Here is a 72,089-nt window from a genome sequence, read left to right as displayed (position 1 = left end):
TCCATCAAAAGAAACAGAGTCATCATCATCAGAATTTACTCCAAATTCCTCAGATGGCTCACCAGCTGTAGAAGGCATCTTGTTAATAGCAGCTTTATCCCTTTGAAGAGATTCTGTTGTGTGTACTAGATGTAGTGTCTTTTCTGCCTCCTCATTGCCCTGAGCAGCCAACATTTGATAGGCTGACACAGGATGAGTAAAAGTGTCAGCATCCAAGGAAATGTTATCAATTACAGCTTTGTAATGTTGCTGAAATTGTCTTTCCTTTTCAGCATCATCCACAATCATTGACTCACTAGCAATGGCTGGTTCCACCCTTATATCTACTGTACCTGCCTTTCTCTCTTTTTCTCTATTTTCTTGCATCAGGGGCTCCCCCTGGCTCACACAACTCACTCCCTCACCTTCACCTACTAAGGTGGTACTCCTCTCACTTACTTTTGCCATGCTGGAAGAAATAGCATGCATTTTTGAGCTCTCAATCTCTCCTTTTGCCTGGGAGCAACCCAGCCTCTCACTCAAATTTTCACTCCCTTCCCTCAATCCTAAGAGTGATTGCACAGTATTCATGTCTTCTACACTTGGAATTGATTCAGTTATGTGTGGAGAGACTATCAACGGATGTGGAATATCCGTTGAAGGTGAAACTGATGTTATCAACGGATAACTGCTGTTAAGCTTATCCGTTGAAGAAGGAAAAGAAGTTGAAATTGAAAGTGATATAACTGTTGAATCTGTGTAGATTGATTTGAGATGTGGTGACACAGATCCTTCAATTATATCTGAAAGAATTTGCGGGTGATCCAACAAATCATCTAAGAGATGATGATCACCTGTATTTGAGTGGGGCTCCTCCCTGAGTTGTAAAGAGGGAGAATCAGGAATTGATGGGAATAACATATCCACATCCAGAGATGGTGATGAAGTGTTTGGTGATTGATGTGTGATTATTGTGAGAGAATGGGGCTGTGACTCCACATTTATTGGAGCCACATCAAACTGAGTTTGAGAAGGCATAGATACAGATGGATGTATCTGTGCAGTGTGTGCACCCTGTGTAGAAGATTGGGTTCTAGCCTTCTTTCTTCTAATAAAAGCTTTTGTTGGTGAGTGTTTGGCTTCAGTGTCCCTCCCTCGTTTGTTCTGTGTTCCTGGTTGGGAACTATTTTCAATAGTAACATCCTTTTGGGAGGATGCAACTAGGGATGTGCTAGATACCTTTTCAACCACCACAGCTTTTTGAGAAACTGTGGCTTGGCTAGCTTGGGAAGCACTTAACTCTCCTTCCTTATCCTGGGGGTTTCTTTGATGTTCACCCCTCCCCTCACCACTCACACCCTGTTCACTCCCCTCAGGGTTAATGGTTGGTGTTACAACTGTTGTCTTTTGAGAAACAACAGAGGTGGTTTTCTTTGTCTTTGATTTTGAAAGTTTAGTTTTGGTGACCTTGGTAGAAATCTGTTGGGGCATTGTCACAGATTTCATGGCCACACTAGAAGATAAAGAGATAGAGGGGTTGGAAGAAGTAGGAGTTGTAGAAGCAATTACCTCACCTACCTGAGGTGCATTCATGATTGGTAAATATACCAATGGCACACTGCTGTTGAGATCCATTCTCAATAAATCTGCAAGAACTCTTTTCTCTTGTGCCCAGCACTTGAGTTTATTATTCTCATTGATTATGACCAAACCTTCAGCAACATGGTTAGCCAATAACATAAAGAATCTAGCATAATAGATGTTATTAGGTCTATTAGCTTTGTTACCTAATCTAGTACCCAATTCTAGCATCACATAGTTGCTAAGGTTAAAATACCTATCAGAAACAAGCATATAGAGCATATTAACAAGAGATGAAGTTATGGCATCAAAATTACTAATTTTCCCAGAGAAAACCTTTATAAAGGCATCCCCAAGAAAACTCCATTCTTTCCTAAGGCCTTTTCTTCTAATACTCCCTAAACTAGCAGAGTTAAGAGAATAACCTATGGAATCTAACATGCTGGATACATCATTATCAGTGTGTGGTGTCATGGCATTGTTCTCAGGTAATTTAAAACATGCTTGTAAATCATCACAGTTAATACAGTGATTTTTACCTTTGAGAGTGAAGGAGATAGTCATATCTATGGAGTTGAACTCAGCAGTTGTCCAAATCTCCTCAACTACTTCACAGTAAATCGTTGGGGCTTCCAGCATTGCATAGCTAAGTTTACAGTTTTTGATGAAGTCCATCATTTTGTGATAGTCTGAATGGGCTTCATTCTTTTCTACCAAAGCTATGAAATTGTTCTTCTCATAGATGAACCCAGATTGAGACATAATTTTCACGACTGGTGCCATTGTTGTGAGTAGAAATTGCAGAGAATAACTTGAAGGTTTTGCAGAGAGAAAATGGTAAATGCTTGAAATTTTAAGAAAGCGTAAAGTAAAAATGAAAAATCAGAAGGGCTTATATGCTTTCAAAAAAAAAAAAAATAGTAAAAGATTAATCAATAAGTATATGTTAGTGAATTTCAGCCGTTTAAGAATAAACTGTAAGTATTCTAACAACTACCTTTAAAACCAATACATACAGATGTATGTATGAGTATCAACGGTTAAGAAAATAGAATCAACGGCTGTGAAACACCTGAATCGACTGATGTGACATTTCAACGGATAAGGCAAATTGTCATCCGTTGAAAGGTACTTCAGTTTTATCCGTTGACGGATAAAAATTCCAGAAATGTATTTGTCTTTCAACGGATAATGAATATCCGTTGATAGAGCAATTTTGACTTTCAACGGATAGGAAACATCCGTTGATGGTATAAACTTTGTTAAAAGTCAAATTTGTTCTAGCAACTAATATATTTCAGGCTTCAATTCAAATTGCAATAAGGACATGAATTTTAAGAGTAATTAAGCATACCTAGCTCACTTACTAATCTTGTGAATGTTGATTCATCAAGTGGCTTGGTAAATATGTCTGCAATTTGTTGTTCACTTGGAACAAAATGTAGTTCCACTGTACCATTCATGACATGCTCCCTAATGAAGTGGTACTTGATATCAATGTGCTTGGTTCTTGAGTGCTGTACAGGATTCTCTGTTATGGCTATGGCACTTGTGTTGTCACAAAAGATAGGAATTCTATCAACATGAAGTCCATAGTCAAGGAGTTGATTTCTCATCCATAACACTTGAGAGCAGCAACTTCCAGCAGCAATGTATTCAGCCTCAGCTGTAGAAGTAGAGACTGAATTTTGCTTTTTGCTAAACCATGATACAAGTTTGTTTCCCAGGAATTGGCAGGAGCCTGTTGTACTTTTCCTGTCTATTTTGCAACCTGCATAGTCTGCATCTGAATAACCAATTAGATCAAAGCCAGATTCTCTAGGATACCAAATACCTAAATTTGGTGTACCCTTGAGATATCTGAAAATCCTTTTGATAGCTATTAAGTGAGACTCCCTAGGATCAGCTTGAAATCTAGCACACAGACATGTAGCAAACATTATATCTGGTCTGCTAGCAGTTAAATATAAAAGTGAACCAACCATGCCTCTATAACTTGTAATGTCCACAGACCTTTCAGTCTTATTTAATTCAAGTTTGGTGGCAGTGGCCATGGGAGTTTTTGCAGATGAACATTCCATTAAGTCAAACTTCTTTAAAAGATCATGAATATATTTAGTTTGACTAATGAAAATTCCATTACTAACTTGTTTAATTTGTAAACCAAGAAAATAGGTTAGTTCTCCCATAAGGCTCATTTCATAATTACTTTGCATTAGCTTAGCAAACTTTTTACAAAGTTTATCATCTTTAGAACCAAATATTATGTCGTCTACAAAGTTTTTCAAATTTCTACTTAGTTTCAATTCATATATCTGTTAAGTGTTTTGTTATCATCAAGTTAACCCTGAATTTATGCCTACAATTCTTATAGACATAAATAGGGGGAGATTGTTAGGAATATATGTGCATTAGTTTGATGATATGTTTAACAAAACACTTAAGTAGAAATTCAGTGTCTGTAGCCTCAACGGATAAGACCACTTTGGCTATCCGTTGATGGTGTAGCTTTACTTAGAAATAAGTCTAGTGTTGTAGCATATTTCAGTCTCTGTATTTAAGATGTAATTCTTAGAAGTTGAGAGAAACTATGAGTCATGTTGACTATTAGAAGATATGCAGATAGGAAGGCCAATTGTAAATATTTCATGCCTTGTAATTTTGTATAAATGAAGTGGTATCAACGGATGACTTAAAGACCTTCAACGGATGAGAAGCTAAGCTTCAACGGATGTCTCTAAAGCTTCAACGGATAACATCCTTCAACGGATGAGTGAATCAACGGATGAAAGCTTCAACGGATGTTCTGTTGATTAACCGTTGATAAGTGGTAGTTGTACCTACAAACAGAGGCACGTGGGTGAACAGAGATAACTGAAATGTGGCAGCCTAATTTCAGGAACATCAGAAAAAGCAGCCGTTCTACTCTAGTATAAAGAGACATTAAGTCAACAAAGTACTGGAGTGAACTGGAGAAGAAACAAGTGGAGATCTTACTTTATTATTTTATATATCCTTGTCTTCACTTGTAAACTTGGTAATATATAAACCAAGTAGTAGCTAGTAATTAGATAAGAATTTTTCCAGAGCTGTTTAGAAAAATCTTGAGAGAAAAATTATCTAGTTTGTACTAGGATGCAGCTGTGATCAAATTCTTAGATCACAGAATTTCTGAAATACCATCTCTGGTGGAACAACAAATCCACCAGAAAAGTTTTTAAAGGTTTATTGTGTTCTTTACATTTGTGCTTGAATATATATCTGTCTGTATCAGCTTAAAGCAATTCACACACTTGTTCATCTTGAACACACAGTCTTTATAAACTGCTCAAAACTTGAAAAAGTTTTGAGATTTACATTCAACCCCCCTTCTGTAAATCTCATTGTTAGTTCTCTAGAAATAACAATTGGTATCAGAGCAGGCTCTTGACAAACAAAGAGTTTAAAGATCTTGGAATCTAACAAAGTTTTATCAACAGTACCTCTAGTGAAGTGATTCTCCAAAAGAAATTTTGATAAGGTTTCATACCAGGCTCTAGGTGCTTGCTTCAGTCCATAGAGTGCTTTCAACAGATAATATACATAGTCTGGAAAATTTGGATCTTCAAATCCTGGAGGTTGACTTACATAGACTTCTTCCTCTAATTTCCCATTTAGAAATGCACTCTTGACATCCATTTGATAGACTTTGAAGTTGGCATAAGCTGCATAGGCTAGAAAAATTCTGATGGCTTCAAGTCTTGCAACAGGAGCATATGTCTCATCAAAATCTATTCCCTCTTGCTGAGAATAGCCTTTAGCAACCAATCTGGCTTTATTCCTTATGATAATGCCATTTTCATCCATCTTGTTTCTGAATACCCATTTTGTGTCAATAGGACTCTTGTTCTTTGGTTTGGGTACCAGCTTCCAAACTTGGTTTTTCTCAAATTGGTTTAGCTCTTCCTGCATAGCTAATATCCAATCTGGATCCAATAAGGCTTCTTCCACTTTCTTAGGTTCCTCCTGAGATAGAAAACTACTATACAGACATTCATCTTGAGTAGCTCTTCTTGTTTGCACTTTAGATGATGCATCACCAATGATCAGTTCAAAGGGATGATTCTTGGTCCATTTCCTTTGAAGTGGAAGATGTGCTCTAGATGAGGTGGCCTCAGTATTGTCATGATGTGAGACAGAGTGTTGACTAGTTGAAACTCCCCCTGAGTTGTTGGTCCTTTGCAGGGAACTTGGAGTTCTATCAACTGATGATGTAAATCGATTATCCGTTGATAAACTATGATCAACGGATGCTTCATTTAGTACTTCAACGGATGATACACCATGTCTTTCAACGGATACTGCATTGCCTCTATCAACGGATGCAGAATTCTGACTTTCAACGGATGCAGTATTTTGTGCATTATCCAAGGGCATGTTTTGAATCCCTTTTGAAGTGTTATCTCCATCAGTCTCCTCTTCACTATCATCACAATATATCTCAATGTTGTCAAATTTGAGTCTCTCATATTGTCCCTCATCTGTTAGTCCATCAATCTTTTTATCATCAAACACAACATGCACAGATTCCATAACAATGTTGGTTCTTAGATTGTAGACCCTATAAGATTTTCCAGCTGAATAACCAACAAATATCCCTTCATCAGCCTTTGCATCAAACTTCCCTTTATGGTCAGATTGATTCCTTAGTATAAAGCATTTATATCCAAAGACATGAAGAAAGTTTAGAGTTGGTTTTCTTCTCTTGAACAACTGATAAGGAGTCATGCCTTTAGCTTGATTGATCAAAGAGATATTTTGAGTGAAACAGGCACAATTAACAGCTTCACCCCAGAAATATGTTGGTAACTTTGATTCTTCAAGCATTGTTCTGGAAGCCTCAATTAAAGATCTGTTCTTTCTTTCAACTACCCCATTTTGCTGAGGTGTTCTTGGAGCTGAGAACTCATGCATGATTCCATTTTCTTCGCAGAACAGCCTCATTGATAAATTCTTGAACTCAGTTCCATTGTCACTCCTGATATTCCTAACCTTCAGGTCAGGATGATTATTGACTTGCCTGATGTGATTGATAATGATTTCACTTGCTTCATTCTTTGATCCAAGAAAATAGACCCATGAAAACTTTGAGAAATCATCTACAATCACTAAGCAATATCTTTTTCTTGCAATTGACAATACATTGACTGGTCCAAACAAATCCATATGTAGCAGCTGTAATGGTTCATCAATTGTTGTTTCAAGCTTCTTTTTGAATGATGCTTTCCTTTGTTTGCCTTTCTGACAAGCATCACACAAACCATCCCTTGAGAATTCAACAAGAGGAATTCCTCTTACTAGGTCCTTTTTGACTAGATCATTCATTGTCTTGAAATTCAAATGGGATAGCTTCTTGTGCCATAGCCAACTCTCAACTGAACTTGCTTTGCTGAAGAGACAAGTAATAGATTCTGCATTTGCAGAGTTGAAGTCAGCTAAGTACACATTTCCTTTTCTAACTCCAGTTAGAACCACTTTGTTGTCTTTCTTACTAGTGACAACACAGGCTTCAGAATTGAAGGAAACTGTATTCCCTTTATCACATAGTTGACTGATGCTCAGTAAGTTATGTTTGAGACCATCAACTAATGCAACTTCATCAATGATGACATTCCTTGTTGAAATCAAGCCATATCCCATAGTAAACCCTTTGCTGTCATCTCCAAAGGTTATGCTAGGGCCAGCTCTTTCCTTAAACTCTGTGAGCAGGGAGAAATCTCCTGTCATGTGTCTTGAACAGCCACTGTCCAAGTACCATAGATTTCTTCTATTTCCCTGAGTTGCTACCTGATTGCTTGATGAACTAACTTCATTTTCCTCAGAATCAGCCATGAGAGCTAAGTTGACATACTCCACATCTTCATTCTCTTCCTCTCCATCAGCTGCCCAATCTTTTTCTTGAGTAATGAAAGCCCTTTCCTTTTGCTTGAGCAGATCAAAATATTTCTTCTTGTAATCTACTTGGTCAAATTTCTTCTTTTCAGAAGTTGGCTTTCTGCACTCACTTGCAAAGTGTCCACTTATACCACAATTGAAACACTTGAACTTTGATTTGTCCACCATGTTCTTATGAGGTTTAGTGGCTCTAGTGTTTTTCTTAAACTTCATCTTTGCAAATCTCCTGGACAGAAATGCAAGATGCTCATCAACACTATCAGAGTCATCTTGACTGGAGTTGTCTTCATTCTCAGCAACTTGCTCTTTTCCTTTGCTTGATTCCTGATATCTTGTACCATCTTTGGAGTTTGATGTAGATCTCACAGTTTCTTGTCTGCATTCCCTCTCATTTTCAGCTACCAATGCAACTGAACTTCCTTTCTTTCTCCCCTTCTCCAATACCTCATCCTGTTCCAACTCTAGTTCATAAGTCTTCAAGATTCCATATAATCTTTCAAGAGTGAAGTCCTTATAATCCTGAGAGTTTCTTAAGGAGACAGTCATGGGTTTCCATTCCTTTGGCAAGGATCTTAAGAATTTAAGATTTGAATCCTTCACCTGGTACACTCTACCATACAGCTTCAATCCATTCAACAGTTTTTGGAATCTATTAAATGTGTCATTTAAAGATTCATTTTCTTCAAAATGAAAATACTCATACTGTTGAATGAGAAGATGCATCTTGTTCTCTTTTACTTGTTCTGTACCTTCACACAGCAGCTGAACTGTGTCCCAAACCTCTTTGGCAGTTGAGCAATTTATCACATTATCAAACATATCCTTGTCAAGACCATTAAACAAAATGTTCATAGCCTTCTTATCCTTGTGGACTTCTTCTGTGTCTTCCATTGTCCATTCTGCTCTAGGTTTTGGAATGGATTGACCAACAGCAATTGTGGCCGTAGCAACTGTGGCTACTTTGTGGGGAATGTGAGGACCATTCTCAATACAGTTTACATAACCTTCATCTTGGGGGTGTAGATGAAGGTGCATTTTCACCTTCCAGTGGTTATAACTGTCTCTGTCAAGAACTGGGATTTTTACTCCAATATCCTTCTTACTCATCTTTGTTAGATTCCAAGATCTTTAAACTCTTTGTTTGTCAAGAGCCTGCTCTGATACCAATTGTTATTTCTAGAGAACTAACAATGAGATTTACAGAAGGGGGGTTGAATGTAAATCTCAAAACTTTTTCAAGTTTTGAGCAGTTTATAAAGACTGTGTGTTCAAGATAAACAAGTGTGTGAATTGCTTTAAGCTGATACAGACAGATATATATTCAAGCACAAATGTAAAGAACACAATAAACCTTTAAAAACTTTTCTGGTGGATTTGTTGTTCCACCAGAGATGGTATTTCAGAAATTCTGTGATCTAAGAATTTGATCACAGCTGCATCCTAGTACAAACTAGATAATTTTTCTCTCAAGATTTTTCTAAACAGCTCTGGAAAAATTCTTATCTAATTACTAGCTACTACTTGGTTTATATATTACCAAGTTTACAAGTGAAGACAAGGATATATAAAATAATAAAGTAAGATCTCCACTTGTTTCTTCTCCAGTTCACTCCAGTACTTTGTTGACTTAATGTCTCTTTATACTAGAGTAGAACGGCTGCTTTTTCTGATGTTCCTGAAATTAGGCTGCCACATTTCAGTTATCTCTGTTCACCCACGTGCCTCTGTTTGTAGGTACAACTACCACTTATCAACGGTTAATCAACAGAACATCCGTTGAAGCTTTCATCCGTTGATTCACTCATCGTTGAAGGATGTTATCCGTTGAAGCTTTAGAGACATCCGTTGAAGCTTAGCTTCTCATCCGTTGAAGGTCTTTAAGTTATCCGTTGATACCACTTCATTTATACAAAATTACAAGGCATGAAATATTTACAATTGGCCTTCCTATCTGCATATCTTCTAGTAGTCAACATGACTCATAGTTTCTCTCAACTTCTAAGAATTACATCTTAAATACAGAGACTGAAATATGCTACAACACTAGACTTATTTCTAAGTAAAGCTACACCATCAACGGATAGCCAAAGTGGTCTTATCCGTTGAGGCTACAGACACTGAATTTCTACTTAAGTGTTTTGTTAAACATATCATCAAACTAATGCACATATATTCCTAACAAAACGTCTCCGAAGTTAGTCACTCATGAACCAGACAGTACATCGAGTGTCAGCATTGAAGTGGCGGAATTGATTCATAAGTCTCAGTGACTTTCAGAAGATTGTCAGAAGAATGGATGCTGCTCAGGGTTAGTATTAATTCTCTATTAATTAATTAAGTCATATAATTTAATTAAGAAAATAAATTATATCTGCAAAGATTAATTTATTGATTAATTGAATTAAATTGATTAATTAATTTAGAATTAATATTAAGGATTTACAAGATTTTAATTGGTTTAAAATCTGCTTAAATTCAGCAAGACAATTTATTTGAACTAGTATGACAATCGGTATGACAATTGATAGTCATACCGAAAGTCATGCCAATACATTTAATTGTCTTATTAGAATTTCTGTTTAGATTAAAATCTGTTATTAATTCAGCAAGACAATTTATTTGAACTAATATGACAATCGGTATGACAATCAATAGTCATACCGAAAGTCTTGCTAGCTCATTTTAATTGTCTTGCTAGTTGTAAATTTTGTCATACCGAAAGTCTTGCTGGCCAAAGAAGATTGTCATGCCAGTACATGTTTACATTTGGCTATTTGATAAAAAGGAGCAGAAGTCTATTATTTCACTATCAATCAAACAGAACACAAACTCAAGAACAAAAGAAAAAGGAGCAGAAAAATATTTCATCTCATCTGCAACTTCAAGATCAATTTCTAGATTGTAAAGTTAAATCCAATCAACTAGAAATACTTATCTTGTTCTTGTGTATCAATCTAGCGGATTAAAATCCCTAGAACTTAATCTCAAATCGCATTTAGCATTTGATCTTTTAATTACAAAAATAGAAAAAGTTCATGTCGAATTTATTCTAGATTTGTAATAATTGATTTGAGATTAATCCCTTGTAACCGATACCGTAGTTGTAACACCTTTCAAGTTTAATAAAAATTTTATTTAACTTGAATTTTGTTTCACAATTTTATTCCGCATTTTATTCGATTAAACGGTATTGTTTGCATTCAACCCCCCCTTCTACAAACAAATTGGGACCTAACAAGTAAGCTAAATATCAGATAAGGATTAAAGTCTGATTCACTTCAGTTCATCTTAAAAATAAGGCATAACTAAGAACTTTGCTCAAAATCTGTCATGATTCTGAAGTCTACTTTAGAATGAGTTCATGCATGAGTCCACCTCAACTGTTTTGTGCTCATTTTATGCATCTTTTGAAATTCCATTTTACAGTGGCTTCTCAGTGTAAGTGAGTCACGACTGCTTATCAGAATTTATGCTATTATCAGAGTATTTCTCCAGTAGTCATAGAGTGTGAAAAGTCACCAAGAAAAATATTTATTTTTTCTTTTCTGATGCATATTACTTAATACCAGCAATGCACTTGGGTCTTCCCTTCCACAGTTTTTACTCTAGATCTCAAAGGAGTACCTGATATTTATTCTTTTTCTTTTCCTTTTCTTTTGATAAGTGAGGCTTATCAGCACTTAGTACATTCACCAGATTTACTAACATCAGAGCTTAACAGATGAGAAGCATTATTCTAGTTGTTGACTTAGTAATAAGATAGACAAAGTAAACTAACTAAGCTCAATATCAGAATTTGCTTGTGTCAATAGATTTCCACATAAATAATTACTTCTAACATGGGATTTGTTAGTATATTAAAGACTACTAGGTCAGCATCTAGCATATTTATCCTTATTGGATTGAATAATCACAGAAACATTCATATCACTATCAGAGTTTAGAAATTCACATCAGGCAACAATCAGTACTTAAGCAATTTTCAATTAAGCACAAAATACACAAAGATAGTAATATCTGTAAATACTGATCATAAAGTCTGATGCATCAGAACAAAAGCTAAGCAGATCTAGAGAAAGAACCTGAAACCATTCCAAGTTCATTTACCAATCTTGTAAAAGTAGCTTCACACAATGGTTTTGTGAAGATATATGTTAGTTGTTGATCTGTTGGAACAAAGTGCAATTCCACTCTACCTTCATCCACATGCTCCCTTATGAAGTGGTACCTAATGCTGATGTGCTTTGTCATTGAGTGTTGAACTGGATTACCTATCATAGCAATAGCACTTTGATTATCACAGTAAATAGGAATTTTAAAATATGTTAACCCATAATCCAGTATTTGATTCTTCATCCAAAGAATCTGTGCACAACAGCTTCCTGCAACAATGTACTCTGCTTCTGCAGTTGATGTGGAAATTGACTTTTGTTTCTTGCTAAACCAAGAAACCAATCTGCCTCCAAGAAATTGGCAGCTTCCACTTGTGCTTTTCTTGTCAATTTTGCAACCTGCAAAATCTGCATCTGAGTAACCTATTAGTTTAAAGTCTGATTCTCTAGGATATCATAATTCCAGATCAGCTGTTCCCTTAAGATACTTGAAAATTCTTTTCACAGCTGTTAAGTGAGGTTCTCTTGGATCTGCTTGAAATCTTGCACAAAGACAGGTAGCATACATGATATCAGGTCTACTAGCAGTTAGATAGAGTAGAGAGCCAATCATACCTCTGTAATCAGTAATATCTACTGATTTACCAGTATCCTTATCCAATTTTGTTATAGTGGCCATGGGAGTGGATGCACTTGAACAATCTTGCATTACAAATTTCTTCAGCAAATTTCTGGTGTACTTGGTTTGAAAAATAAAAGTGCCTTCTGCATTCTGCTTGACTTTAAGGCCCAGAAAATAGCTAAGTTCCCCCATCATACTCATTTGATATCTTGACTGCATCAGTTTGGCAAACTTCTTGCAAAGTCTGTCATTTGTAGAACCAAAAATGATATCATCAACATATATCTGAACCAAAAGTAAGTCATTTTCATGGTTGAGGTAGAACAGTGTTTTGTCTATAGTTTCTCTGTTAAATCTACTTTCCAGAAGAAACTCAGCTAAAGTCTCATACCATGCTTTTGGAGCTTGCTTAAGGCCATAAAGTGCTTTATCAAGCCTTTAGACATGATTTGGATATTTGGGATCTACAAAGCGTGGAGGTTGTTCAACATATACTTCTTCTTCCAATTCTTCATTGAGAAAAGCACTTTTCACATCCATTTGAAAGACAGTATACTTTTTGTGAGCAGCATAAGCCAAAAATATCCTTATGGTTTCTAGTCTAGCAACTGGTGCAAACGTTTCATCATAATCAATTCCCTCCTGTTGAGAATATTCTTTTGCAACCAACCTTGCTTTATTCTTTATAATTATGCCATCACTATCAGTTTTGTTTCTGAACACCCACTTTGTACCAACAACAGACATGTTCTTTGGTCTTGGTACTAGGGTCCAGACTTTGTTTCTTTCAAATTCATTTAACTCTTCCTGCATTGCTTGCACCCAATCAGTATCTTGAAGTGCTTCTTCCACTTTCTTTGGTTCAGTCTGAGAAAGAAAAGAATTATAGAGACATTCACTTGAAGTAGCTGTTCTAGTTCTAACACCTGCATCAGGATTTCCAATAATTAAGTCAGGTGTATGTGATTTTATCAACTTCCTTGCAGATGGAAGGTTTTCTCTAGAACTGGATGCTCCCTCATGATCCATGCTATCTTCATCAACATTTTCTGATGCTCCCCCTGAAACGATGCTCTCTAAGTTGGATTCTTCAGAAATTGAGTTTTCAGAATTATCAGAACTTGGCTTATCAGAACTTGATGAATCAGAACTTGAAGAGCCAGTTGTATGTTTTGATGCCACTTGAGATGTGGTTGTATCTTCAGTATGCTCCCCCTGCACAGGTGCATCTTCCTTTGACGTACCACAGTTTCAATAACATCAGAGTTTAATCCATCAGAGTTTGCAGTATCAGGATTTAGACTATCAGGATTTTCAGTATCAGAATTTATGTCTTCATTTTCGAATCTCAGCTGATCATGATCATTGAAATCTTTAAGTCCAGTAATCTTCTTATCATCAAAAGAGACATTGATAGATTCCATGACAACCCTTGTTCTTAAATTGTAGACTCTGAAGGCTTTTGTGGAAAGTGGATATCCAACAAAAATTCCTTCATCAGCTTTTAAGTCAAATTTGGATAGATGTTCAGGATGAGTCTTAAGAACAAAACATTTGCATCCAAATACATGAAAATACTTCAGATTTGGCTTCTTTTTCTTCACCATCTCATATGGTGTCTTTCCATGCTTGTTGATGAGTGTTGCATTCTGAGTAAAACAAGCAGTCTGCACAGCTTCAGCCCAAAAATAGGTTGGTAGCTTTGCTTCATCAAGCATAGTTCGTGCAGCTTCAATAAGAGTTCTATTCTTTCTTTCAACAACTCCATTTTGCTGTGGAGTTCCAGGAGCAGAAAATTCATGCTTGATTCCATGGTCTTTGCAGAACTATTCCATTGTCAAATTCTTGAACTCAGTGCCATTATCACTTCTTATGATCTTCACAGAATCTTTGACCAATTTATCCAGTTGCTTGACATGATCAATCAAGTTAGATGCAGTTTCACTTTTTGTGTGTAAGAAATACATCCATGTGTATCTGGTGAACTCATCCACTATAACCATAACATATTTCTTCTTTGCAATAGACATGACATTCACTGGACCAAATAGATCAACATGTAGTAGGTGATAAGGCTCAAGAATTGATGATTCAGTCTTACTCTTGAATGAAGATTTTCTTTGTTTAGCCTTCTGACATGAATCACAAAGGCCATCAGGAGCAAATACTGATTTTGGCAGTCCTCTCACAAGATCTTTCTTGACTAGTTCATTTATATTGTTAAAATTTAAATGAGAGAGTTTCTTGTGCCAATTCCAGCTCTCTTCAATTGATGCTCTACTCATCAAACATATTACAGAACCATCAGTACTTGTTGAAAGCCTGGCTTCATAAATGTTACCATGCCTGTATCCTTTCAGAATAACTTTGCCTGTAGATTTACTTACAATTTCACAGTATTCTTCAAGAAAATCCACATGATAACCTCTGTCACAGATTTGACTAACACTTAGCAGATTGTGTTTAAGTCCTGAGACCAGAGCTACTTCTTTAATGATGACATTCCCAAGATTGATATTGCCATATCCCAATGTTTTTCCAATGTTGCCATCTCCATAAGAAACACTTGGGCCAGCCTTCTCCACAAAGTCTGATAGCAGGGCTTTATTTCTAGTTATATGTCATGAGCATCCACTGTCCAGAACTAGGATGTTTTTCATGTTGCCCTGCAATCACAAAGACCACTAATGATTAGTTTTAAGGACCCAAACTTTCTTGGATCCTTTGGCCTAATTAAGTTTGTTAACATTTGCAGCAGATTTAGCATCAGAGTTTATGTTAACATTTTTCTTATCAGCATTTACATTATCAGACTTTGTATAAGAACTTACACTAGAAGGAACAATGCTAACTTTCTTTAAAGAAGGTTTTATTTGATAATAATCATAGTACAAACTATGATATTCCTTACAAGTATAAATGGAATGCCATAAACTACCACAATGAAACAAGGATTTTGTGGCCTATATCTAACAGACTGACTCTTAACTCCTAACTTTGAAGGTAAGGAGTTTATATTCTTATTCTTCCTGCAAAAAGAAGCCAGATGGTTAGAACTTCCACAGTTATGACATATTTTTCTAGGAGCATTAGGAACTGGCTTATAATCATTGCTTTTATTTATACTTTCCTTTTCATTCCTATTTTTCCTAGGTGACTTTACCTTGTTTATATTCTTAACTTCTTTCAGCTTATGCTTAAGCTGCTTCTTTGTCATTAAGCCTACGTTTACTTCAGTTGTCCTTTCCTGTTTTAGTTTGTCAGAAGTTAATTTCTCTTTAACTTCTGATTTCTCGGTATCAGACTTTACGGCTACAAACTTAACAGGTCTTAGCTTTGGATTTTGTTTAACAACTATAGGCTTAATTTCTACAGCTCCTTTATCATTCTTATCATCTCCATAACCTAAGCCCTCTTTCCAGTTTCCACTACTTAACAAATTCTGAGTTGTTCTCCCAGAGTTAGTCCAAGTCCTGATAATCTCTCTTTCCTTTTCTAACTCAGATTTTAGAGATTCATTCATTTTGTTAGGAATATGTGTATTAGTTTGATGATAAGTTCAGCAAAACACTTAAGTAGAAATCTAGTGTTTGTAGCCTCAACGGATAAGACCATCTTGTCTATCCGTTGAAGGAGTAGCCTTACTTAGCAATAAGTTTGGTATTGTAGCACATCTCACTCTCTGATTTCAAGCTGTAATTCTTAGATGTTGTTAGGAGATAATCAGTCATGTTGACTGCTAATGGATGTACAAATAGGAGGGCTAATTGTAAATGTTTCATGCCTTGTAATTTTGTATAAGTGAAGAAGTGTCAACGGATATTGAAGACCTTCAACGGATAAGAAACTAAGCTTCAACGGATGTCTCTAATGCTTTAACGGATAATATCCATCAACGGATAAGTGCTTCAACGGATAAAGCTTCAACTGCTAGAGCATCAACGGATAAAGCCATCAACGGATGAAAGCTTCAACGAAAGCACTGCTAGAGCATCAACGGATAAAGTCATCAACGGATGAAAGCTTCAACGGATGCTCAATCTCATAGCAGTTGATAGTGATAGTTAACAAAGCTGACAGAGGCACATGGATTGACAGAGATGTGGTAGCCTATTTCAGGAACAGCAGAAAAAGTAGCCGTTTTTAGTCTGGTTCATAATGGAAAGTCAACAGATAATTCCATATTATACTGGATAAAAATGGAACAGAAACAAGTGGAGAACTATTGTCTTATTGTACTTTATCTTTGTCTTCACTTGTAAACTTGGTGTTATATAAACCAAGTAGTAGCTAGTAATTAGAGGTGAATTTTCCCTGAGCTGTTTAGAAATATCAAGAGAGAAAATCATCTAGTTTGTAATAGGAAGCAGCTGTGATTTAATTTTAAATCACAGATTTTCTGAAATAACACATCTCTGGTGGAACAACAAATCCACCAGAAAAGTTTTTAAGTTCTTTGTGTTCATTACATTTGTGTTTAAATATATATCTGTCTGCATCAGCTCCAATCAATTCACACACATTTGATCACTCAAACACTTAGTCTTACAAATTGCTCAAAACTTGAAAAAGTTTTGAGATTTACATTCAACCCCCCCCTTCTGTAAATCTCATTGTTAGTCCACTGGGAATAACAATTGGTATCAGAGCAAGCTCTTAACATACAAAGAATTTAAAGATCTATTCTGCTAACATCATGAGTAAGAAGGATATTGGTGTAAATATTCCAATCCTGGAAAGAGATAACTATCATCACTGGAAGGTGAAGATGCATTTACATCTTCTCTCTCAAGATGAAAGCTACATCAACTGCATTGAGAATGGTCCTCACATCCCACACAAGGTGGCCACAGCTGCTACTGCTACAGTTGCTGTTGGACAGTCTATTCCCAAGCCAAAGGCAGAATGGACTGTTGAAGATATTGAAGAGGTCCACAAGGACAAGAAAGTCATGAACATTTTGTTTAATGGCCTGGATCAAGATATGTTTGACAATGTCATCAATAGCCAAACTGCTAAGGAAATTTGGGATACTGTGCAGCTTATCTGTGAAGGCACTGAGTAAGTTAGAGAAAATAAAATGCAGCTTCTCATTCAACAATATGAATATTTTCACTTTGAAGAAGGAGAATCATTGAATGATACATTCAACAGATTTCAGAAACTATTGAATGGATTAAAGCTGTATGGGAGAGTGTACCAAGTCAAGGACTCCAATTTAAAATTTCTAAGGTCTCTACCAAAGGAATGGAAGCCTATGACTGTTTCTCTAAGAAATTCTCAAGATTATAAGGACTTCACACTTGAAAGATTATACGGAATTTTGAAGACTTATGAACTTGAGATAGAGCAAGATGAGCTGTTGGAAAAGGGAAAGAGAAAAGGAGGATCAGTTGCACTTGTAGCTGACAGTGAAAAAGTTGAAGCCAGAAATGAGGAAAAGACAATGCCAAGTCTCAAAATTGGCACAAGCAAATCAGAATCAAGCAAGGGTAAAGAGCAAGTTGCTGAGGATGAAGACAATTCCAGTCAGGATGAATCTGATGATATTGATGAACATCTGGCCTTTCTGTCCAGGAGGTTTGCAAAGATGAAGTTCAGGAAAAACACAAAGTTCACTAAGCCAAACAAAAACATGGTGGACAAATCAAAGTTCAAATGTTACAACTGTGGCATTAGTGGACACTTTGCAAGTGAGTGTAGGAAGCCAAATTCTGAGAAAAAGAAAATTGAGCAAGTTGATTACAAAAGGAAGTATTTTGATTTGCTCAAACAAAAGGAAAGAGCTTTTCTCACTCAAGATGATTGGGCAGCAGATGGGGTAAATGAAGATGATGATGTGGAATATGTCAACCTAGCCCTGATGGCTAATTCTGATGAAACTGAAACTAGTTCATCAAGCAACCAGGTAATTACTACTGATCTCTCTCAACTTTCTAAACATGAATGCAATGAAGCCATAAATGATATGTCCAATGAATTATATCATTTGCGTGTTTCTCTTAAATCACTAGCTAAAGAAAACACTAGGATCAAAGAAAATAATGTGTTTTTAAGTGATAGGAATGCTGTGTTAGAGAGTCAGGTAATTGAGCTTGAAAAGATTAAACTTAAATGCTTGACTGTCGAGAGTGAACTAGAAGAAGCTGTTAAGAAAGTAGAAATTCTTTCTAAACAGTTAGAAAGTGAGCAAGAGGTAATCAAGGCCTGGAAAACATCTAGGGATGTTGGTGTTCAAATTGCCAAGGTTCAGGGAATTGAATCATTTTGTGAGGATGCCTGGAAGAAAAACAAAAAGAAGTTAGAATTAATTGATGGATTGTCAACGGATGTGGAATCAACGGATGATGAAAGTTATCCGTTGAAGGAAGAAAAGGAGCATCCGTTGAAGGCTCATCAATTAAAACAGGCAAGTTCTTTTAAAAATAAAAAGAATGATTCAACTCTCAAGAACTTTGTCAAAGAAGGAGCTAGCACATCCACAGATGTTAGTAAGGTGAATATAGGACACATGACTTTAGATCAGTTGAAAGATAGGCTTAAGTTGGTTGAGGATAAGAAGGAAACTAAAAGAAAATCTAAAAGAAATGGGAAGGTAGGGATTAATAAACATATCAATTACACACCTGATAGGTATGCTCCTAGAAAAAGCTGTGTACATTGTAAAAGTGTTAATCACCTATCTGATAATTGCAAATCTGTTAAAAATGCTCCCATGCCTTCAAATCCCTCCATGCCTAACATGTCTATGTCACCTCTGCATGCTATGCCTGTTATGTCTCACCAGAATCCCCATGCACATTTTGCAAACATGCCATACATTAACAATCCTTACTTTACTGCATTTAGTATGCCTCAAATGCCATACAATATGCCTATATGGAATAACATGTTTGCACAACCTATGCCTTATCAAATTCAATCAAATGTGTTAAATGATTCTGTGACTAACCCTACACTTCAACCAACCACATCTGAGACCAAGGTTGACCCAAAGTTACCTAAGTCAAAAGATGCAGGAGGAATGAAGTCTAGAAAAAAGACTAACAAGGCTGGACCCAAGGAAACTTGGGTACCAAAATCAACTTGATTGATTTTGTTGTGTGCAGGGACAAAGAAGGAATCTATGGTACTTGGACAGTGGTTGTTCAAGACACATGACAGGAGATTTCACCCTGCTCACAGAGTTTAAGAAGAGAGATGGCCCTAGCATAACCTTTGGAGATGACAGCAAAGGATTCACTATGGGATATGGCTTGATTTCAAAAGAAAATGTCATCATTGATGAAGTTGCAATGGTTGATGGTCTCAAACACAATTTATTGAGCATCAGTCAACTATGTGACAGAGGAAATACTGTTTCCTTCAATTCTGAAGCCTGTATTGTCACAAGTAAAAAGGACAATAAAGTGGTTCTAACTGGAGTTAGAAAAGGAAATGTGTACTTAGCTGATTTCAACTCTACAGATGCAGAATCCATTACTTGTCTTCTCAGCAAAGCAAGTCCAGTTGAAAGTTGGCTATGACACAAGAAGCTGTCCCATTTGAATTTCAAGACAATGAATGATCTAGTCAAAAAGGACTTAGTTAGAGGAATGCCTCTAGTGGAATTCACAAGGGATGGACTGTGTGATGCTTGTCAGAAAGGAAAGCAAAAGAAAGTATCATTCAGTAAGAAGCTTGAATCTGCAATTGATGAACCACTGCAACTTCTACACATGGATCTTTTTGGACCAGTCAATGTATTGTCAATTTCAAGGAAAAGATACTGCCTAGTGATTGTAGATGATTTCTCAAAATTTTCATGGGTTTATTTTCTTGGATCAAAGGATGAAGCTAGTGAAATCATCATCAATCATATCAAGCAAGTCAACAATCATCCTGATTTCAAAGTAAGGAATATTAGGAGTGACAATGGAACTGAGTTCAAGAATTCAACCATGAAGATGTTCTGTGGAGTAAATGGGATCATGCATGAGTTCTCAGCTCCAAGAACTCCACAACAAAATGGTGTGGTGGAAAGGAAGAACAGATCACTAATTGAAGCTGCAAGGACAATGCTTGAGGAGTCAAAGCTCCCAACTTATTTTTGGGCTGAGGTTGTTAACTGTGCATGTTACACTCAGAATATTTCTCTAATCAATCAAGCAAAATGCATGACTCCCTATCAATTATTCAAGAGAAGAAAACCAACTTTAAACTTTCTACATGTCTTTGGTTGCAAATGTTACATCTTAAGGAATCAATCTGATCACAAAGGAAAGTTTGATGCAAAGGCTGATGAAGGAATATTTGTTGGTTATTCTACTGGAAAATCATATAGGGTCTACAATCTAAGAACCAACATTGTCATGGAATCTGTACATGTTGTGTTTGATGATAAAAAGATTGATGGACTAACAGATGAGGGACATCATGAAGGACTCAAATTTGACAATATTGAGATATATTGTGATGATAGTGAAGATGAGAATGATGAAGAAGGCATCTCAAGAAGAAACCAGAGTCTACCTTTGGATAATGCACAGAATGCTGCATCCGTTGAAAGTCAAAATTCAGCTTCCGTTGAAAGAAGCAATGCAGCATCCGTTGAAAGATAAAGTGCATCATCTGTTGAAGTTCATAACGAAGCATCCGTTGATCACAGTCTGTCAACGGATAATCACTTCACCTCATCAGTTGATAGAACTCCCAATTCCTTTCAAAGGATCAGCAACTCAGGGGGAGTTTCAACAAATCAACATTCTATCTCACATCATGACAATACTGAGGCAACCTCATCAAGGGCTAATCTACCACCTCAAAGGAAATGGACCAAGAATCACCCTTTTGAACTGATCATTGGTGATGCTACATCTAAAGTACAAACTAGAAGGGCTACTCAAGATGAATGTCTGTATAGTAGCTTTCTATCACAGGAGGAACCTAAGCGAGTGGAAGAAGCTCTTTTGGATCCAGATTGCATTTTAGCTATGCAAGAGGAGCTAAACCAATTTGAGAGGAACAAAGTGTGGAAGCTGGTACCCAAGCCAAAGAACAAGAGTTATATTGACACAAAATGGGTATTCAGAAACAAGATAGATGAAAATGGCATTGTCATAAGGAATAAAGCCAGATTGGTTGCCAAAGGCTATTCTCAACAAGAGGGAATAGATTTTGATGAAACATTTGCTCCAGTTGCAAGACTTGAAGCCATCATAATCTTTCTAGCCTATGCAGCTAATGCTAATTTCAAAGTCTATCAGATGGATGTCAAGAGTGCATTTCTAAATGGGGAATTGGAGGAAGAAGTTTATGTAAGCCAACCTCCAGGTTTTGAAGATCCAAATTTTCCAGACCATGTGTATTATCTGTTGAAAGCACTCTATGGACTAAAGCAAGCACCTAGAGCCTGGTATGAGACTTTATCAAAGTTCCTTCTAGATAATCACTTCACAAGAGGTACTGTTGACAAAACTCTCTTCTTTAGAAATGTTAATGGCTCTAAGATACTTGTACAAATTTATGTAGATGATATTATATTTGGATCTACAGATGATAAACTTTGTAAAAAGTTTGCTAAATTAATGCAAAGTAAATATGAAATGAGCATGATGGGAGAGCTAACTTACTTTCTTGGTTTACAAGTTAAACAAGTTAGTGGTGGAATTTTCATTAGTCAAACTAAATATATTTATGATCTTTTAAAGAAGTTTGACTTAATGGATTGTTCACCTGCAAAAACTCTCATGGCCACTGCCACCAAGCTTGAATTAAACAAGGCTGAAAAGTCTGTGGATATTACAAGTTATAGAGGCATGGTTGGCTCACTTTTATATTTAACTGCCAGTAGACCTGATATTATGTTTTCTACATGTCTCTGTGCTAGATTTCAAGCTGACCCTAAAGAATCTCACTTAGTAGCTATTAAAAGAATTTTCAGATATCTCAAGGGGACTCCAAATCTAGGAATTTGGTACCCTAGAGAGTCTGGTTTTGATCTAATTGGCTACTCAGATGCAGATTATGCAGGTTGCAAAATAGACAGGAAAAGCACAACAGGCACCTGTCAATTTTTAGGAAACAAGCTTGTATCATGGTTCAGCAAGAAGCAGAATTATGTTTCCACATCAACAGCTGAAGCTGAATACATTGCAGCTGGTAGTTGCTGTGCACAAATACTGTGGATGAGGAACCAGTTATTTGACTATGGTATAACTGTTGACAAAATTCCAATATTTTGTGACAACACAAGTACCATTGCCATTACTGAAAATCCAGTGCAGCACTCAAGAACCAAGCACATTGATATCAAGTACCACTTCATTAGGGAACATGTGATGAAAGGTACAGTGGAACTTCATTTTGTTCCAAGTGAAAAGCAGATTGCAGACATATTTACCAAGCCACTTGATGAATCAACATTCACAAGATTAGTAAGTGAGTTAGGTATGCTTAACTATTCATAATCTATGTCATCTATGTAATCTGTCTTGTAGCCTGAAATGAATTTGCTGCAAGAACAAAGTTGGCTTTAATCAAGACTTATCCTATCAACGGATATTCCCTATCCGTTGAAAGCCAAAATTGTTCTATCAACGGATATTCATTATCCGTTGAAAGACAAATACATTTCTGGTAATTTTATCCTTCAACGGATAAAATAGGGTTGTTCATCAACGGATAACTATTTACCTTATCCGTTGATGTGTCACGACAGTGAGTCACAGCCGTTGATTCTTTTACTCAACCGTTGATACAGATATACAGTGTTGTATGTATTTGTATTTACGGTAGTTTTCAGAATTTCTACAGTTTCATTTATTCATGAACGGCTTTCACTTACTTAAAAGTATCATTTAATTATTTTATTTGTGTTTTAATTCAAGAAAGTATAAAAGCCCAATTGAATTCTTATTTTCACTTTACGCTTTCTTGCAATTATCATTCTCTTCTTGCAATTATCATTCTCTTTCTCTCTCAATTCTCAAGTTCTTCTCTGCAACCTCTACTCACAACAATGGCACCAGTAGTCAAAATTATGTCTCAAACAGGATTTGTTTATGAAAAGAACAATTTCATAGTCTTGGTTGAAAAGAAGGAAGCCCATTCTGATTATCACAAGATGATGGACTTCATCAAGAACTGTAAACTGAGCTATGCAATGCTGGAAGCCCCAACCATCTACTGTGAAGTGATTGAGGAGATTTGGACAACTACAGTGTTCAACTCCACAGATATGACTATTGTCTTCTCTCTCAAAGGTAAGGACTATTGCATTAATTGTGATGATTTATAATCTTGCTTTAAGTTGCTTGAGAATAATGCCATGACACCACACACTGATAAAGATGTCTCTGCTATGCTAGATTCCATAGGCTATGCTTTTGATTCTGCTAGTTTAGGTAGTATTAGAAGGAAAGACCTTAGGAAAGAATGGAGTTTTCTTGGAGATGCCTTTATTAAGGTTTTCTCTGGGAAGATTAGCAATTTTGATGCTATCACTTCATCTCTTGTTAATATGCTCTATATGCTAGTTTCTGATAGGTACTTTAATTTTAGCAACTGTGTTATGCTAGAATTAGGTTCCAGATTAGGTAACAAAGCTAATAGACCACATAACATCTACTTTGCTAGATTCTTTATGTTATTGGCTAACCATGTTGCTGAAGGTTTGGTTATATCCAATGAGAATAATAAACTCAAATGTTGGGCACAAGAGAAAAGGGTCCTTGCAGACCTTTTGAGAATGAACCTCAACAGCCAGGTGCCATTGGTATACTTGCCAATCATGAATGCACCACAGGTAAGTGAGGTAAATGTTTTTATAACTCCTACTATTTCCAACCCCAATGTTTCTTTGCCTTCTAGTGTGGCTATGGAACCTGTGTCATTGTCCAAACAGGCTCCTACCAAAGCCACCAAATCTAAAATCTCCAAAGTCAAGTCAAAGAAACCTACCTCTGTTATTTCTCAAAAGACAACAGTTGTAACAACTACCATAAACCCTGAAGGGAGTGAACAGGGTGTGAGTGGTGAGGGGAGGGGTGAACATCAAAAAGCCCCCCCAGGATAAGGTGGGAGAGGTGAGTGGTACCCAATCCAGCCAAGCCACAGTCTCTCAAAAGACTGTAGTGGTTCAAAAAGAGTCCAGCACATCCCTAGTTGCATCCTCCCAAAAGGATGTAACTATTGAAAATAGTCCCCAACCAGGAACACAGAACAAAAGAGGGAGGGACACTGAAGCTACACATTCACGAATTCAAGCCTTTTTAAGGAAGAAGAAGGCCAAAACCCTAGTTTCCACACAAGGGACACACACAGCACAGATACATCCACCGGTATCTGTGCCTTCTCAAATTCAGCTTGATGTGATTCCAGCAAATGTGGAATCACAGCCCCATTCTCTCAATATAGAAACACATCATTCCTCAAACTCTCCAACACCCTCTCTGGATGTGGATATGATATTCACATCAATTCCTGATTCTCCCTCATTAAAACTCAGGGAGGAGCCCACAAAACCTGGTGATCATCATCTTTTAGATGATTTGTTGGATCATCAGCCAATTCTTTCAGATGTAGTTGCAGAATCTGTGTCACCACACTTAAAATCAATCTACACAGATTCAACAAATATATCACTTTCTATCTCTACATCATTTCCTTCTTCAACGGATATCTCTCATCCGTTGACAAGTGGTTGTTCTTCAACGGATAAGCTTAACAGCAGTTATCCGTTGATACCATCAGTTTCTACTTCAACGGATACTCCCTATCTGTTGATGGCCTCTACACACTTAACAGAAATAACTCCAACTGTAGAGGACATGGCAACTGTACAATCACTTTTAGGCTTGAGGGAAGGGAGTGATTTTTTGAGTGAGAGGTTGGGTTGCTCCCAGGCAAAAGGAGAGGTTGAGCGTCACCAAATGCATGCTATTTCTTCCAGCATGGCAAAAGTAAGTGAGAGGAGTGCCACCTTAGAAGGTGAAGGTGAGGGTGTGAGGGTGTGTGTGAGCCAGGGGGAGCCCCTGATGCAAGAAAAGAGAGAAATTGAGAGAAAGGCAGGTACAGAAGCTATAAGGGTGGATCCAGCCATTGCTAGTGAGTTAATGAAAGTGGATGATGCAGATAAGGAAAGACAATTTCAGCAACACTACAAAGCTGTCATTGATAACATTTCCTTGGATGCTGACACTTTTACTCACCCTGTTTCAGCCTATCAATTATTGGCTGCACAGGGCAATGTGGAGGCAGAACAGACACTACACATTATACACACTTCAGAATCTCTTCTCAGAGACAAAGCTGCTGTCAACAGGCTGCCTTCTCAAGCTGGTGAGCCATCTGAAGAATTTGGAGTAAATTCTAATGATGATGACTCTAATTCTTTGAATGAGAGCATGAACTTAGGGGGAGTAGCAGGCCCAAGTTTTGTTCCTAATCTTCCTGCATGGGCATGGGCAAAACCATCAACACCAGGAGAGTTTGGTGTCACTTTGGTCAAACAAGTCATGACAATTCAGCAGGCCATTCAGGAGACTCAGGATGCTGGTACCAAGGCAATTCTTCAAGCTCATCTGGACTCTCTGCATCTCTTGCAGTTGCAGCATTACCAGCAAAATCTAAGTGTGGATGAGCTCAAGCTGGACATTGCTGATCTGAAATCCTACAATGCTGAGAAATTGGATTCAGTTATACCCTATGGTACTATGCAAGATTTGTTGGGGAGACTGAGGAAGGCCTCTGATGCTGACAAGAGGCTGGCCAGATTGGAAGATAGGGTTCAAATCATTGAAGACTCTATGGTCACCATTCTTCAGAATCAACAAACTCAAATAAATCTACTCATGCAGCTGGCACAAGCACAAGGCTTGACCCCTACCCTTGATGATAACAAAAAGGGGGAGAATAAAGGGGAAGGGGAAGGAGAGCCATCTACAACAGTTCAGATTTCTCAAGTGCTAGTTCCTGTCATCACAACTTCTCCACCAATTCAAGTCAAAAGAAAGCTAGATGGAATTGATCTAATCCAGATAGCAGCAGCTGAATTGCAAGTCAAAGAGCAAAGGAAGAAGATTGATGAAAAGATGCAACTAATATTTGGTTCTACAACTTCTCAATCACAATCTGTGAAGCATAACACGAAAGTGGAATCAATTATTATGGAACTCAAGGCAGTAGGGAGGCATAAGGATGGAGAAATTTCTTCCAAAGATCTGCAACCTATGGTTCTCAAGCCCAACAACAGATCCAATAAGGACTCTACAAAGAATCCTCTAAAAGAGGTGGATTTTCCTCTTCCAAAAGCTGATGAGGACAAGCTTTTAGGTAGAAGTATTGCATATCTCAAAGAGACCATGGATGAGGCTGTAAGGAGAAACATGGCTATTATCTTCAGAGAGGGAAAGAGCATATGTGTGATGCAAGGACATCCAAAATTCTCAATAGCCAAGAGGGAAGAAACCAAAAGGTTGAAGGAAGAAGCCAAACAGCTAAAGACTGACAAAAGAGCACAAGCAAAGCTTGAAAAACAGCTAAAGTCAAGTAAGGTTGAAGAACAGAAAGAAATTGAAGACAAAGGTGAAGATGAAGCTATGGGGGACATGGTTGGTACTGAGATGGAGGAAAGAAGTAAGGAAGAATGGCAGAAAGGGAAAAGAAAGAAGGTCAATGCAAAGAGAAAGAAGGTAGATAAGACTGAAGAAACCCAATCAATATCCAAACCACTACCCTCTATTCCTGAACCCATTGTACCTGACCCCTTCATGAACATTCATGGTGAAACAATCATTCCCAAGGAGGAACCAATTGATTGGGACACCATCAAATTGCCCACCTTCCTAACCTCTTCTCCACCATCAAAGAAGCAGAAAAGAAGAATCAAATCAACACCCTCTAAAGCCTCAATCAAATTCGCACAGAAACCTAAGCATAAACCTCAAACCTCTAAAGATGATTATGTTCACATCTGTGACATAAAAGAATTTTTAGACATTAAACTCTATCTGGATGAGCTGGAGGATGTAAGGGGAATAGCTGCCTACAGACAGCTACCAGAAAGACTAGTGTTCAAATACAAAGGAGCTGGGGAAAGAACATGGCCTCTTCACAGAATTCTGAATGAAGGCTACTCTACCTTGATTAGAGTCTACTCAGCCATACATAAGGATTCTGGCTTTACCAGAACTGCCAGGACTGAGATTCTCAACAAGATTGCCAACATAAGGAAAACTTGGAGGGAGCCCAATGCCTTGCCTAGAACTTTACTCATTCAAGAGAGAGGTATTACAATTCACAAATCACCTCATTGGTTGATGGAGTTCAGAGACAACAAAGGAGTCAGAAGATTTTTCAGAATTGAAGATCAGCTAAAGATTGCCAGTAATGAAACTCTCAAGGATATGCAATCTAAGTTAGATATCAATGAAGAAGATGAAGCTGAATTCTACAGACAACTTCAACTTCAAATAGAGGAGAATGACAGGAGGCTAGGAAAGAAAACCAGGGATCAAAGGAAAAGAAAGTAATTTGCTCAGGCTAAAGGAGCACCCTTGGAAACAATGTATTTCTTCAATTTCATCTCAACATATACACTTTTGCAGCACTTTTGAATTTCTGCTTTGTTACAGTTTATATATATGTTAAGTGTTTTGTTATCATCAAGCTAAACCCAAATTTATGCCTACAGTTCTAGTAGACATAAATAGGGAGAGATTGTTAGGAATATGTGTATTAGTTTGATGATAAGTTCAGCAAAACACTTAAGTAGAAATCTAGTGTTTGTAGCCTCAACGGATAAGACCATCTTGTCTATCCGTTGAAGGAGTAGCCTTACTTAGCAATAAGTTTGGTATTGTAGCACATCTCACTCTCTGATTTCAAGCTGTAATTCTTAGATGTTGTTAGGAGATAATCAGTCATGTTGACTGCTAATGGATGTACAAATAGGAGGGCTAATTATAAATGTTTCATGCCTTGTAATTTTGTATAAGTGAAGAAGTGTCAACAGATATTGAAGACCTTGAACGGATAAGAAACTAAGCTTCAACGGATGTCTCTAATGCTTCAACGGATAATATCCATCAACGGATAAGTGCTTCAACGGATAAAGCTTCAACTGCTAGAGCATCAACGGATAAAGCCATCAACGGATGAAAGCTTCAACGGATGCACTGCTAGAGCATCAACGGATAAAGTCATCAACGGATGAAAGCTTCAACGGATGCTCAGTCTCATAGCAGTTGATAGTGACAGTTAACAAAGCTGACAGAGGCACATGGATTGACAGAGATGTGGTAGCCTATTTCAGGAACAGCAGAAAAAGCAGCCATTTTTAGTCTGGTTCATAATGGAAAGTCAACAGATAATTCCATATTACACTGGATAAAAATGGAACAGAAACAAGTGGAGAACTATTGTCTTATTGTACTTTATCTTTGTCTTCACTTGTAAACTTGGTGTTATATAAACCAAGTAGTAGCTAGTAATTAGAGGTGAATTTTCCCTGGGCTGTTTAGAAATATTAAGAGAGAAAATCATCTAGTTTGTACTAGGAAGCAGCTGTGATTTAATTTTGAATCACAGATTTTCTGAAATAACACATCTCTGGTGGAACAACAAATCCACCAGAAAAGTTTTTAAGTTCTTTGTGTTCATTACATTTGTGTTTAAATATATATCTGTCTGCATCAGCTCCAAGCAATTCACACACATTTGATCACTCAAACACTTAGTCTTACAAATTGCTCAAAACTTGAAAAAGTTTTGAGATTTACATTCAACCCCCCCCCCCTTCTGTAAATCTCATTGTTAGTCCACTGAGAATAACACATTTTAAGTACTTCATCCCTAACATAGAAATCATCATCTCTATCTTTCTAAGTTTGATGGAACATGACTAACTCTTTTTCTAAATAATCATTCATCTTTTTACAAGCAAGATTTTAAGAAGTTAATCTTTCACATGTTAAAGTTTGATCTCTATAACTAATGAACATAGTTTTAAGATATCTTCTCAACTCATTAATACCGTCAGTATGAAAGGCATAAGTAGTTTGAGGTACCTTTAACTCAGCAGCTTCAGGACTGTTGTCAGCATTTGTCGTATCAGCATTTGCCATCAAGGCATAGTTCTCCTCACTTTCAGAATCTGAAGTGTCTGTCCAACTTTTCTTCTTTGTGATAAGAGCATTGTCTTTGTCACTCTTCACTTTCTTGCAATCAGGAGATATGTGGTCTTTCTCACCACAGTTGTAGCATTTGATATTTGTGTAATCTCCTCTGTCAGACTTCCCTCATTTGCCTTCAGATTTTCTGAAATTCTTCTTATTAGAAATTGCACCTTTTCTGGAAAGCCTATTTCCCTTTCTGAACTTTCTGTATGCAATCCTTGTGATTCCTTTCACCATAAGAGCACACAGCTTCATCATCTCTTCATCAGCATCCATCTCAGGCAAGCTTTCAGTTTCTGAGTCATCATCACTATCAGAACTTGATTACTCAGTATCAGACTTTGTGATGAGCGCTTTTCCTTTTCCTTTCCTTGATGTAGCTGCCTTTGGGGATTCTTCTTCAGCCTTAAGAGCAACTGTCCTTGACTTTCCTCATTTCCTCTTGCTTCTTTGTTCCATCTCAAGTTCATGAGTCTTGAGCATCCCATAAATTTCATCAAGAGTTGTTTCTTCAAGATTATAGTTGTCTCTTATAATTGTTGCCTTCAAATCCCAACTTTCAGAAAGATCTAACAGGAATTTAAGGTTTGAATCTTCAATATCATACTCCTTATCAACTAGTGACAAACCATTCAAGAGTTTGACAATTCTGTCATATAAATCAGTCAATGACTCATTAGGCTTTGAGTCAAAGTGTTCATACTCTTGACTGAGTATTGTCTTCCTGTTCTTCTTAATCGAATAAGTTCCCTGGCACCTTGTCTCCAAGGCATCCCATATCTACTTTGTAGTCTTGCAGTTAATTACCCTGTTTGACATTACATTATCAATGGCACTATGCAGCAAGTGTCGTACCTTAGCATCCTTAGCAATTGATGCGATATCTTCAGCAGTGTAATCACTCTTCTCCTTTGGTACAGACTTTGCTGCTTCACCTGCAACTACAACAACGAGTTTTGTTGGCTTGTGAGGTCCTTTATGGATTCTGTCAAGATATTCTGGATCAGTAGCTTCCAGAAACATAGTCATCCTCACCTTCCATATGGGATATTCAGATGGCTTCAGTATGGGAACTCTAATAGCCTTATATCGACTATGGATTTGAGTCTTTGGTGGTTCTTCAGTTTTGGTGGGCTTGGTTGAAGTTTCTGGTTCAGACATGATTGTTTTTGGATCTTAAATTGTTTGTGTGTTAACAGATAGGCTCTGATAACACTTGTTAGGTCACACACACTTTAGAAGGGGGTTGAATACAGTGTATAGCACAATCAAATCGAATTCAAATAACACAAGTAACAGAAAACATACGTTATTCGATGCAATAAACTATGTTACAATATGGAACTGTCCTCTCTTAGTGATGAACAAAATATCACGAGAGCTGCTAGGGTTACAATAAATAATATTCTCGATAATGGTAACACTTATAGTGTAAACCCTATGTCTGTATTTATATATTACACAGTTACAAGATAATTGCTAATTGATATGGAATATAATTCTGCTTCCTAAAATATATCAATCAGTTATCTTTTCTTCCAAGTATTCCATTATTAATAGAATTCCTTCTTCATAAATATCTCTTCTTATGTTTGACTTGATCTTCTTTCCTTTCAATCAGCCGCCTTCCTTATCTGAAAGTTTCCTTTAAGTTCTGATATTATCTCCTGATAAATATCTCCTGAACCTTAAGTACTGATAACTTAAGTTCTGACTTCAGTATAAGTGTTGATTTCAGTTAAGTACTGATTTGTCCTGTTTTAAGTAAGATCTAAAAAGTAAACATAAATCATATTAGACATGACATTACCAAATATATCTAACAAAATATATATTAAAAAAAAAAGAAAATTTCATTTTGCACCCCTTATATTTGGCCAAAACTCAATTTTGTATAACTATTTTCATAAATTGTAGTTTGCAGACCCCTATTTTGAAATCCGTTTCAACATGCACAATTTTGCCTAATTTTTTAGCCTTAATTGTTGTCTCTAACAATATATCTCATCTTTTTTTTCAATAATAGATTATATATATTGCTGAAAACAATAATTTGGGCAAAAAAATTGACAAAATTTGGCACAAAATGTGCAACTTAAAGCGGATTTCAAAATAGGAAGATGCAATTTGTAATTTATGAAAATAGGCATACAAAATTGAATTTTTGGCAAATATAAGGGGTGCAAAATGAAATTATCTCTAGAAAAAAATATCAAATCATCCACATACATCAATATTATTCAAAACTCTCACTTTCTTATGAACTTTGCACTCGCGCAAGAAACGACCTTTTAAGATTTTAACTGTCTAAATTTTGAATCCTTCAATAATATAATACATACAAAATAAAAAATTTAACTTTGTTAATCCCAATAATATTTAATTATGGTTTTTATAATTTATTTTTATTAAACAATAAAATTTCAAATATTATAATCAGTCCGTGCATCGCACGAGTTATATGCTAATAATAATAATAATAATAATAATAATAAAATATTTTTGGATATTTTATATTTGACTTCAAATTATACATCGAACAGAACCAAAAATAATAAGTTTATCAAAATAAATATGAGTTAAAATTCGAAATATATTTCCAAAATTAATTTTTTTGCATATCACGACATAACCAGGATGGTGCGAGTTAGATTTACTTCTTCTGCGTACATTGAGCTTCGTTGCGTGTTTTTTTTCATGTCAATAAATCACAATAACATGTTCTTCTGCTGCTTCATTGTAATAAACATTTTACCAGCTAATACACATTTTAAGCCTGGGAATATATTTAATATGAAAAGTAGCTATTTTTGCTAGTACACAATATTGAATTTTAAGATAAGAGGCCAGTGGTATTAGTATTTATTTTTAATAAAATCTGCAACTAGTATTTGTTTTTTTCATGCAAATACAACTCCAATGCAAAACTTGTTTCTAATTTTATAATTTTATATGTTGCCACCCATCTCAGTGACACATATGTTAAACGAGTTACGATATCGTTTCAGATTTATGCTCATGTATCATGCTAATCGACTCGATGTTAATTGAATTTCATAAGAATTTCTTGTCTAGAAGGACAAAACGGCTGCTGTGATGAAATATATAAACTTAATATTTAATGTTTGAATAATACTACTGACGCCTCCCGTTTTTCCTCCTCTATCGTAGGATTTGTCCATTTTAATAGTTTGGGTGTTTTCGGCATGTTCATAACTGGTGTTCGGCATATAGATAGCTGATTTGCCGCTTCTCCAATCTCATTTTATGCCATTGGTGTTTCTGAACATATCATAGTTTGTATGTTATATGATCAATTGCGATGTTGCTATTTTCAGATATGTGGGTGCAATTTGGATCACTTGAAATATCTTTGATTTCGTTTTTAATTTCAAGAAATTTTAAATTATATGTGTTAAACGATCAGAAAACAAATCATCTAATTGTTTTTAGTATGTTATTTGTTTTACTGGTTGTATCGACAGTTGGGGGTTTGTCCCCACTGTATAATATTCAATTTAATGAAAATACTATGTATTTGTCAAAAAAAATATTTAATGTTTGAGTTTTTGAATAAGTTTTAATGTAGTTTAAACTTATAAATACAATTATATCTTTTGGAATTTATTTTAAGAATAGAAATGTAGAACTAATCCTCTTGTCAAAAGATAAATCAAATTTAAGAAATATACAACATACGAACTCAATGAACATATTAATAATTAAACTAAAATCTTAACTAATTTAATAACCGGCGAAAATGAATACTATTTTGAAGACCATGACCAGGACGTATATTTTTAATAAAATAAAATTGACAAGAAAGTATTGGGAGGCAGTGATGGTTGTCTTGTCCACCGTAGAGTTGACCGGGTTTTGAAAATTTTAAAATAAGTAATTTATAATTTAAAATGAAAAAATAATTTATAAGTGATATATAGATGAAAGTTTATAAATTATTTAAGTATTTGGTTAATTTTACTTATAAATAGGATTTCTTTCATTTAAATAAACTAAAATAAATAATTTTTAAATATAATTATCTTAATTTGTGAATTTTAAGTTAGATTAACATTAATATATATTTATATATTTTTAAAATCAAAGTTAATAAAAAAAATAAAAAATCAAAATAAGTTGAGAAAAAATACGTCGTTATTAACATTTAACTTATCTGCTTAAAGTTATAAGAGCAAGTCCAACAGATTACTTATATGGCCTCTTAACTTTTATTATAAGGATTTTGAGCAAAATTTGTGCCGCAATACTCTTAATATTTTTTTAAAAAAGTTAAAAGCCTCCTCTCACTTCTCATTTTTAAGTACTTGTATCATTTTTTTAAGGATCTTCTAACTATTAGGGGACCACTATCCCTTTATGTTAAATTTTAGTTGATGTGGTATCATTTTAATAATAAAATATTAAATAAGGAATACGTATAAGTAGTATTGTTGGAGACAAACATCCTTAATCATATTTTAATTTACTAAAAACTAATATTTATATTATATTTGAGAATTAATTTAAAAGGCTATAGGACTTGCATGTTCAATTGGCAATTGATGTTGATCTAGTTGTGTGTTATAGTCAAAGCTGTGAACTGAGGTAGTTACAAAAGGTTTTATGCTATATTCTACTTACAAACAAATCAGATCTACAAGATTTGAAATCAACACCACACCCATTTTTTATGTCATCCTGGATTTGGAGGCATATAAAAGAATAGGATTATATTCCATTATTCATCACCCCCTTTCGCTGTGTTCTCGTACTTAGCGCCCGTTTTGAAAATTTTAAAATAAGTAATTTATGATTTAAAATGAATAAAGGATTTATAAGTGATAAGTAAATGGATACATATAAGTTAAATAAGTGTTTGGTTAAATATCAAATTTTTTTTACTTAATTGGACTAAAATAAATAAATTTTAAATATAAGAAAGACGTGTAAAAACATAAATTTTAAACCAAAAGTTAATAAAAACAAAAAAATAAAATAAGTTGAGAAAAATTACGTCGTTGCTAACATTCAACTTATCAACTTATAAATTGTTAATTCGACTTATAAGTTGGGCCGATAAACACTCATCAATTACGGACTTATAAAAAAATAAGTTGCTTATTTTGTTGGCCAAACAGACCCTAGTTTCATGGTCTTCAAAATGAAACTGTAATTTAAAATCCCGCACTTGTATGCGAAATCGCCTCAAATTGAAATTTAAACTCTATTTTTTTTTGTAAATAAACAAACATTTTTTTGAGGTTTTCTGAAAATACATATTTATTTTCTTGTCCACAAAAATTAACCTTTTTTAATGCAATAATACGAATTTGCAACTAAAGGCAACTGGACGTAAACTTGAAACCAATCAAAGTAATTTCAATTACTTTTTTTGAAAAACTTTTAAAAAATTTGGTAGGTTGCAAACCGTATTTTCGTAAATATTTTTTAAAAATAATAAAATTGCAAGAAAAAAAAGGAACAATTTTTCGGTAACTTCTCTATTCTTTTCTATAAATTATACTGATCTTAAAAAGTAATTAACAATTTTTATCTTATAAAAAACATGGTTTTGTTTTAACTCAGCTTTTCTGTAATTCAGTTAGTATATATAATATGATTTTGGCGGTAACGTTGTAATTATCCCGTAATTTTTAAAATTAGATTAATAAAAGAATAAAATGGTTTAAATTTGATTAAGATTAGAATTTTATAATTTAATTAGTGTAATGGGATTTAAAATTTGGATCAGACTTTGATATGGATAACTTGTAGGTTTAGAAACAGAGTTTTGTATTGTTATAAATACACCATATTCGTTTTTCTCGTTTTTAATATCAAAATTCGTAGGGCCTTTTCTTATAAAAATCAGCAATCTTGTAGAGTTTTGGAAAGATTTTTCAATTATTACAACTTTCGTGTTTTTCAAGAAAACAACGTTTGGAGGGTAAAAAGGCTAAATACATATCTGATCATAATTGGAATCGTGGAGAGTTTCAAGATCTTAGATGTTTCGTGTTTGATGGGTTAGTAAGGATTGACTGTGTGATTTAATGTAAATTATCTGTTTGCGTGATTGAGGTAAGTAACTTTCCGTTGCTCTGTATTATTTGTTTGCCTACGTGTTCTTTAAGTGAATAATTGTTGCTTCGTATATTGTATAACATTTCGTATTATGTGTGATTACATATTCTCCAATATTTGTTTAGTTGTATAAGTGTGAAATCGATATGTGATTGATAAAAAACGAATTCAAAGAAATCCCCGGTCTTAGTCATGTATAAAAATTAGAACTCAATCACTGGGTAGTGTGATGCATAGAACATAGAACTAGTTTGCGCACGTTCTGAAACACATCGATACCTTATCAAGTTTCAGTTTCACTTGGCGAGGGATGGAAACTAGCTCTCAATCGAATAAGAATTAGAATCCAGTCAATTAGGAAGTGTGACATAAGGTATAAGATGTCGGTCTCTGGCAAAGTGTGACATAAGGTGTGATTTAGGACTGTAAGACTAAATATAAGAATTTGTTATTAAAATTTATTAATTGATTAAGAAATTTGATTATGTGAATTATAGAATGTGTCATGTGCTTCGCTTTGATTATGGTTATTGATTATATTGTGTGCATCTTTGTTCAGCTTGTTATCGAATATATTTGTGATTTTGTGTGATCTGTGTTATGTCTCAAGCATGTTTAAATTGTGTTTTCGAAAAATTTAAAAATATTATTTTGAGTCGTTGTACGGTAGTTGCTTGGTGGGCTTCGCAACTCATTATTACTATTTTTAGGTTTCGTCTAACATTCGAGTTGGATAACGTCGGAGGTTTCGAGGACCTTAGGTTTGAAGTAGTTTGACTTCTGGATTTCCATTAGCTACGTTTTTGTAATAGTATATTTATAAAATAATTTTGGATTAATTATTGTATTATATTTTAATTTTAATTAGAGAATTAATAATACGGAAATGCGGGTGTTACCAACGTAAATTTAAATTTATTTAGTTGTTTATTTCACAAACCAAATTATCTCGTATCGGGTGCAGAGTCGTGTTTGGATTGAAAGTAATGATGCTATGCCGTCACCTTTAAATGAACACCATTTTTTCTCCCACGTCACGTTCCTTCAAATGGCGGCACATTGACCACAAATCGGTATTTGAGTACCTTTTTCCGTGATTTAAGGTATGTTATTTTTTTTATTATTATTTAAAATAAGTATTAATCTATTAAGGTAGTAAACATTTTTTTATCAGATATTAAACATTAGTTTCATTTTAAATCAAGATTTTAAAATTTTGAATTTTTACTCCAAATCTCTTGTTTGAAAATTTAAGAAACTTAATTTCAGTACTTTCTTTTCGGAAAATTTTAGAACTTGAAGTTTAAATTTTAAATATTTATATTTTACAACAAAAAAAATGTTCAAATAAGTTTTCTGGGAAAAATTTCTCGGCAAAATTTTTGTTCGGAAAATTCTCCCGATAAATAAATTCCTGGAAAGAATTTTGGAACAAAATTTCTTGAAAAAAATGGAAAATTTCCCCTTAAACAAATTCACGGGAGAAACATTTATGAGATTCTCGAAAAAAATAGAAAAGAATATTTTCGGGAAATATGTCTCGAACGGAAAATTTTCCTGATAAACAAATTAATGGGGGGAAATCCTAGGAAAAATTTCTCCGAAAACTTTTGGGAAAAAAGTTTTCTTAAATTTTCTCGAAAAATTCTCATAAACATAGTTTTTCACAAAAAAATTCTTGAAAAATCATGTGCTTTTCCGAAAAGATTTGCACAAAATTAAAACAATTAACTATAATGAACAAGAGCACGGTTGATAGCTCAAGTAATTAAAAGTTTATCATTTATCATCGTACATTCTGAATTCGACCTTTATTCATGGCGAGAATTTCCTAGTACAAATACACACTTGTAAAGTTATAATACATACTTGTAAGAAAAGTATAATAAGCAAAAAATAGAAAAAATAAAGTAAAAGAATAAATATATTATAAGTTCTGACCATTGTTGCAAAAAGTAAAAAATCGGATGTTATCGGTGGGGACACCGTCTATGATTTAATCGGTAATTGAGAATTAATCGGAACTAATTTATATTATATATATGTTATATATATTAATATATGTAATTATTTTATTATTTTAATTATACATATACAAATAAGAAAGCAAAAGGTTTTTCTGGATTGTTAGAGCATGTCCAATACTTCATGACTAAAATGATTGACCAAAATAGTGATCGACTAAGAGCTTCTACAATGGTGTTAGCTAAAATGATTGACTAAAATACTTTAAAATAATCGATATGTAAAATTTGTTGAACCTGTAATGCGATTTTTTCTGGTGAAGTTGACTATAATTAGGGCTGTTCGTGGGTTAGCAAATCGGTTCAAACCAATTCTTATTTGGGCCGACCAAATCGAACCATCCAATCCCATGGGTTAGTTGGGTTAAATTTTTGTTGGACTGATTATATTGGGTTGGTTCGGATTTTAACTTTTTAAAACCCTAGCCCAACCCAACCCGGTCTAATTGTTAAGTCCCAACTCATTTTCATTATATATTACTGACTCCCGACCCATTTTAATTTCGGACACAACCTGATACATTTGCTTTTACCCATAACTGACTATGCACGAGGCAGTAGACAAATGAAGTAATAACAATAATAAATTTTGAATTTGATCGTAATTTTGGACTAAACTTTTTAAATTGAATTGAACTCGGGTAATATGAAGCGGACAATGAGCTGCAATATAATAAGGTGCTTTCACAAACTATTATGTTAAACCAATTTGATTGTTTATAGTATTTATGCTTATCATATATTTATGTAGAGGAAAAATAAATTTTGATAGGTTGTGAAATTAAGAATTTATGTTTTTGAATCAAGATTGTATCTTTAACTTTCCACTTATTTTTCCGAGAGTTGTATTTTTCTTTAACTATACATTTGTGGTATAAAATATCTTTATACATTTTTTAATATATCTGTAGTAATTTGAACAATAATTTATTTCTTGTATATAGCATTTTTTTATTGTCTATTATTATTTTTATTCAACCCATTTAATTCAACCCTACCCAACCCAACCCATCACTCATATAATAGGATTAAGTTATATTTTTTTTTGATATTAATGGGTTGAAAATTTTCAAATCCGAACTAAATGGGTTGTGTCAGTTATTGTCGAAACTGACCCAACCCACTCATGTGCACCCCTAGCTATAATGATTAGTTATATTTCAAAAGTAGCATGTTATTACTATTTGAAGTTATTATAAAGAGAAGGTATTATTTTTGTATGGTAACCGATGACATGAAATTTCACTACGGGCTAGCAGAGGTTCAACAAATATATCCTACATAAAAAGGTTGGCTAAAATGATAGATAAGAGTTTTTTCTCATTGGAGTGATAATTTTTTTAGATATTCTTTATAATTTTTATTTTTGATATGCTGCTAAGGGTTTCTTATGATTGGATATGGTCTAAACAGTCTAAAATGTTGACTAATACAATTTTCGCGAGTTTCTACTTTCAAATCTAAGTTCTTTAATTTTTTACAATTTCGGCTCTTTGATTCGTTTCTTTTTAAAATCCGAATGGTTCGTTAGATTTTTTGGGTATGTTCTTAATAATGTGATCTTTTAGGGATTATTTTTCATGCGTTATAATTTTTAGAAAGTGCATTTTCTCTTTAATTCAAAAGATAAGTTTACTTTCTTGATGATATACCTCTTCCCGGCTCTTTCACATTAAAAATAAAAAAGTTTGCAAGCCAGTTTAAGAAAAAAAGTTTACAATTCAGTTTAAGAAAATATTTCGGCCAAAGATTCAGTGCACTCGAAGTTCTAGAATACGTTTTTTTTAAGAGAAAAAAAGCTGATTCTATTTTATTTTATTCCATAAAAGCTTTTGACTAATCAACTTTCAGGATGTCAAATAGGAAGCAATTGGCACACAATGTGAATCCTGAACAGCCACCACCCTCATGCAGAGAATTCTCTACACTCAACTAGTCCATTTTTCACACCCTGTTTCTTTTACTAACCACCTGCACTAAATCTTTGTACCTCAACTTGCTGGCATGTCACCTGATAAATCTTCCGGTAACCGGATATTTCTTCCCCTCATCGCGCTCTTTTTCTGCGGTATGATCCTTCCTTCAACTTCAAATGAAGTTGATGTCCTTCTCAAACTCAAGTCCAATCTCGAAAAATCAAATTCGAATTTTTTTAGTACATGGTCAGCTAAAAATTCACCATGCAACTTCACTGGCATAGTTTGTGATGCTAATCACATGGTTACAGAAATTAATCTTTCTTTGCAAAATCTTGTTGGGGTTGTTCCGTTTGATTCTATATGTTCTCTTGAATCACTTGAAAAAATATCACTAGGTAACAACTCTTTGGTTGGTGGTATTAGTGATCATTTGAGAAATTGTACTAATTTGAAGTACTTGGATTTGGGTTGGAATTCGTTTTCTGGGAGAGTTCCCGACTTGTCTTCGTTAACAAAACTCGAGTTCTTGAGCTTGAATCTTAGTGGAGTTTCGGGCTCGTTTCCTTGGAAATCATTGGAAAATCTTACAAGCCTAAGGTTCTTGAGTCTAGGTGACAATGAATTCGAAAAAAATCTGTTTCCTTTGGAAATACTAAAACTTGAGAAGTTATATTGGCTTTACCTTACAAACTCAAGTATTAAAGGTCACATTCCAGAGGATATTGGAAAACTTACTCTTCTTGAACATCTTGAGCTTTCAGACAATTTTATGGTTGGTAAAATCCCAGTTGGAATTACCAAACTTACCAAACTTTCGGAACTTTATCTCTATGATAATGATCTTTCTGGAGAATTTCCTGTTGGATTTGGAAATCTTACCAACCTCAAGGAGCTGGATGCTTCAAATAACAGTCTTGAAGGTGATATATCTGAGCTGAAGTCTTTAACAAACCTTACAATACTGCAGCTATTCGAAAACCAATTATCAGGAGAGGTTCCAGTGGAATTTGGAGACTTCAAGTTTCTTCGAGAAATCTCTCTGTATTCCAACAAGTTCACAGGCTCTCTGCCACAAAAACTCGGTTCTTGGACTGATTTTCAATCAATAGATGTTGCGGAAAATTTTTTCACTGGTCCAATTCCACCTGATATGTGCAAGAAAGGTACGATGCTTGATTTACTTATGCTTCAAAATAATTTTACTGGCCAAATACCTGAGAGTTATGCAAATTGTTTAACTTTGGATCGTTTTCGGGTAAGAAATAATTCTCTATCAGGCCCTGTTCCTACTGGAATATGGGGGTTGCCAAATTTGAGAATACTTGATCTTACATTCAATCAGTTTGAAGGTCCTGTGACGCGCAATATAGGTCAGGCCAAGTATTTGTCTCAGCTGTTTCTATCCAATAATCGATTTTCTGGGGAATTGCCTGTTACCATTTCAAAAGCTTCTTCCTTGGAGTCAATTGTGTTGAGTTCAAACAAATTTTCTGGTGAAATTCCATCAACTGTTGGAGAATTGGTAAGATTGAGTAGTTTTTACTTAGATCACAACAATTTTTCTAGTGCCATTCCACACTCAATAGGATCATGTGTTTCTTTAAATGTGTTAAGTCTTGCTGAAAACTCACTTCATGGTGAAATTCCTGCAAGTCTTGGTAATTTACAAAACTTGAACTCCTTAAATCTATCTGATAACAAACTTTCTGGAAAGATTCCAGAGAGTTTGTCTTCGTCTCGGTTAAGCCTTCTTGATTTGTCATACAACCAGTTGAGTGGGCGTATACCAGGTTCTATATCAATAAATGTCTTCAGTGAGAGCTTTGTTGGAAATCCGGGGTTGTGCAGTGATAGTGGCATCAGAAATTTTAAGCCTTGCACATCATCAGGTCATAAAATGTCGATCCTGGTGAAAGTAATTATCTCTTGTTCTATTGCTGGGGCAGTTGTGTTGGTTTTGGTACTTGTATTGTTAGTTTTAGCAAATCGGAGGAAAAACAGTGAGACTTGTCCTATCCAGAGACGCGATTCTTGGGATTTGAAACAGTACTATATGTTGAGCTTCAGTGAGGAAGAGATAGTGAAAGCACTCAAACAAGAGAATGTGATAGGTAAAGGTGGCTGTGGAAGTGTGTATAAGGTCACCTTAAGTTGTGGTAAACAATTAGCTGTTAAGCACATTTGGAAACAACATTCCAGTGGAGAGATTAAATTCCAGACAACCTCACCTATGCTCGAAAAAGGGAAGAGCCGGACACCTGAGTATGATGCTGAGGTTACAATGTTGAGCTCAATACGACATTTGAATGTCGTGAAGCTGTACTGCAGTATCACAAGTGAAGACTCGTATCTGCTAGTTTACGAGTACATGCCAAATGGGAGTTTATGGGATCAGTTGCACACGCGTCAGCAAATCAGAATGGATTGGGGTATCAGGTATGATATAGCATTGGGGGCTGCAAGGGGCTTGGAATACCTGCATCATGGCTGTGATAGGCCGGTGATACACCGTGACGTGAAATCAAGCAACATACTGTTGGATGAAAATATGAAGCCCAGAATTGCTGATTTCGGGTTAGCAAAAGTAGTTCAGCCTAATGGACTCAAGAGGACTACACAAATGATTGCAGGGACATATGGCTACATTGCTCCAGGTTTGTTTCACATGTTCATTGTCTTGGTTCATATTTTTGGAATAATGTATGTTTTGCCTTGTTAATTGAACATTGTTTTGTTTTTGTTGGTGTTGCAGAATATGCATATGCATACAAAGTAGACGAAAAGAGTGATGTTTACAGCTTCGGGGTTGTACTAATGGAATTGGTTACTGGAAGAAAGCCAACTGAACCTGAATTCGGAGAGAAGGATCTAGTCCAGTGGGTATGTGACGCGATGATGAGGAATGAAGAGAGGGCTATTTACTTGGTAGATTCGACCATTTCAGACAGCTTGAAGGAATATGCTGCCAAGGTCTTGACCATTGCAATCCGTTGCACAATCAAGATTCCTACTTTAAGGCCTTCTATGAAAATGGTAGTGCACATGCTGGAGGATGTAGGACCTTGTTCATCAGGTGAGGTATCTGTCAAAAGTGAAGGTCAAAACAGCAAGGAATAAGAAGTTGCAAAAGTTCTGTTGGTACACTAACTTTTCGAGATATATTTGCATAGCATTGCAATGCAAAGGGGGTGTACTGAATGTGTTTTGCAGAAGCTGATACATGGATAAACTAGTATAAGTAGATAATTTTGTGTAAATAGACTGTTGCAGATGCAGGGCGCTCTGCAAATGAACTTGTAACTGTTTATGACTACATTTCTCAGAAGTGATCCTTTGGTGAAGACCTTTTTTATGTTGCAGATGCATGTGAGACTTGTGTATCACCCGAAAGAGGTGAGACACATATCTGAGATGCGTATTCCTTGAATTCGTGTTGGGTGATCCATTGTCACCAATCTAGTGTTTCTTCGTTCTATGATTTTTGTAGATGAACAGAAGAAATTCTGTTTTATTAAAGAAAAAGATATCTAATTGTTTGAAAACCATTTCTAATCATAGAAAGAATGCATAAATTCATATACACACTTATAAACGGAAGTTTATAAGTGTAGACAAGAACATAGCCTGTCACAGTGTTTGTTGGATATCTCCAACATGTGTTGGCATAAGTGAAACCAGTCCCATCTGGGAGCCGAAAACACCGTTGGCAGATATCAGACCCCTGAGACATGGGGCACTGAGAGGTGTGACAGCCTCCTGCGCGAATGGTAGTGGAGATGTAAGTGCTTTTGCAGTCAGTCCATAAGAACATGCCTCCCAGATCAACAGTTAGGGAAGCGAGGAGAAGGGGAGTTTTCTGATATATTTCTGCGAGTTATTGGAATGTAGGTGGATCTTTGTAGACTGGAATGACTATTTGTTTAGGCCCTATTCGGGTTTTTGCTAAACAGTAAGTTAGACAAAGAAGTGAGCAGAGAAGAATGGGAAGCATAGAAGGGAAGGCCATGAGAGATTAATGAGAGTACATGATGAGAGTTTGAACGAATCATCCGTGGTTTCTGACAGGGATTAGAAACAATGGGCAAGTACTACTCCAGATGATTTCAATTCTCTAGTCCTGTGTTTATGGCATTTTTCGGATGATTTCATATATGGCTTTCTGTGCAAAAACTAATTGTTGTACATTTGTCACTATAAGAAGTTGGATGCAGGAGCAACTGCATCTACTTTGCTCACCGTGACATGTTCTTTACATCTGTTTCGAATAAAAAAGAATTACAAATCAATCACAACTGCACAGGACTAAGCAATCAGATAACTTTGCTGGAAAGCGGTATTGACACAGAAAAAATATCTTGCTAAAACAGGTCTCCAGCAGCAAATCCAATACAATTTTTTGTCGAAATTTCATACAATATCTTTACAAGTTCTAAAAGAGGCTTATATATACTATTGGGATAACAATTTATTAACACACATGTTTTCTACTATAACACGTCTTTCATCTTCAAGCTGAAGCTTCCAAGAATACAGAATAAATGAGCCTATAGATCAAATCTTTCAGCGACGAACTATAATCCAACATACGAACAACAAAACTGAATACAGATAACAACAAGATTATAATGGCAGTTACCTACACAACGTTCTTTGCACAGTCCTGTTACTTGGATACACTAACAGTGTGAAAGATTGGGACCCTTGACGATGACCTGAACGCAGCAGAAGTTGTTGATGTTGTAGATGAGGTAACACTTCTTTCAAATGGCTTCCCAGTTGACTTGGCTTTCAATGTTTCCTTTATTATGCTGAGCCCATTGCCCTGAAGTTTCGATGAATTCCCCTTACTAGAAGCAACCACAGAAAACATTTATCTAAAGTTAGTGTCTGAAAAATATGCAATTATCAAGGTAACAGATATGGAATTTGAAGATCCTCACCCTAGAGGCCTAAAAGACGATGATTGTGGCTTTTTTATGCAATCTTCTGGTTTTTTATTCTCATTATTGTTGATATCATTTTTTGACAAGGTTGTATGATTTGGATTTTTCTGCACTGAAATGAGACGTCTTTGTGGAGTTCTACATGCTTGCTCTCGTATAGTCTGCAGGCGAGTTGTTCTGTCCAATTTCTGCATGTTAAATAAAAGGTCAAAAAAATTACGAACTGCATACGTTGGTCCTAAAAGTATAATTCTTATGCACCGTAGATATTTTAAACTTATAATCTTTAAACTACACAGTGATAATAACTTACATCTGCAGCCTTTTGCACTTCTTTCAATGATTCTTTATCAACACAGTCAGGATTATTATTGCCTCCATTGCTTTGTACTGAACTTTTTTCGTTTTCCTGTCATGAAATTGTTCTATCAGAATTAGAAGCTTAATCTTTTATCATGAATGAAGAACTTAATCTCAAGCGATCTTGCAGAAATACTAAAATAGGATATGATGAAAATACTCACTTTGGTATCATTTCCACGTCTTCTCTGGGAGTTCCCACTTCGGAAACTTGAAACTGTTGCAGCTTGGTTCTGAGGATGGTGAAGTTTTTTCTCCATGTTAGCTTCCTTAAGGATACCTCGTTCCTGGAAAAAAAAAATAGATCTTAGCCTTCTCAGATCCACCACCGGAAAGTGTCTTCCTTTTAACTTTCAAAGATAATGTAAATATGTTTGCATACATCAGTCCTTAATCTAAAAGGTTTAGGATTTGTTGGCTTTGGCTTTCTGTTTTTAACATCTGGAGTAACAGTGGTTGTAGTGCTGAGAGCATCCTTTACTTCCCGAACAACCTACATCAGTTTCAATAAAGCAAGGAGGGTTTGAGTGCACAGCACCACATATAGATTAAACACAATTTTGAAGTAAATTAACTAGGTCCACTAACCTTTTTGCCATTCTCATGTGTCTGCTTCCTTCCAAGTAATTTCTTTTTAGAATTATTATTGTTACAGTTAACAGCTCTGCAATCAATTAAATTGATTAGTATCCCGTTCATATTTATCATTATAGACAAAAGTTAAAAAGTCTATCTGTTGACATGCAAGAGTATGGTACACATAGCCTCGTACCTGTTCTCGTCAGGGGCTTGACCATTTTCTTTATTATCACCCTGCATATGCTCATTCTTTGAACATACCTCAGTACGATCTTCTCTAATTATTATGTCATTGCCTTTTAACCCTTCTTCTACAAGAGAATGAGATGTGGGAACATCCACAGCTTCTAGATTTGGCAGAGAACATATTTCACCTCCGCCATTACCTGTCAACAAGTCTGAATTTTTTCCAGAAGACAGCAACACCTCCGAAACTAAAACTTCTTTTCCAGAAACTCCAGTTTTCAGATGCTTCTCATGCTCATTTCTTTCAGCTGCTACTGCATCACATGATAAAGATTCGACTTTTGTGTCTAGATTGCTCAAAGAGTTTATCTCACTTCCTGCAGAGTTCATTATCGTGTTTGAACTGTTTTTTGTCATTTTTGGAGCCTCACCATGTGCATTTCCTTCGCTTACCGAAAATTCTAAAGCAGAACTATCCTTTGTTTTTACGTCAATCCTCTTCTTTCTGGAGCCATCTTCTGAAACTTTTTCAAACTGTTCAGTTGGCATCTGTTTGTTGCTGTTAGTCTTGTTTGTTTTTAGGAATTTGGCCTCCTTGCCTTTGCAATTTTGATGACATAAAGGCAGACATTTGCCATCGTCTTGAATTGTTCGCTGTTTTCTAGAGTATTCGGAAGGTATTTTACTCTGATTACATTTGGTTCCCTTTGCCGATTTGCCAGTATACCCCAATACACGCTTCCTCTGACTTGTTATCTCCAACCTCTTCATCCCTTCACAAAGCTTTGTCAAAGGGGTATTCAGTTCCACTGCAGTTGCTTTGGGTATGTCTTTCCTAGGAGACCGAAACACCAGAGCTTTTGCTACCAAGTGGCTTTTTGGGACTGCAATTTTAGTTGGTCTTGGGTTCTGAACACTTCGAAAGGATGTTTGATGAGAAAGGTTCCTCTTGTTCCTTGGAGTAGTCATATACTTGGAAGCAACTTGCTTACCCTTAACCATTGGGGTTGAACTCAAATTTATCTTGGGATGACTTCCAACTTTCTCCTTTACATCTAACATCTTTTGAGACATTGACGAAACCATAGCTAATCTTGGTAACCGGGACCTCGAGGACTTCGCGGGGGCTGAAAGTGGGCATTTCATACTACTAGGAAACAAATAAGGTAGACAATCTTAATGAGAGCAAAACTTAATTCTTGTTCAACTACAATTGAGGAATTTGGGGAACTATCAGAACAAGTAATATGGTTCTAAATGTCTACCTCATATTTCTTCCATTTAATGCTCTCCGACGTCTTACATTAGGACTCCTTGCTGCCATTACCTGCACAGATAGTATTAAATCAGGACTACGATCAGAAGTTGTTTCTTAAAAAGGAGTAAGGAGATGTCGTACCCTAAGCACAAAATTTTTTGAAATCTCTTCAGGGTCCAGTTCCTCCTCATGCTTTCGGTCACATCCTGAAATCAGTTCAGAAACATAAGGATCCAACAAAACAATAGTATCCGGAGAGAACAAAACTAATTATGCATGTACCAAATTCGCAAACATAAATTCAAGCACTGGCCTGCCCGGTTCTAAAATAAAAGACGTAGGAACCTTTTCTCTGCTACTATAAGGTATTACCATGTATGAGCATTTGCACCAACCTCTCATACTCCCATTATCAAGATGCAAGTCGCTCCCCCCAATTTTCAGTCTCTTACTTTATCTTTAGGTACTTCATTTTGGCTACATCAATGAAACTATAATTCCTTTGTTTATAAACTAAGTGTTAAGATTTTCAAGTTAATTTAGTAAACTAGATTGAAAATATGTACTTACTGGTGACTAAGAAATACAACTTCAGCATAAGAAAGTACCGGATAAATATTTAGATTTAATCACTACAATCTTCAAAGTCTTAGTTCAGAAGTAGAAAAGGAGAGAGGCTGATTAAACCCCGATTATATTTCCTCTCCCCCTCTCCCCACCCTTCCCCAAGTTTTCAATATGTTAATCAAAAATATAGCATGACTAATAACCCCGAGTGAGATTTTAACAACTCGGGACTGATAAATCAAGCAACATTCTTTTTGCATCATTATCCACGCTTAGTGATATTCCTGAAATCACCAAATCCTCAAATACGATGCTCAAATTAAACCTCAATCATTGTTACAAGCAATTTAGCACTAATCGATTAATAATGTAGTGTCTCTCATAAGAATTTTAACAAACAGATTCAAATACAATCACATAACTGTCATTACCTAACAATCTTTAAAGCAAAAATTAAAAGCTAATACATAAAAACTCGTTCACGAATAATTTCAAAAAATGAATAAATTCCAAATTTATCAAATCAAATAAAAAATTGGGCTACATTTAAATTTCCAACACAAGATCTACAGCTACTAGGTTTCAAAAAGCACAAATGTATACTAAACAATTAAACTCGAATAATAAATATTTAATCGGGAAAAAATAACCAACAATTACCAACACGCAGGCAGAACCAGTAACAATCATCGGGGCGAAAAGGGTCACCGGAAGCAGTGAAATCGACAAACTTAGGAGCCTCAATTTCTTCGTAAAATTCCTCATCATTTAGCTCTTCTACTTGTTCTTTTTGTTGTACTTCTTTTTCTTCTTCTTCAGTAATTGCCTTCAGAAATTTCTGTATCGATAATCGAGTAGATTCCATTTTCTGATAAGCGAAAAATGAGCTGTTTAAGTGTGTGTTTTGTGTGTGACAGAAAGTAGCTAGCTGTTGTTGTAGACAGAACTTGAAGTGTTGTGAATGTTTAAAGTTTAAATGTTGTTTGTCTGAAACTAGCCGTTGCAACTCAAGGGTATTATGGTGTTTTCGTGGTTTGTTTAATTACAGTAAAACCTCTATAAATTAATATAGTTGGAACCGGAGAATTCTATTAATTTAGAGAGGTATTAATTAATCGATAAATTAATAATTATTAATTTATAGAGAATTTTCGGTAGCAAACAAAAATAACTTTTGATTAAATTTTTATTCACATAAATTTAAATAAAATGAATTGTACAATTTATATTTTATACTTAATTCAATTAATTCAATGTATATGAATTTAGAAAGTCAATGTAATGTACAATATATTAGATTCAAAGTCCATGTAGTGTATAAGTTAAATTCATTGTATTTTACATTGAAAATATTCAATGTATATTAGGAAAATTCAAAGTACATGAATTAATTTAATTCATTGTATTTTACATAAAAAGTATTCAATGTATGTGTAGTCATAAAATATATTATATATACTGTATATACTAGATTGGGGGAAAAATTACACAAACAAAACAATGGCTTCTCATCTAAAAGGTGTCACAAAATCAACAATGACGGATGAAGCAAGAAAAACATTATGTGAGTATAGAAGAGATTGCAAACACCATCCTTGAAAATAGTGTTGAAGATGATCTTGAAGACGATATAACACCGTTGGAGCCGATTACACGTAAAGAAGCACTCAAGGCATCAAAAATGCTTAATAACTTTTTGATGCAACATGAAAGCACCACAGCCGAATTTTTAGATGCAATAAGGAAGATTAGGGATGAGCTTCATGTTGATTTAAATTATATGAAAAAGTAAACTACAATTGAATCATATTTTACAAAGATGTAATAGCTATATTTTTATGAATATAAGGGAATTATTAATTTATAGTTTTATTGGGACCATATTTTTATACAGGGTTTTCAAAAAAATTATTATCTTATTATCTTATCGAAATTGATCATTTTTTTAACTGACCCAAGTCGGGACCGGACAAAATTATTAATTTAGAGAGATTATTAATTAATCGAGTATTAATTTACAGAGGTTTTACTGTATATATATATATATATTTTAGTTATAGGGGTTTTAGTTGACATTAATTTCCAGGATTTTATCGCCCTTTTCCAGAAAATAATTTTAGCATTTAAAATAATTTAAAATAGAAAAAATTGCCCCTCAATAATTACCCATCTAACATGAGTACATCTACATCGTGTATTTTGAATGGTATAATTGTGATTTTATAAATAAGTTTGGGATTATAAAAGTACGTTATTATTAAAAAAAAATTACATCCCAATCAAAATAATTAAATTCATATTTAGGATAATCTAATACTTTAAAATAAATAAAAATTACTTCAACAAACAAACAAAAAATACTTGCTAGTGAAAAATTTTGGGTCACTTAGCACACCTTCTAAATTAAAAAATTAATGTGACTTGTAAAGGTTTACATAGACTAGGTTATGATTTCCTAAATTTATTAAAAAATTATAATAAGATCGAGTGTAACGCCCCCAAATCCGGGGTCAGAGGATTTGGTAGTCACTATAACATCTCAATCTAAATTAATCTGTTTAATCAATAAATAAATGACAGCGGAAGATATTTAGCATAAATGACCCCAAACTAATCCAAGATCTTTTAAGGTTACAGTTCTAGAAACAAGATATTCAAATTCCACAAATAAATTTTTCACTTTCTTTTAACATTCTTTTCAATAAATTCCAATTAAAACTAACCCGCTAGTATAACTTCGAAAAGAAGTATATTAGGCCCAACTATAAAATATCACAAATATAATATAATATAAACAACATTTACACAATATAACTTACACTAGTTCGCAACCCTGGACCAACCACCTTCCAAAAGTTTCTTCTTTGCTCCCTTGAATTACACAGCTAAACAGCGCAAGCTAATCCTTACTACAGGTTAAATTTGAAAACAGGAAAGTATGAGCGGAAGAAATGCTCAGCAAAATCATTGTAATATATATATATATAGTCGTTTTGATATAAAACCGACATCTGCATTAGAGCAGAACATTTAAAATCATAATTTCTGAATCATAAAATTTTAGTTGAGGAACCCCAAAATTGATTCCTTAATTGTATTCAAAACCATTTTGATATTTTTTAGGGAAATGCTTCAGCAATACTTTGAATCTTGACGAGAATAAAACTCGTAAAATAGTGTTTACGAAAATATCGTAAACCACAATAACATGAAACAATGATTATGAATTGAATCATAAACTTTACTCAAAACCGAACTCTTGAAATTAATACTTATTTTGCTGTCATATCAAATTAGATATCAATACGAACTTTGATGCTCACAATATCCCATACTGAAGTCAACATCAATCATCTATATTAATATCACCTTTGATATTTAACAACAATGTAAGTATCAGCAAAAATCAGAATCTGAATCAAAACTGCATTTTACCATTATTCCAAAACAGAAACAGTTGATAAATTATTTATTCTATGATTATCAAAACAATTTAGAAACAACAGTTTAGATTGGAACCAATTATGCACTATCCTGTTCCTGATGATCAGTCACGAAACAGCATCGGTATCCTGCAGGCATACCGTAAATATATGTACTACCCGTATCCCACAGCCATACGGTACCTATAGGGCGCCATAAAAGGCATATATTCGCCTTGTAAGATATTACACTTCCGTATAATAGCTCATGTTGGACCGGTGCCTCGGCCTCTTACGCAACCAGTAACCATCCAATCTTAAAACATTTTATTGAAAAGGAGTCGAATCAATCGACACCCTAAATAATTTTATTCGCCCATTCACTTAGGCAGGAAACTCGCAACCAAATCATTTTTCTCAAAATCCAAAACATTTATAAATTCGATAATTGGATAAGTAAAATCACTTAGCTATTCTGAACATAGAATAGCAGAAGAATACTTGCATGAACATAATCAGCGATATGTAAAACATTTGTCTATTCTGAACTGAGAATAGGAAAGAAATACTTGCATAATAGGATTCCAAATAAATATCACTTGAACAATAAGTGATGATATGGATACTTGCATAATATGATTTTAAATAAACATCACTTGAACGATAAGTGAAGTCAGGGGTTTGAGATTTAGTAGTTAGTCACACTCGTATAAACACAATTATCTAAGTCCGACATCTCAATGCATCACCGCTTTTACTTCGCTAAATCTCTGATCTGCTGCTCATGTAGTGCTGCAACCCATTATTCCATATAATTCAACTTTAGCCTACATCCATTCCATCTGGTCCTGATCGTCTTGAAAAACTCGCATTTATAATTAAAATATCACACTTTAATCGTCTACACGATAATAACTCAATGAACTGCGCGTCAAAAGCCTATCGTCTACCCATACGATAGCCCACACATAAATATAACAGACAAACACGGGACTCTTGACTCATGTACACATGTATTTCACATAACATATAAATACAAAATCATATAAGCCACGTATCACATAATTCATATCACATATGACTCGATACATCAAAAGTTCGACTCGATACGTTTAAAATGGAAATCGGGTCAAAATATGATTTATCGATCAAAAATTGACTCAGAATGATTCGTAAAAAAAGCGACCTTTCGAAACAAAAAGAATTTAGGTCTCGAAAGTATTTTTATTGAAAGCGGAATATTTTTCTGAGTTGATAGGCGTTCGTTTCGTATTAAACGGACGAACGGTTTATTTATTATGAATAAAATAAGAATAAATCAATTAATAATAAATTAATTGATTTTTTAAATACTCAAATATAGTTTTCGAAGCTCAAAATAATTTTTAAATCAATATTTAGGAAAAATCAGAATTAAAAATGATTTTTTCCTAATTATTAGAATTAAAGTATAATTAATACAAATTATCTAAATAAACTGATTAATTATCAAAATAATTAATCAATTTAAATGAATAAAATTTTTGGATTTTTGAAAATAATAAAATAAAATAATTTTTGGAATTTAAAATAATTAAGTAAATAATTTTTAATATATAAGAATAATTATTAAATGAATTCAGAAATAAAATAAATGATTTTTAGAAATTTAGAAAATGAATTTTAATTTATTTTAGAATTAGAATTCCAGAAACAGTTTTTAAAAACTGAATAAGAATTCAGGAGAATTAAACCCGGGTCAAAAGACCGGGTCACCTGGAACCAACCGGGTCCGGGTTGAACACCGGTCGATTTCTGGAAATTGCCCAGATTTCGGCGGTGTTTGGCCGGACTCCGGCGATCCCATTCCTGGCCAAAACACTTCGTTTTGGTCCAGTTGTTGATGGGGTTCTGTTCTAAAACTTCCCATAATTCCGATTACCAGCTTATCATCAACAGCAGCTCGCTAGAACCCAGAAACCGATCAAAACGCCATTATTTCCGGCGAGCTTATTCATGATTCCGGCCATACCTTGTTTTCGTCCATCTCAACACCAAAATCAACGTTTTACCTACCAATCAAAACTTACTCTACCAGTAATCTATTCATGTAATTTATACGCATCAAAAACATAAAAGCAATCCACAAATTCGATTCAAAAAATCCGTTAAACTATTAACTTCGAACTTTATCAATTCTTGATCAAAATCAACAAAGTAAACCACTAAATCATTCCTTACAACCTCGGGAACATTTATCAATCAACAGAAACAATAAACAATTGCTCGAGAATCAAAAACGAATTTAAGCAATAATTTTGAAAAAATCGAATTTACAAAATACTACACCTCGATTTGTGATGTTGATATCAACAGAAAGAGCTTGAAACAATGATCGTTTTGGTGTGTAGAACGTTCGATTTGGTTTCCTGGTCAGTCCAAAATCATTGATCAAAGTTTGAGAAAGAATTTTCACCCCCAAAAATATTCTTGGTTTCTTTCTATTTTCTGATTTTTTTAGGAAAATAAATAAATAATATGAAAATTCTGCAGCTATTTATATTTACAGAAATTATATCCCTAAAATAAATTAAGGGTGTTTTTATCCCTTAATTAAAATAGTTAGGCCCCAAAATAATAATTACGGGAAATAATTTTAAAAACGATAAGATATAAAATTTGTATAAAAAATTCCCAAATATTACGAATAATTCAAAAATGCAGAAATACTGGGTATTTGAAATACGAATGATTTTATAAAAATAAAAACACAAATTTTGTGGACTTTGACGTCCCGGTGGGGTCCCGGTCCGTTGATTTTTGAAAAACAGAAACAATCCCTAAATTAACGGAAAATCCCGAAAACACATATAATACGATTAAACGTACATAAAACGAAGTAAAACAAGTACCTTGATAAAGACACTAATAAACACTCGTCCAAATTGCGTATAATCCCATATACATACATTTTAAACACGTAAGGAGTATCCCGCTGGATCATATCGGATCCGAAAATAGGTTATTTAGCCGCTAAATAACTATAAAACGATACAATTTAATATCAGATTTGGATAATTATTAGAACCGGGCTTCTTATAAAACACTTTATACGGAAATAATGTAAAATATCCCGTCTCTCAAGAATACGAGTTTTATTGATCTACCAAAATGATTATCGTATCGAAAATTTTGCGCCGGGACGCGCACGGGTCAAACCGTAATTCGGATCGAAAAAGTTAAAACACGGAAAATGTCCGGAATTACAAGATTAGGTTAGAAAGGAGTTTTCCGAAGAGTTTCGGGTTGTAAAAACGCATAAACGGTTGAAGTTGGACGATTCCCGACTTTTATAAAATAGTTTTATAATTACTCAAATAATAATTAATAAATCCATAAATCATTATAAAATCATCTAACAGTCCAAAAATTACCAGAAAAATATCCCAATTATCTATATTTTATTCTGAACATATAAAAATTAGAATACTCAAAGAATATCATATATAAACATCCAAAACATCAACTCCAATTACCAGACAATTCACTAAAATTCACATAAAATCACATAAATAATTCCAAATAATTATAATAATAATATTTGTAAATATGAGATATTACATCGAGTATTTGTGAGATCGGACAAAAAATCAATGCCACTTGTTTCCTTAGCTCCTATTCTTATTCTTATGGGAACATCATGTCCATTGACAAGCTTAAGCGGAATTTAAAAATGTTATCCAACTTTTATTTGAAAATAATTTTTTTTTTTTTGTAATATCTCTATTATTAAGGTTCTGTATCATGTATCATATTATAGTTAAAAATTGTTATGTTATTAAAAAAAGTGTTTGTTGAAAAAATCATATAGTATTTATGAAACACACCCTAAATGTGATTCCATTTTACCTTTTTTTGTGGTGGTTGTTTCGCTTTTTGTCTAAGTTTTTGTTTGGCTTTTTGATTTAGCTAATTTTCACAAAATCTGGATGCTCGAAGGCATACCTGGATTTGAGAGATTCTTACGCTGTAACACTGGGTGGTGAGATTGCAAAACACTAGTGATGACTGTTTAAGCAGGTAAGTCATCAACTACAAAAATTCAATTTTTTTTGCTAAATACAAAAAATCATTTCATTTGAATGGTAACCATTATCAAAATAAATAAAAATAGTATGATAATCCCTTTTAATTTGTAATTGTTCTTTGGCTTAAATTATTAAATTACAAATAATCAAAGTTAGTTTAGCATGCACAGCAAATGCATCCATTCATTATAATTTTTTGGATGTTGGAGTATACTAATATGATTTATAAGTGTGGAAATAAAATTGGTTGGTTTTATTATCTTTGTTTTGTTTGATGAGATACTTCTAATTCAGAGTATCGTATGGAATATCTCCCAAATATTAAATATTTGGCAAAACTTGATTTGACTGTTTTTCTCTAATAACGTTGAAGGTTTTAATCAACCTTCAACTAAAAAATGCATGTTTAAATAGTAAGTCAAAACTTGATAACTTGTACTTTTTAAAGTGCCTTTTATTATTTTCATGTAATTTTATTTGATAAAAGTTAAAATTATTATTTTCATTTTTATAATTTTAAGTCATAAATTATACAAAATAATAAAATTACCCAACAAAATAGAAAAATCGACTTTTAGCTTTTCATTTTAAGCAACTAGTAAAGAGGTCTTAAATGACATGGAAATGACAAAAAGGACATGACAGAGCATAAAAATTTTGGCGGAAGGAAACAGCCCTGGATTTAAGAGTAACATAAAGATAAATACGTTTATGTTTTAATCAAACTCTTGCTGGAGTTCCTAATACATAGATTTAAGGTTAAGATTTTCGATTTGATTAACACTTGATATTCACGTTTCAACCATTAATTGGCAATAAAAAAAGGTTTAGATAAACGTAATTGTACAGGATATATAAAAAATGCTAGATTGCAACATCCTGAACTTGAGGATGTCAAGAAAATAGATTGCATCATGAGTTTAGTGTACTAATTGTGGATCAACTTGATAGCAACAGTGCACCAACATCTAAAAAATTCTGGAGCATAAAGCTTTTGACAAATGCTCATAGATTGAATTGTCTGGCCTTAGCATTCTTTTTCCAAGTAATTTCAGATAAGCTCATGTTACAACTACCGACTATATTACTCTATATAAGCCTTAAGTAGGAATACAAACACAAACTTTTACAACATTAGCCAATAAAATGTCATGAATCTTCGAAATGATGATCTGTCTCGTCAAAAATCTCCTCCTGCATGACAGGAAAAATTGCTGTTAAGTTGATGCCAGTAGGAAAAAAAAGATATTGTAAATAACTATAAACAAAATTCGAGTGTGATATACCTGTAAAAGCTCTTCAATAACATCTTCCATTGTAATTATGCCAACAGCTTCTTCTTCTTCAGGGAGCTTTGGTAGTGGGCTCCCATCTATTTGCAAGATATCCGAGTACATATCCTTTGTCCATTTCTTATTCCTGCTACCCTTAAATGAATTGTTCCCGCTGTTTGGGAAACTCTTCCATTTCTGAAGCGATCTTTTTGTCTTTAAACTCTTTTCTAAAGGCGGCTTGTCACCATCAACATCTATTTTCACATCCTTTGCTGGATTAATGTCCAGCAAGAGATAGTGCAGAATTTATCCAAGTTAGTTGAGAACAAAAAATATGTGAAAGCAGTATCTGCAGTCATAATCTTACTGTTAGTAGGACTTCCATTTACAGCATAACTCTCCGCCTTTTCACACTGTCTTACAACAACAGCCATGTGGCTGTGACCTTTCTGGAACTCATTTAGAATGTCATATAGTGGTAAGGTCTCTGGAACCCTAGAATATACACAAAATTAAGCATAAGTTAATATACAAGTACACCCCTAAGAATCATCAAGTAGTTCTTTAGCAAGAACAAGAAACGTATAAATGAAACAGATAAAAAAAAGTTTGATTTCAACAAAAATCTCAATATTAAAAAGTTTGAATTTAAACAAAGAATCATGATCTTAATTAAAATAATTTGTTTTGTGTGTGGTGTGGAAACTGGAACCACTGTAATTAATGGATAGAAGATTGCCTTGGGATCCTGCGGATGGTAACATTCTTCACAGGTACTTTTTCTTCAGGATGTATAGTCAACAAGTTTTTTGCCTGTAATCAATATTCGAACCAATGTATTACAACCTTGAAATGAAACTGTTACACCACTCTAGAAAGACAGAAACTACATAATTAAATAAGTGCTCATAGATAAAAGTACTATGATAAAATATGTCATAAGAATTGATAATAAAAGAGTTGAAAATAACATCCATCTATTTAATGAAATTACTATTATGCATTTCCAGGAAGGAACATTGACAAGCATCAAGCATCTAATCAACCATAATAACATCAACTTTATACATTTGAACTTGTTAATTAATTTATTTCCTAATAAAGTTCTGAACAGAGTTTAGCATCTAGAGTGTCCAAGACTGACAGCAAGATTACCTGACCCTTCTCAACAGCTCCTAAATTCCACACACTATCCAATAATATGACTCCACTTAAATTCGTGAATAATTGATCTTACACTATATGCTATATTCGAGAGTACAGACACTTAACTGCCTAACTGTCTAATTTTGATATTATTCATACGTTAACAAGTTAGGGGTCATTTGTTAACCCCTGTACCATACCAAAAGTAGTACCATACCAAAAGTACTGGACGAGGCTTTGAATCACCTGTTCAGATTGTTTGATAAATTTTTTTGTTAGCTGGATGAGCCAAGAATTTAGCTGGACGACTCATTCAAAAATTATAGCTGGATGGTTCATGTAACCTCAGGATATAGTAAGTTTTATCAAGTGATATCAAGCCACTAGACCATGATGCAAAAATATAATATATTTATTTATAATACATACGTGATTTTCTTAAAAAAAGTATAAAATTAAAATTCCATGCCATATATTAATTTTACGTAACATTTATACTTATATTTTTAGTTTTTAAATATGTTTATATTCAAATAATAATGTGGATTTTAATATGAATACATTTGTCTAAAATTTGTTTAATAATTTTAAAATTAAACTTACAATTATATATTTTTCATGTTTACGACTGAAAATATTGTTTACTCTTTAAATGGATAATATTTATTCAAAATATATGTATGTTTTTATTATTAAATTTTCAAAATACGTGTAAATTGTTATTTGATTATTAAGATTAAAATACAAATTAATTTTTACATATACGTAAGGATATGATCAACAAATATTATCGTTCAGAAATTTTGATATTTATTTACCAAACAGGATTAACAGTCCAACATTCAGATTATCAATCATTCAGAATTTTAATCGTCCAGAAAAAATGATTCAGATTTAACAAATGACCCCTTAGTGTTACCATTTTGTTTTTGTACACAGTTAACTGGTCACTTATACATTTTACATCTAGAGCTTGAACCATTGGACACCAAAAGACACTAATAGCTCTGTAAAACATATCAAATCAATGAGACATATAATCTACGGTCTCTCTTTCACATGGATCTTAATATTTTCATCGAACTCTCCACAAAAACAGAAAAAAAATCTGAACGCCAACTTACTCAACAACTCAAACCATGCTACTACATAAAAGCGGACTAATTTAGAGTCCAGACAGAGAGGTATCATTCGTAAAGCATGTGATAGAAGGATGTGGTGAATATATGTTTACCCATCTAAAATGAAGGTCAAAAAGTCTACGTTTGTAATTCATTATTCCAGAAGGTTCCACCAAACAAAATTACAACAACATTGGATGAGATACATCTCCGAGCAGGATAGAACAAATTTTTCCAAAATGTAACAGTAGAGTAGAGGGAAAATACCAGTATAAGTCCGATTATATTTGTTGGTTGCTCATAGTAGACTGGCACTCTGCTATGCCCTTTCTCCAAAATCAAATTCATCAATTCCCTATGTGGTAGCAAGACAAAGATAAAGCTAATCTCATAGCAGATGTAAATTTGCAGGTGAAACAATATCCACTCGAAGGTAGAAAAAAATGTGTTACCTATCAAGCCTGGCATTAATATCAACTGCAAATGTTTCAGCTATAGGAGTCATGGCATCACTAGCTGTTTTCTCACTTAGTTCAAGTGCTCCAGCAATTATTGTCGTTTCGTCACGTGTAAGTTCTCCACCTTTTCCTGCCTAGTTACCAATAGAAATAGCCATAACATCACAACTTCAGAACCATGCTCCGGTACAATGAAGCAGAGAAATCTTAAACATTAAAGTTCTGAGATTAATATGTATTGCAGACATGCACCAATAGTAGTGCTGAATAAGATTTTACTAATATTGTGTGCATGATATTGGAGGGGAAGGTAGAAAGATTCCAACTGAGACCACTTTTCACACCAATAAGTAAATGAAAAGCAGTTCCAAATTAATACTCATACAGACTACACTCTACTTCACAAAGAGCTCCTAATTTCATACCTCATTACCATGCATATTCACTAGTGTTTTTAACTCAGCCCTGCGGAAGAGAGCAACATGTCCATGTCCAAGGAGGTAGTCCAATAGCTGTACATCAGCACAAATTTTGAGATGCAAGTAATTTGGTAACATAGTATTCAAACTATAGAAGTAAAGACGTAGTTCTCACCTTGCTAATTGGATATGCAACAGGAAAACAGATGCAAACAAGAACTCGAACAAATGGTGCCACAGTTGCACCAATAGCCAATCCATATCTAGAACAAACAGATTGAGGTATAATCTGCATATCGAAGCCAACATTTAATTTCACCAAATAATTTTTTTTATTGCTAGCGTCTAATATATAGCTAGGCCTAGGCATAAACATTGTTAATTCATAAACAGAAACTATTGCAGCAGATAGCGTGGACATTACATATGCAGAGCTAGCTACAGCCAATGTTGATGGGTTTGGTCTCTAACCAACATGTCCAAATTGTTGTCTAACGCATAGTTATAATATCTTACCTCACCAAAAAGGAGGATCAATGTCACTGAAATCAAGATAGCACCCCAAGCTGTTACAAGGCCATCCAGAAAAATGGGAAGTGCCTAATAAGGAAAGTAACTTGATTTAGTTTATCCACTACAATACAAGGGATGGGTTCATTAATTACATTTGAACAAAATATACCTCCATAGCAGCAGCATTGCAGATAAGTAAGGTGCATAGCAATAAATGCTGATTTTTGACAACTGGCAATATCTTTGCTGTTGAACAGATTGAATTATTAATATCTTAATTTAAGAGTATTTGGAATATCTAATTAAGTACAATATGTATCAGAATGTATCTTGCATGTGTCATTACTCATTAACAGTCAATAATCGACACCGTCTAATGCAAAATAATGTACAGCAAGACAGGGAACATGCATATAAAAAGTGAGCCAACACCACAGCATACTCGAGCCTCCCCATACTAAGGTTCTAACCCATAAATTTCACAGTAATGAACCGAACCTGCTAGAAAATAATTCCACTAGGACTATCTAAAGTAAAACCTATATGAGTATCAACTCCATTATAGTGTGAAAAATCAGAGTAAAATATCATCGACCCAAACAAATCACTAAAGGACATAAGCTTATTTAGCACTGTAAAGGCAGCCTAAATAAACGTAACTGCTACCTATCGTCCCTTAGAATTCCACTACCACATCAACATATCGAGAATCTATTTGCATAATAATATTTGTTCCAAACACCTAGAGGCTCCGTTTGCACACCATCAAATATAACATTCTCCCGTCAAACTCCAGCTAATCTACCGTTATTAAAAATTCACTTGTGCACATAAAACTACTAATATAACGGCATGATTCTGTCTAATATAAACCGGAATTTCCTCAATTACGATAAAACCAGTGCACCTAAACAATAATAACCATTTCCACAAGGACCGCAACAAGACATTCAAACTAGATAAGCATTAAATAAAATTATACATACACATACAGTAATATCCATATATACACTAACATATCCAAAAGGACCACAGCTTCATTAATTGCATCTAAAATTAAACTAAATCTACATACGCACAGTAAAAACATACAGTAAAAACATATCCCATGTGGTTTTTAGTATTTTACCGGCGTGTTTGCGATCGGTAGGAGTACCGGACTTTGCGAGAACTTCGAGATCAACGAGACTCATAGACATGAGACCTAGAGTTAGTCCTGACATCAATCCAGCAAAACACACTAAAAACACTATTATTGCTATATGTATAAAAAAGTTTGTTTCGCAACACCTATATTCCACCGCCATTTCAGTACAATTTGCTCTGTTTTTCGAAATTTGAGTGTAAAATTAGAGATAACAGAGCCTCCAGAGCTCGTAATCGTCCATGTATTTGTTAGGTTATAGAGAGAGAAAGTGTTAATTTGGAAGAGAGAGAGGGAGAGAGAGAGAGAGAGAGAGAGAGAGAGAGAGAGAGAGAGAGAGAGAGAGAGAGAGAGAGTTGGAGTATGGCGGTGAGTGTGTGTGAATATGTTGGGAAGTAGGATAGTTTGTGATAAGAATATATGTATACGAGAGAGAGAGATAGTATGTATTCGAGAGAGAGAGAGTATGTGTATTCGAGAGAGAGACAGCCTAGAGAGAGTTGGGAGAGATTTGAGAGAGAGATTTGGGAGAGAGATGTGAAGAGATATTGGGGAGAGTGGATTACTGTTGCAAGGAGATGCAAATAGATTGTATGTATAGAGGACAAAAAACTTTAGTAGAGAGACGACACGGAAGCTAAGGTGTGAGTGTGAGTGAGAATTGACGTGTTTAGTTTCCCCGCGAAATAATAATGTTGTGACTCGCCTCTTTTTGCTGCATAATCTATACAATTATATTTTATAGTATCTTTTTTTATTGTTACCTTGGCCCATCATTTTTCCGTTTGTTGTTTGGTCATTTTTTTGTAGGGATTTGGATTTTTGATATTATAATTTAATTGAAAGTAGGTTATTTTAGGGTTATTAAATTAGATAATGCAAACAAATGATAAACAATTGCTAGGCGCAATGAGGGGTGATCGAGACTATCCTAGCCGAACAGTGTCAAGATCTGCTCGAGCTCACTTAAAAAAGTTTGGGCGCGAGTTCAGTTCTAGTTCGACTCAATCTTTAATTTCAAGTTCTAATCTCGACTCGTAAAAAATTTGATAGGTTTGAGTTCAGCATAAAAGTTAGAATTGATCTCATCAATATTCACGAAAACTCGAAATATGATTGTCTACTCGAATTCGATTCGATTAAATGTATTAATATAATCAAATATTTATATAAAATATATTTATAATAAATAATATTAAAAATAGTAGAGTCACGATAAGTCTCGCTAATCTTACGAGTCGAGTAATTTGAATGTTGAGCTCGGCTTGGTAAAAAAATAGAAAACCCCAGCTCGAGCTCAGCTCGAGTATTACCGAACCAAATTCGAATATTTAAAGAATCGATCCCAAGTATCTCACAAATAGTTTGACTCGTTTAGACCCCTAAACACGAACATTTATTTTTTTAAAAAAATAAATAAATTTGAATGTAAAATTACGGTAATAAAGTTACTTTAATAAAAACAAACTGAAATTGTATTGACATTTATTAGTCAACATTTGTGACGTCAATAAGTGAAAGTGTATATTCGAAGTTAAAAAAAAAATTACATATATACTAAAAATGTGTCTGGTTTTTAATTTAAACATAATAAATTTCTTAAGACATACTTAAATTATGGAAACTGAACTAAAAAATAAGAATAAAATTACATAATATAGATATTATTCTGATAGAAAGAGATTGAATTCACTAATTTATTTATTTTTTAAACCATAAGAGCAAGCTCATTGTTTACCGTAAAAAATAATGGTTGTTATAATTTGACGTTAAAATAATTTTCCCCCCTAAATTTATAACAAAATTTACATTTCGATCTTAATTCTTTCCTTAGGTACTAAGTTTTTTTTTAATCATAGGTAACCCGCAGCCGTTACTCTTCGGGTGCGGACTGGGTAAACCCTACGAACTCACGCAATAGCCTGCAAATCACGTAAATCAAGGTAAACCGCATTTAAGCGACATGCTCTGACTCAGGAGGTATAATCATAAATTCTCCTCCCCTGAAATTCGAACCTGTGACCAAGAGAATAGTTATTCATTCTTTAACCAGCTGAACCCAATATTGCGGGCCCTTAGGTACTAAGTTTAGATTTATTACTTTAAAAAAATAGATTTGTTAAAAGTATTCCCTTTGAAAATCTATTGAATCTCTCCGATAGAAAAGAAAAAAAATAATTAGAAAATGCTTTTTTACTTTCTCTTCTAATTTGTTCAAAAGCAGGAAGAAAATTCAGGAAAAGAATAGAAAAAACTTCCTTTCAAATCTGTAATTTCTTTTTTTTTTCTTTTATAAAAATTATTGGAAAACAAGCTAAACAAATCAATTATTTACTTTCTTTCCTTGTCTCTTAAAAAAGAAGTTTGAAACACAGTATGAAGTTTATGCAAATTGATGTCATTTTAAGAAAAAGTAGTTACGGGACGACATAGGAATGACGAGACATTACATTTTTTTCTATTTTTGAAATCTCGTGCTTCTTTCATCTTTCTTGGTATACAAAATAAATAAAATCTTTGTACGTAAGATTCAAGTGGTTATCCACATAGATAATTATTACTTATCTACACTGATACGTATATTAAATTTTAAAAGTTTTCAAATATATATAATGTATATATGACTTGCTTTTCTAAAAAAATAAATTACAAACATTTTTTTAGAAACAATTCTCATATTTTACTTGCTAACAATAGCAAACGATAAACAAGACCCTCGTCACAAATAGATAAATTGAACAAATTTTAAGGCTTTTTCCCAGGTTTTTATTTGTATTATGGAAGAAAGTAAATTATACGGAGATAAAATATTTTTATCTAAAAAATGTGACTAAATTTTTGAAGATAAAATATATAAAATTTATATTCAAAAACTCGGAAACACTATATTAAAAATAAATTTAAAACTATTTTACTTGTTTTTCACCGTTTTTAAAAAGTCGGAACAAGCCATAAGTGTTAAAAGTGAATTATTAGTGATTAAAAAAGAGGAAAAGTTACAAGGTCGGTGGAGTTGAGGCAGCACTTGTATGCCGGATACGATTCGGTTGTGCTCCTCCTCAACAACCATTATATTATTCTATACATATATTATATTCTATGTTGTGAAGCTAAGGTTGCATGTGGCCTCTTGATGTTTACTTGTTCATATTTTAAATTTACAACACATGTCTAAGCGATTTTATTTCTCTACATGTACCTAAATAGCTCAATTTTACTAAAGGTATAATATTGGTGTTTTATTTGATTCACCTCTTCTTCTGAGCATGCCTGTTGATAAGCCGCGGTGGCTATTCTTCAGGTGCGTATTGGGTAAATCCTACGGGTTCACGTAATAACCGGTAAATCACGTGAACCAAGATAAACTGATTGGGCTCACGCAATAATCTATAAACCACGTGAACCAAAGTAAACTGCATTTTAGCGACAGACTCTGACTCATGAGACATAATCATAAATTCTCCTCCCGCGAGATTCGAACACGTGACCAAGAGGATACTTATCCCCTCTTTTTAACCAATTGAGTCAACCCTTGCGGGTTTGTTGCTATAATTTAGTACCCCTCTGTTTTAAATTAAATATTTACTTTCAAAAATTACACTGTTCAAGAAAAATTTAATGTTAATAAATTAATTACATTAATTGATCATAATCTATGAAGTATAAATAAGAGATATATATTAAGTAGAGTTGACTTTAAAAATATAAATTTGCTTTGAAATTTGAAATGGATATTTAACCCGAATTTTTTTTAAAAGAATGGACATGTAATTTTAAACAAAGAAAGTAATAATATTTTTTGAAGGTTTACTGAAATGTTCGAGCAAAATATTTGATTTTGCTAAGAATACATTATGGAAAGTTACGGAAATTGTAATTGATCTTTTTTTTTTGACAAATGCAGAAGATTTTCATTAAATTGAATATAATACAGCCGGGACAAACCCCCAACTATCGATACAATCAGGTGATAAAACAAATAACATACTAAAATCAATTAGATGATTTGTTTCCTGATCGTTTAACACATAGAATTTAAAAATTCTTGAAGCTAAAAACGAAATCAAAGACATCTCAGGCGATCCAAATTGCACCAGCATCTCTGAAGATAACAACATCGCAATTGACCATATCACGTAAAAACTATAGTTAGCCCAATGTTCAGAAACAACAATCACATAAAATGAGATTGGAGAAGCGGCACCCCAGCTATCTACATGCCGTACACCAGCTATAGACATGCCGAAGGCATCCCAGCTATCTACATGCCAGATACCAGCTATAGACATGTCGAAATTGTAAACCCATAAAAGATGAACAATCTTTAATTGTGAAAGGTGAGCTCTTGCAATAATCATCACCGTCCCAGATTCGATACAGGTTTTGCAGATCAACAAAAATATCAGCAACTTCGTCATCAACAGATCCAATACCAGATTAACCCAAGCATAACTAAGCAAAAATATAACAAACACTCCAAAAGGAGAGACAAATACACACTCCAAGAGGAGAGACACACAAATACCCAAAAGAATTGGGTTTTATTGAAAAGAAATCAACGAGAATAAAAAAATGAAGGGATTGGGGCTTTCCACCGGAGAAAACCAGTAGCAGCCCCTCGATTTACTTAAAAATTGATAAACCCTAGGAGAGGGGAGAGAGGAGGGAGGCGGCTCAAAAAGATAGACTCTGTAATTGATCTTGTTTGTTATATATATGAATGTCAAAAAAATGTGAATTCTCGTTTAGTTCAGTTAGTTTCTTAACCGAAATAACAGGTTAAATGCCATTTTAAAGTAGTTCAAGTCACAAGTCATTTTCGAGGAAAATTTACCTAAATGAGCTAGGCTTTTGTCAGGTCTATCAAGGCCTCAGCCCGAAGTCCAATGAGGCCATCCATAAAATTTTATAGTTGACTATGGCGCAAAGCCAATTAGGATGTGCTTGGTTATTGATAACTCTGTTTCTTACCGGGTCTTCTCCTCTCTCACGTATGCTAGAGCCCAGTCTACGTGGCAGCCGGAGTGAGGTTAGCCTGCTAAGTAGGGGACTCTGCAAAACAGAACCGGAGGGGGGTTGTTCCCCGTGGCAACTCCGGTGTGAGAATAAGAAATGAGGTTTCTTTAAGAAGAGGGAAGAAAGAGCTATTCAAAATATGTATAGTGGTGTGTGTATAGGTGTGTAGCAGTCAAAATATTTTTCAACCCCTAAATCCCTCTTTTTGGGGCCTTTTATAGGTCCCAAGATTTAGGGTTTTGGGGTTTGTACCTCTTCATCTTAGTCTTTGATCATTCTTGGTTGGTGAGTGCGTGGACGGCTTGGATGAACTGTGTGGTCAGGTGTCCTTTCTCCATCAATGTTGCCTTGAGATCTTTACATATGGACGGCTGGGATGCAATTATTCCATTTTGGGTAACATGAGACAGTTGACTCTTTTGTCCTGTGCCACGTGGCACCGGGGACCGCCCCACCTTGGGCCTGGGGTGGTTTCTTTCCGGGATTTTGCTTCTTTGTTTTGGCTTGATTTACTCATGGCCTATCAGTTATTATATACCTAGGAGAAACTATTATATGGTGAGACCGGAGACCGTCTCTGGGCCTCGTATGTGACCACTTGAAGTCTGATCATACGATACAGTTCTTTATTATGAGTACGTGTGTTACCGATGATCTGACTATACATAGCGATCCCTGCATCTGACTCATTCAAATATGATATAAGTTGATAGCGAGACTGTGATTAGACTCGCATGCCACCTTCATATGTAAGTGTAATGCGATCCCAAGATGAGTTTAGACTCGTCTGTTAGTGAGATCCGACCTCTATGTTAGGGTGCGCTTCCAACAGAGCAATGTGACCCTGTCTCGGGCATGTCTCCTTAGTAGAGTGAGGTGGGGCGTCCCTTAGTCATGAGACCTCATATTCTGATTGTCCATTAATGATAAATAGGTTTATTTAGATAATGGGCCTAGCACAAAAGCTTACCGGGTATGTTTAGGTCTAATGTCAAAAGTGAAAATAACATTCCCAATTTAAAATTTATCGAGACAAATGTAATTAATGGTATAAAAAAGTTTGTAAAGAAGATAAATCATGTTTGTGTTATACACAATTAGGACTATTCACGAACCGAGTCTAGCCGAGTTTTGATCGAACATAGCCGAACTTCATTTTTTTTCTGACGAATCGATCCGAACCAAGCTTTCTTATCGAAAAAAATTATGTTCGAGATCGTGCTCGTTAACTAACGAGCCGAACACGAGTTTGTTCGCGAACATAAACGAGCTGAGTCGAGCCGAACCGAGCTGCGCCGAGCCCAGCCGAGCCTAGACGAGTCAGAAAAAAATATTATTTTTTGAAACTTTCGTTATATCACTAAAATATATATATTTTGACATCCATACAGTTAGATCGATGAAAATATTTTTTAAAAAATTCGAAACACCAATTCATGACTAAAAATATTCATAATATATTATAATTTTTCGAGGTTTAACAAGCCAAGAGAGCTCGAGCCGAGCTCGAGCCAAACAACCCAAAACTCGGCTCGAGCTCGTTTTGATTAACGAACATATTTTTCTGTTCGAGCTCGAGCTCGAGTTCGTTAACAAGCTAAGCCGAACGAGCTCTTAACGAGCCGAGCTCGAGTTTGTTCACGAACAGTTCTGTTCGTTAACATCCCTATATACAATGAAACCAATATGAATAGACCTTGAGAATTATTCACAAATTAGCACAAATATTATATAATCATCATTTACATTAACTATTTACCAATTTTTAAGACGAAAAAAAAATAATTGAAGTAGAGAACAAAAGTAATCGACATAATACTTTTTAACATAAATTCCTAAATTATTAAATAAAAATTATATGTAAAAAGTATCTATATTTATGTTATTGTAAATATATTTTTTAAATAATTTAAGACTAGCATATGTAAAAGAAATTAGCTCAAGCGTAATCTTCCCAATTGCCTACCTTTTTTCTTATAAAATGTTGAATGCACATTAAAGAAAATAAGAATAAACTTTAGAACACACAACATTCATACGAATTTGGCTATTTTATGTATAAAAGCATTAATATAACACTTTAAATTGTTAATTAACTCAAAACTTTTAAAATTACAAGAGATTTTGTAAAAACTGTTGTACGTATTTGTTATTCCCAGTGGACTAACAATGAGATTTACAGAAGGGGGGTTGAATGTAAATCTTAAAACTTTTTCAAGTTTTGAGCAGTTTCTAAGGCTAAGTGTTTTTGAGAACAAGTGTGTGAATTGCTTGAAGCTAATACAGACAGATATATATTCAAACACAAATGTAAAGAACACAAAGAACTTAAAAACTTTTCTGGTGGATTTGTTGTTCCACCAGAGATGTGTTATTTCAGAAAATCTGTGATTCAAAAAATTAAATCACAGCTGCTTCCTAGTACAAACTAGATGATTTTCTCTCTGGATATTTCTAAACAACTCAGGAAAATTCATATCTAATTACTAGCTGCTACTTGGTCTATATATCACCAAGTTTACAAGTGAAGACAAAACTGTAAAATATAATTAAAAAGATTCTTCACATGTTTCTTCTTCATTTTTCTATCAAATGCAATTTAGGCTTGGCTTTAGATCTTTGAATACTTCCTTGTTTGCATCAGAATGGAAATACTGCATTTTCTTGATTCCTCCTAGAGGCTTCCACATTCCAGTTTGTCTCTGTCAACCCATGTGCCTCTGTCAGCTTGTGAATTGTCACTATCCACTGCTAATGAACTAAGCATCCGTTGAAGCTTTCATCCGTTGATGCCTTATCCGTTGAGGCTTTATCCGTTGAAGCTTTATTCGTTGATGCATTATCAGTTGAAGTCTTTATCCGTTGAAGCACTCATCCGTTGATGGATATTATCCGTTGAAGCATTAGAGACATCCGTTGAAGCTTTGTTTCTTATCCGTTGAAGGTCTTCAATATCAGTTGATACTTCTTCACTTATACAAAATTACAAGGCATGAAATATTTACAATTAGCCCTCCTATTTGCATATCCACTAGTAGTCAACATGACTGATACTTTCCTACAACATCTAAGAATTACAACTTGAATCCAGAGAATGAAATGTGCTACAATACTAAACTTATTGCTAAGTAAAGCTACTCCTTCAACGGATAGCCAAGATGGTCTTATCCGTTGAGGCTACAAACACTAGATTTCTACTTAAGTGTTTTGTTTAACTTATCATCAAATTAATACACATATTCCTAACAATCTCCCCCTATTTATGTCTACTAGAACTGTAGGCATAAATTTGGGTTTAGCTTGATGATAACAAAACACTTGACAAATATATAAACTGTAATAAAGCAGAAATTCAAAAGTGCTACAAAAATGTGTATGCTGAGATGGAATTGAAGAATTACATTGTTTTTAAGGGTGCTCCTTTAGCCTGAGCAGATTAGTTTCTTTTCCTTTGATTCCTTGTTTTCTTTCCTAGCCTCCTGTCATTCTCCTCTATTTGAAGTTGAAGTTGTCTGTAGAATCCAGCTTCATCTTCTTCATTGATGTCCAACTTAGATTGCATATCCTTGAGAGTTTCATTACTGGCAATCTTGAGCTGATCTTCAATTCTGAAAAATCTTTAGACTCATTTGTTGTCTCTGAACTCCATCAACCAATGAGGTGATTTGTGAATTATAATTCCTCTTTCTTGAATGAGTAATGTTCTAGGCAAGACATTGGACTCCCTCCAAGTTTTCCTTATGTTGGCAATCTTGTTGAGAATCTCAGTCTTGGCAGTCCTGGTAAAGCCAGAATCCCTTTGTATGGCTGAGTAGACTCTAATCAAGGTAGAGTAGCCTTCATTCAGAATCCTGTAGAGAGGCCAAGTTCTTTCCCCATCTCCTTTGCATTTGAACACTAGTCTTTCTGGTAGCTGTCTGTAGGCAGCTATTCCCCTTACTTCCTCCAGCTCATCCAGATAGAGTTCAATGTCTGAAAATTCTTTTATGTCACAGATGTGAACATAATCATCCTTAGAGGCTTGAGGCTTAGGCTTAGGCTTCTGTGTGAATTTGATTGAGGCTTTAAAGGGTGTTGATTTGATTCTTCTTTTCTGCTTCTTTGATGGTGGAGAAGAGGTTAGGAAGGTGGGCAATTTGATGGTGTCCCAATCAATTGGTTCCTCCTTGGGAATGATTGTTTCACCATGAATGTTCATGAAGGGGTCATGCACAATGGGTTCGGGAATAGAGGGTAGTGGTTTGGATTTTGATTGGGTTTCTTCAGTCTTATCTACCATCTTTCTCTTTGCATTGGCCTTCTTTCTGTTTCCTTTCTGCCATTCTTCTCTTTCCTTACTTCTCTCTTCCATATCAGTATCAACCATGTCCCCCATAGCTTCATCTTCACTTTTGTCTTTAATTTCTTTCTGTTCTTCAGCCTGACTTGACTTTAGCTGTTTTTCAAGCTTTTCTTGTGCTCTTTTGTCAGCCTTTAGCTGTTTGGCTTCTTCCTTCAACCTTCTGGTTTCTTCCCTCTTGGCTATTGAGAATTTGGGATGTCCTTGCATCACACATATGCTCTTTCCCTCTCTGAAGATAATAGCCATATTCCTCCTTACAGCCACATCCATGGTCTCTTTATGCTTTGTGATACTTCTACCCAAAAGCTTGTCTTCATCAGCCTTTGGAAGAGGAAAATCCACTTCTTTCAGAGGATTCTTTGTAGAGTCCTTAATGGATCTGTTGTTGGGCTTGAGAACCATAGGTTTCAGATTCTTGGAAGAAGTCTCTCCAACCTTATTCCTCCCTACTGGCTTGAGCTCCATAATAATTGATTCCACTTTTGTGCTATGCTTCACATATTGTGATTGAGAAGTTGTAGAACCAAATATTTGTTGCATCTTTTCATCAATCTTCTTCCTTTGCTCTTTGACTTGCAATTCAGCTGCTGCTATCTGGATTAGATCAATTCCATCAAGCTTTCCTTTGATTTGAACAATTGGAGAAGTGGTGATGGCAGGAACTAGCACTTGAGATATTTGAACTGTTGTTGATGACTCTCCTTCCCCTTCCCCTTTATTCTCCCCCTTTTTGTTATCATCAAGGGTAGGGGTTAAGCCTTGTGCATTTACCAGCTGCATGAGTAGATTTGTTTGAGTTTGTTGATTCTGAAGAATGGTGACCATAGAGTCTTCAATGATCTGAACTCTGGTTTCCAATCTGGCCAGCCTCTTGTCAGCATCAGATTCTTTCCTCAGTCTCCCCAACAAATCTTGCATAGTACCATAAGGTATGACTGAATCCAACTTCTCAGCATTGTAGGATTTTAGATCAGCAATATCCTGCTTGAGCTCATCCACACTTAGATTCTGTTTGAAATGCTGCAACTGCAAGAGATGCAGAGATTCCAGATGAGCTTGAAGAATTGCCTTGGTACCAGCATCTGTAGTCTCCTGAAGGGCCTTTTGAATTGTCATGACTTGTCTGACTAAAGTGACACCAAACTCTCCTGATGTTGATGCTTTTGGCCATGCCCATTCAGGAAGATCTGGAACAGAACTTGGGCCTGCTACTCCCCCTAAGTTCATGCTCTCATCCAAAGAATCAGAGTCATCATCATTAGAATTTACTCCAAATTCTTCAGATGACTCACCAGCTTGAGAAGGTAGCTTGTTAACAGCAGCTTTGTCTCTGAGAAGAGATTCTGAAGTGTGTACAATGTTTAATGTCTGTTCTGCCTCCACATTGCCCTGAGTAGCCAATAATTGATAGGCTGAAACAGGATGAGTAAAAGTGTCAGCATCCAAGGAAATGTTATCAATTACAGCTTTGTAATGTTACTGAAATTGTCTTTCCTTTTCTGCATCATCCATTTTCATTGACTCACTAGCAATGGCTGGATCCACCCTTATAGCTTCTGTACCTGCCTTTCTCTCATTTTCTCTATTTTCTTGCATCAGGGGCTCCCCCTGGCTCACACACACCCTCACACCCTCACCTTCTAAGGTGGCACTCCCCTCACTCACTTTTGCCATGCTGGAAGAAATAACATGCATATGGTGACTCTCAACCTCTCCTTTTGCCTGGGAGCAACCCAGCCTCTCACTCAAAAGATCACTCCCTTCCCTCAAACCTAAAAGTGATTGTACAGTAACCATGTCCTCTACAGTTGGAATTGTTTTTGTTATGTGTGTAGAGACCATCAACGGATAGAGAGTATCCGT

General features: G+C 34.7%; 3 protein-coding genes across 4 annotated transcripts; 1 reads left to right on the top strand and 2 right to left on the bottom strand.

Annotated features, from left to right (window-relative positions):
* The first annotated feature begins 39,359 nt into the window (after positions 1-39,359).
* Positions 39,360-42,886, top strand: LOC141684018 (receptor-like protein kinase 7). The gene is made up of 2 exons (XM_074488847.1): positions 39,360-42,065; positions 42,164-42,886. The coding sequence occupies exons 1-2, from the start codon at positions 39,497-39,499 to the stop codon at positions 42,526-42,528; spliced, it is 2,934 nt and encodes a 977-aa protein (XP_074344948.1). The 5' UTR covers positions 39,360-39,496; the 3' UTR covers positions 42,529-42,886.
* Positions 42,887-43,700: 814 nt separating this feature from the next.
* Positions 43,701-48,239, bottom strand: LOC141684020 (uncharacterized). 2 transcript variants are annotated; one of them, XM_074488849.1, is made up of 10 exons: positions 47,965-48,239; positions 46,879-46,943; positions 46,745-46,806; positions 45,487-46,626; positions 45,303-45,378; positions 45,097-45,207; positions 44,879-45,001; positions 44,668-44,763; positions 44,352-44,542; positions 43,701-44,258 (listed from the first exon to the last, which is right to left on the bottom strand). In XM_074488849.1, the coding sequence occupies exons 1-10, from the start codon at positions 48,167-48,169 to the stop codon at positions 44,075-44,077; spliced, it is 2,253 nt and encodes a 750-aa protein (XP_074344950.1). In that variant the 5' UTR covers positions 48,170-48,239; the 3' UTR covers positions 43,701-44,074. The 2 variants fall into 2 exon arrangements, with proteins under 2 accessions (XP_074344950.1, XP_074344949.1); XM_074488848.1 differs by having other exon boundaries at positions 43,702-44,258; positions 45,487-46,629.
* A 7,521-nt stretch (positions 48,240-55,760) lies between these two features.
* Positions 55,761-61,520, bottom strand: LOC141684240 (DUF21 domain-containing protein At2g14520-like). The gene is made up of 11 exons (XM_074489109.1): positions 60,854-61,520; positions 59,894-59,970; positions 59,728-59,811; positions 59,387-59,500; positions 59,218-59,304; positions 58,787-58,926; positions 58,602-58,689; positions 56,807-56,880; positions 56,435-56,562; positions 56,080-56,339; positions 55,761-55,987 (listed from the first exon to the last, which is right to left on the bottom strand). Exons 1-11 carry the CDS (start codon positions 61,029-61,031, stop codon positions 55,943-55,945), a joined length of 1,275 nt encoding a protein of 424 aa, XP_074345210.1. The 5' UTR covers positions 61,032-61,520; the 3' UTR covers positions 55,761-55,942.
* Between the last annotated feature and the right edge of the window lie 10,569 nt (positions 61,521-72,089).

The sequence above is a fragment of the Apium graveolens genome, chromosome 9 (genome assembly GCF_009905375.1).
Source record: "Apium graveolens cultivar Ventura chromosome 9, ASM990537v1, whole genome shotgun sequence".
NCBI classification, from domain to species: Eukaryota; Viridiplantae; Streptophyta; class Magnoliopsida; order Apiales; family Apiaceae; genus Apium; species Apium graveolens.
The sequence above is the reverse complement of the archived record's forward strand: the minus strand, read 5'-3'. Positions and strand labels throughout refer to the sequence as shown.

Coding starts and splice junctions, on each gene's coding strand:
- LOC141684018 (XM_074488847.1), top strand. CDS start 39,497: ATGTCACCTGATAAATCTTCCGGTAACCGGATATTTCTTCCCCTCATC. Junction 42,066..42,163: donor ATATGGCTACATTGCTCCAG/GTTTGTTTCACA, acceptor TTGGTGTTGCAG/AATATGCATATGCATACAAA.
- LOC141684020 (XM_074488848.1), bottom strand. CDS start 48,169: ATGGAATCTACTCGATTATCGATACAGAAATTTCTGAAGGCAATTACT. Junction 46,944..47,964: donor CTGGTTCTGCCTGCGTGTTG/GTAATTGTTGGT, acceptor AACTGATTTCAG/GATGTGACCGAAAGCATGAG. Junction 44,764..44,878: donor GACGTGGAAATGATACCAAA/GTGAGTATTTTC, acceptor ATTTCATGACAG/GAAAACGAAAAAAGTTCAGT.
- LOC141684240 (XM_074489109.1), bottom strand. CDS start 61,031: ATGGCGGTGGAATATAGGTGTTGCGAAACAAACTTTTTTATACATATA. Junction 59,812..59,893: donor GCAATGCTGCTGCTATGGAG/GTATATTTTGTT, acceptor TTTCCTTATTAG/GCACTTCCCATTTTTCTGGA. Junction 59,305..59,386: donor TTGCATATCCAATTAGCAAG/GTGAGAACTACG, acceptor GCTGATGTACAG/CTATTGGACTACCTCCTTGG.